The sequence below is a fragment of the Panthera tigris genome, chromosome F3 (assembly GCF_018350195.1).
Source record: "Panthera tigris isolate Pti1 chromosome F3, P.tigris_Pti1_mat1.1, whole genome shotgun sequence".
NCBI lineage: Eukaryota > Metazoa > Chordata > Mammalia > Carnivora > Felidae > Panthera > Panthera tigris.
This window is the reverse complement of record NC_056678.1, coordinates 65,660,602-65,732,376: the sequence shown is the minus strand read 5'-3', so window position 1 is coordinate 65,732,376 and position 71,775 is coordinate 65,660,602. Positions and strand designations below refer to the sequence as shown.

Sequence of the window (71,775 nt, the reverse complement as noted above, 5' to 3'; positions counted from 1 at the left end):
CAAGCTTCTCTCAGCCTCCTCGGATGCCTCCATCAACGCCGGGCAGCAGTTTCTCGACCAAGGTACCGTCTTGCTCTTCCCCATACTTGTTCCTCTCTCTACAACATAGTACAGGAATCATCAGGACCTATAAAGAGCTTCTAGGTAACTCCCTAATATGTACAATTTCTTTAGATAACAATAATCACTCATTAGCTTATCAAATGCAGATAGTGAAATTTCAGTGTAGTAGAAACCCTTTGCTATTTGAAAGTATGCATTTTGAAATAATTCCGAATCTCAAGTGGGTTACCAACTTGGTGCAGGAGTAAGGGTAGGGGGTGGCTGGACCATTAACGATGAACACGGGAGGGTGTTTATACCCTGCATTCCTGTCTCCTTTTGTCCCTTTCCCCTTGGCTTATTGACCATACATCTGGATTCACTTCCAAAATTGGGGGCTCCTTCCCACGTCATGTGTGTAAACATAAGCTATCTCGATGGTTTGGAATTCATGACTCTTGTCTTTTCACTGGCCCAGATACACCCACCTTCAGACCCCAGCCTGACTCCCTTCACCCCGGCAAGTCCTCACTGATGTGCCCCCAACAACACATCACATCTTCCCACTGCTGGCTGTCTCTTCTCTCTCTCTGTTTACATTCTCGTTCTCTTGCACTTAAAATGAAGAAATAAACTTGAAAAAATATTTTCAGCATCTAAATCCTACTGCTATGACAGAAGCTTCCAGGGTCACTGATTTTGAGGGAATATCAAGATAAGGTTGTCTTGAGATAAATTGCTACCTATGGCAGAAGCAAATAGAGAGGCTACTTTAGGGAAATATTTCCCACGCCATCAGGAGGGACCCACATACAACATGAGGCATCTGTAGATCAGAGCCGACCAAAATCTCTAAATAGAGCATGAAATAGCAGTGACAAGGCCAACATGGCTGTGTATTGCCCACGTAGTGTGTTGGACCAGGGAACCTGTGTGCTCTGTGTCCGTGACTTCATCTCGTCTTTATAACAGCATTCGTTATTTATCACTCAGGGTGCTGTTGTTAGGGCCATTTCATCACTGAGAAAACTGAGGTTCTTAGAGGTTAAACACGTTCTGCAAAGGTCACACAGACAGTGAGTGTCAGAGCGTGAACACGTGAGCTCTTCATGGGCACATACAAAATCCACGTAGCTGTGTGGATGTTACAATATTTTTTTTAATGCCTCTAATGTATGAAGAACCAGAGTCATGGATGGACTTGTTTCCACAGCCAGGCTCTGTACTCCTGCAAAAGAGGAATGAGGTGTGGGGGTTGGTCTGACGGTGTTCTAATCAGGAAGGCGCCTGCCAGAGGCAGGCATTCCAGAAGCTCCCTCATCTACAACTTTATCCACAAGTCACACTTGACAAACTAGTCAAATGGATGCTAAAAGTGATAAGAATAGTGGCACGGGCATCTCGGATGCAGGATGGTCCAAAAGGGCTTTCGTTAGTGACAGTAAAGGTAGTCAAGACAAACGAGTTTACAGACTCTTTCTGCAATTCCTAGAACGATCATAAAAGTCCAGGTCCTGGGAAAGCCTGGGGGAAATCCTCATTGGGTTTGTCTGCCCTTGAGATCTCTGAGGGATTTAGTGGCCTGGTGCAGAATCCTGCCTCTGGAATGATGAACAGGGGGAATCTCACTGGCATGGAAAACAAAGCATTCACAGGGTTTCCTGAGCTGAAGGACAGGAGATAGGAACCAATTTGCTTATTTGCCGAAGCACAAGGCAGTGAAAAACTTGGCTAATGAAACATCCCGAAGTTCAGCCAAGTAGTTCTGAGACTGGTTTCCATTGGAGCCAGGTAGGGTTTTCTACCAGGCCACGATCCACGTGTCGTCTTGCAGAGCTTGACATAGGGCCCTTGGAAGCAGAGGTGGAGGTAGAATTGCCTAGCATTCCAATGAAAGTTCAATCATCTGTGTGGTTAAAGTTTGCAGAGGGATGTTTGTACCCTGGTTGGGGTCCTAGCCAGAGAGCAGAAGGAGGTATCCTTCTGTGCTAGTATTCCAGAGTGAAGATCCTGGTGTGTGTGTGTGTGTGTGTGTGTGTGTGTGTGTGTGAGTGTGCAGGGGAGAGAGAGACACACAGACAGACAGAGAGGAGGAAGGGGTGAGGAGAGTGAGCAGGAAAGTGGGAAAGTGAGAGAGAGAGAGAGAGAGAGAGAGAGATTGTGGCTCATCAGATATTGAAAACTATTGACCAGGGGAAAAAACTCCTTTCAGAAAAGAAAAACTAAAGCCACAAGCAGTGATAAATCGAAGACGACGCAGCCAACACCGGAATGGGGTCAGCTTGGACAACCTTCCGTCACAGGTGCCCTGTCACCTGCGAGCTTCTCTCAGCCTCCTCGGATGCCTCCATCAACCCCGGGCAGCAGTTTCTCGACCCAGGTACCGTCTTGCTCTTCCCCGTACTTGTTCCTCTGTCTACAACATAGCACAGGAATCATCAGGACCCGGAAAGAGCTTCTCAGCAATTCTCCTACTATGTAAAATTCATTACACAACAGTGACGCTAACCACAGCCGCTGTCTCTCTCCTATGACAATAACATATGCACACACCTCAGGATAACACTATTTTTGCCACGCATATTGGCTTGGAAGTGACACTTTCAAAGTCCCCGTTGGCCTACTCGGATGACTCCTTAAACAAATGACTCTCATGAGATTTTCTACTCCCATGAGCAACGTTCTCCTGCCCTGAATCCTCCTTGGAGCACAGGGACCACGGAGGCTCATCGGCTCCCTCAGCCTCTTGCACATAAACACACATGTAGTGAATTCGTCCCTGGGGTCCAGCCACCTGTACAGGAACAAAACGGGTGTCTGATTGTTCAGTCTTTTCTTCGTTAGGTGAGCACAAAAATCTTGCTCTGCTTCATCATGGGGTCTCCCAATGATTTCTCTACCAAGTGGGATCCGTTCAACTTTTACCCCGAAACCAGGCGTAGACCGTTTTTGCTCTTGATTCCTACAGCTACGTCTCTTCTAAACCGAACAGCTCAGGACATTGTGTTTCTACAACAGGGCAGGGTGATGAAGGAAATGAAATCAATTATTTTCTCATATTATCCAGTCAAAAAGAATATTTTCAGCATCTAGGGGTGCCTCCGTGCTTCATCCGATAGAACATCCAACTCCTGATCTCTGCTCAGGTCATGACTTCACAGCTTTTGAGATCAAGCCCTAGTTTGGGCTCTGGGCTGAGAGTGAAGAGTCGACTTGAGATTCACTCTCTCCCCATCTCCCTGCCCCCCTACCCCACACATTGCCTCTGTCTCTCACTCTCTCACTCTCTCTCTCTCTCCTCTCTCTCTCTTTCTTTGCATTCTCGCTCTCTTCCACTTAAAATGAAGAAATAAACTTGACAAAATTTTTTCAGCATCTAAATCCTACTCCTATCATAGAAGCTTTCAGTGTCACTGATTTTGAGGGAATATTAAGATAAGGTTGTCTTCGGATAAATTGCTACCTGTGGCAGAAGCGAATAGAGAAGCTACTTTAGGGAAGTATTTCCCATGCCATCAGGAGGGACTCACATACAACATGAGGCATCTGCACATCAGAGCAGACCAAAATCTCTAAGTAGATCATGAAAAAGCAGTGACAATGCCGACATGGCTGTGTATTGCCCACGTAGTGTGTTGGACCCCGGAACCTGTGTGCTCTGTGTCCGTGATCTCATCTCGTCTTTATAACAGCATTCATTATTTATCACTCAGGGTGCTGTCATTAGGGCCATTTCACCTCTGAGAAAATTGAGGTTCCTAGAGGTTAAACACGTTCTGCAAAGGTCACACAGACAGTGAGTGTCAGAGCGTGAACACGTGAGCTCTTCACGGGCACAAACCGAATCCACGTAGCTGTGCGGATGTTACAATATTTTTTTAATGCCTCTAATGTGTGAAGAACCAGAGTCATGGGTGGACTTGTTTCCGCAGCTCAGACTCTGTAGTCCTGCAAAAGAGGAATGAGGTGTGGGGGTTGGTCTGACGGTGTTCTGATCAGGAAGCCGCCTGCCAGAGGCAGACATTCCAGAAGCTCCCTCATCTACAACTTTATCCACAAGTCACACTTGACAAACTAGTCAAATGGATGCTAAAAGTGATAAGAATAGTGGCACGGGCATCTCGGATGCAGGATGGTCCAAAAGGGCTTTCGTTAGTGACAGTAAAGGTAGTCAAGACAAACGAGTTTACAGACTCTTTCTGCAATTCCTTAAACGATCATAAAAGTCCAGGTCCTGGGAAAGCCTGGGGGAAATCCTCATTGGGTTTGTCTGCCCTTGAGATCTCTGAGGGATTTAGTGGCCTGGTGCAGAATCCTGCCTCTGGAATGATGAACGGGGGGAATCTCACTGGCATGGAAAACAAAGCACTCACAGGGTTTCCTGAGCTGAAGGACAGGAGATAGGAACCAATTTGCTTATTTGCTGAACCATAAGGCTGTGAAAAACATGGTGGAGAAAACATCCCGAAATTCAGTCAAGTAGTTCTGAGACCCATTTCCATTGGAGCCACAAAGGGTTTTCTACCAGGCCACGATTCATGTGTCGTCTTGAGGAGCTTGACATAGAGCCCTTGGGAGCTGGTGGAGGTAGAATTGCCTAGCATTCCAATGAAAGTTCAATCATCTGTGTGGTTGAAATTTGCAGAGGGATGTTTGTACCCTGGTTGGGGACCAAGCCAGAGAGCAGAAGGAGGTATCCTATATGTGCTAGTATTCCAGAGTGAGAACCTGGGGTGTGTGTGTGTGTGTGTGTGTGAGTGTGCACGGGAGAGAGAGACACACAGACAGAGAGGAGGAAGGGATGAGGAGAGTGAGCAGCGGAGTGGGAAAGTGAGAGAGAGAGAGAGAGAGAATGTGGCTCATCACATATTGAAAACTATTGACCAGAGGAAAAAACTCCTTTCAGAAAAGAAAAACTAAAGCCACAAGCAGTGATAAATCGAAGACGACGCAGCCAACACCGGAATGGGGTCAGCTTGGACAACCTTCCGTCACAGGTGCCCTGTCACCTGTGAGCTTCTCTCAGCCTCCTCGGATGCCTCCACCAACCCCGCGCAGCAGTTTCTCGACCCAGGTACCGTCTTGCTCTTCCCCGTACTTGTTCCTCTCTCTTCAACATAGCACAGGAATCATCAGGACCCGGAAAGAGCTTCTCAGCAATTCTCCTACTATGTAAAATTCATTACACAACAATGACAATAACCACAGCCGCTGTCTCTGTGCTATGACAATGACATATGCGCACACCTCAGGATAACACTACTTTGCCAAGCATCCTGGCTTGGAAGTGACACTTTCAAAGTCCCCGTTGGCCTACTCGGATGACTCCTTAAACAAATGACTCTCATGAGAATTTCTACTCCCATGAGCAACGTTCTCCTGCCCTGAATCCTCCTTGGAGCACAGGGACCACGGAGGCTCATCGGCTCCCTCAGCCTCTTGCACATAAACACACATGTAGTGAATTCCTCCCTGGGGTCCAGCCACCTGGGCAGTAACAAAACGGGTGTCTGATTGTTCAGTCCTTTCTTCGTTAGGTGAGCACAAAAATCTTGCTCTGATTCATCATGGAGTCTCCCAATGATTTGCTCTACCAAGTGGGATCCGTTCAACTTTCCCCCAAACCAGGCATGGACCACTTTTGCTCTTGATTCCTACAGCTATGTCTCTTCTAAAGCAAACAGCTCAGGACATCGTGTTTCTACAACAGGGCAGGGTGATGAAGGAAATGAAATCAATTATTATTTTTTCATATTATCCAGTCAAAAAGAATATTTTCAGCATCCAGGGGTGCCTCGGTGGCTCAACCGATAGAACATCCAACTCCTGAGCTCTGCTCAGGTCATGACCTCATGCTTTTGAGATCAAGCCCTACATTGGGCTCTGGGCTGAGAGTGAAGAGGCAACTTGAGATTCATTCTCTCCCCATCTCTCTGCACCCATACCCTACACATTCCCTCTCTCTCTCTCTGTCTCTCTCTCTCCCCCCTCTCTCTCTCTTTCTTTGCATTATCACTCCCTTGCACTTAAAATGAAGAAATAAACTTGAAAAAATATTTTCAGCATCTAAATACTACTGCTATCATAGAAGCTTTCAGTGTCACTGGTTGTGAGGGAATATCAAGATAAGGTTGTCTTCGGATAAATTGCTACCTGTGGCAGAAGCGAATAGAGAAGCTACTTTAGGGAAGTATTTCCCATGCCATCAGGAGAGACCCACATTACATCATGACACATCCGCAGATCAGAGCAGACCAAAATCTCTAAGTAGATCATGAAAAAGCAGTGACAATGCCGACATGGCTGTGTATTGCGCACGTAGTGTGCTGGACCCCGGAACCTGTGTGCTCTGTGTCCGTGATCTCATCTCGTCTTTATAACAGCATTCATTATTTATCACTCAGGGTGCTGTCGCTAGGGCCATTTCGCCTCTGAGAAAACTGAGGTTCCTAGAGGTTAAACACGTTCTGCAAAGGTCACACAGACAGTGAGTGTCAGAGCGTGAACACGTGAGCTCTTCACGGGCACAAACCGAATCCACGTAGCTGTGCGGATGTTACAATATTTTTTTAATGCCTCTAATGTGTGAAGAACCAGAGTCATGGGTGGACTTGTTTCCACAGCCAGGCTCTGTAGTCCTGCAAAAGAGGAATGAGGTGTGGGGGTTGGTCTGACGGTGTTCTAATCAGGAAGCCGCCTGCCAGAGGCAGGTATTCCAGAAGCTCCCTCATCTACAACTTTATCCACAAGTCACATTTGCTGAACTAGTCAAAAGGATGCTAACAGTGATAAGAATGGTGTCACGTGCATCTCGGATGCAGGATGGACCAAATGGGCTTTCGTTAGTAAAAGGACAGGTAGTCAAGACAAATGAGTTTACAGGCTCTCTCTGCACTTCCTTACACAATCATAAAAGTCCGGGACTTGGGAGAACCTGGGGGAAATCCTCATTGGGTTTGTCTGTCCCTGAGGTCTCTGAGGGATTTGGTGGCCTGGTGCAGAATCCGGCCTCTGGAATGATGAACGGGGGAATCTCACTGGCATGGAAAACAAAGCATTCACAGGGTTTCCTGAGCTGAAGGACAGGAGACAGGAACCAATTTGCTTATTTGCCCAAGCACAAGGCAGTGAAAAACTTGGCTAATGAAACATCCCGAAGTTCAGCCAAGTAGTTCTGAGACTGGTTTCCATTGGAGCCAGGTAGGGTTTTCTACCAGGCCACGATCCACGTGTCATCTTGAGGAGCTTGACATAGGGCCCTTGGAAGCAGAGGTGGAGGTAGAATTGCCTAGCATTCCAATGAAAGTTCAATCATCTGTGTGGTTAAAGTTTGCAGAGGGATGTTTGTACCCTGGTTGGGGTCCTAGCCAGAGAGTAGAAGGAGGTATACTAATATGTGATAGTATTCCAGAGTGAAGATCCCCTGGTGTGTGTGTGTGTGTTTGTGTGTGTGCACGTGCAAGAGAGAGAGAGAGACCGAGACAGAGAGAGAGACAAACAGAGAGATGATAGGGAGAGGAGAGTGAGCAGGAGAGTAGGAAAGTGAGAGAGAGAGAGAGAGAGAGAGATTGTGGCTCATCAGATATTGAAAACTGTTGACCAGGGGAAAAACTACTTTCAGAAAAAGAAAACGCAAAACAAAAATCCAGCAAAATCTGAGATGATGCAGCCAACACTGGAATGGGGTCAGCTTGGACAACCTGCAGTCACAGGTGCCCTGTCACCTGCGAGCTTCTCTCAGCCTCATCGGATGCCTCCACCAACCCCGGGCAGCAGTTTCTCAACCAAGGTACCGTCTTGCTCTTCCCTGTACTTGTTCCTCTCTCTACAACCTAGTACAGGAATCATCAGGACCTATAAAGAGCTTCTCCGTAACTCCCTACTATGTATAATTTCTTTAGATAACAATAATCACTCATTAACTTATCAAATACAGGTAGTGAGATTTCAGTGTAGTAGAAATCCTTTGCTATTTGAAAGTATGCATTTTGAAATAATTCCGAATCTCAAGTGGGTTACCAACTTGGTGCAGGAGTAGGGGTAGGGGGTGGCCGGACCATTAACGATGAACACGGGAGGGTGTTTATACCCTGCATTCCTGTCTCCTTTTGTCCCTTTCCCCTTGGCTTATTGACCATACATCTGGATTCACTTCCAAAATTGGGGGCTCCCTCCCACGTCATGGGTGTAAACATAAGCTATCTCGATGGTTTGGAATGCATGACTCTTGTCTTTTCACTGGCCCAGATACACCCACCTTCGGACCCCAGCCTGACTCCCTTCACCCCGGCAAGTCCTCACTGATGTGCCCCCAACAACACATCACATCTTCCCACTGCTGGCTGTCACGGGTCCTTTGATTTTTTTCCAGCATTTATCACCACTCTAATGAGTGTGAGTTCTCCTATTATGGGACCATAACCTCAGGTTATAGGGGAAGACCAGGCGAGGTGGAGAAGTGAGTGCACACGTGTGTATCCCCTCCCGACTAGCAGACCTCTGTCCCACCCTGACATGACCACGGTGGTTGCCTACACTCGGGAGATATAATGTCCATTCTGCGGCAAATACCACAGGAATACCCACCCGAGGAATGAGCCAGGCAACACTTGAATCACTATTCTCTAATGTAGTTTCTCACCCAGGCCCCAAGCTGCCCTCTGACCCAGGCTGTACCCCGGCCCCAACACACACGTAGCACTTGAGGACAAACTCCCTAAAGACATCTTTCTCAAGTTGTGTCTTGTGGATCCTACTATTGTCAGCACCAAAACTCATCATCCCTACCCAGTGTCCCCAGGACTTGTTCATGGGATGGAGCTAGCTACCTGTGCCTGTTGGATCCCAGGCCCAGATGGCCGCGGATGTGTCCTTCTCCAGTCACTGAAAACTCAGCCGCTGTGTCTCTGCTAGGACAATGACATATGTGCACTTCTCAAGATAACTCTGCTTTGACCCTGCATCCTGGCTTGGGAGTGACAGTTTCTCAGTCCCCACCTGCTCATATATGGGACACAGCCATTTCTATCCTGGGAGAATCCTCACACTGCCCTTAAACGTCTTAGAGAGCAGGGACCCCGGGAAGGCTCCTCTGCCGACTCAGCCTCTTCCCATAAACACACCATGCAGTCGGTTGTTCCACGGGGTCCAGCCACCTGCACAGGAAGCTTGCAAAAAATGGGTCCACCACTCCATCTCTGTCTCATTAGATGAGCAGAAAAGCCTTGCTCTGATTCATCACAGGATCTCCCACCGATTTTCTTCAAGTGTGGGTTCTGTTCCTTTTGTTTCCCCAAAACCAGATGCAGACAAATATTACCTTTGATTCCTGTGTTTCCAGAAGCAAACAGCTCAAAACATCATGTTTCAAGAACTAGACAGGGTGAATAAGTGAATAATCTAGAGAGCAAAAAAAAAATCAATCATTATTTTTAAAATATGCATATAAAAATAATATTTTCAGCGTCTAGGGGTGCCTCGGTGGCTCAATTAGTAGAACATCCAACTCCTGATCTCTGCTCAGGTCATGACCTCACAGCTTCTGAGATCAAGCCCTACACTGGGTTCTGGGCTGAGAGTGAAGAGTTGACTTGAGATTCGCTCTCTCCCCATCTCTCTGCCTCCCTACCCCACACGTTCTCTCTCTCTCTCTGTCTCTCTCTCTCTCTCTCCCCTCTCTCTCTTTCTTTGCATTCTTGCTCTCTTCCACTTAAAATGAAGAAATAAACTTGAAAAAATATTTTCAGCATCTAAATACTACTGCTATCATAGAAGCTTTCAGTGTCACTGATTTTGAGGGAATATCAAGATAAGGTTGTCTTGAGATAAATTGCTACCTATGGCAGAAACAAATAGAGAGGCTACTTTAGGGAAGTATTTCCCACGCCATCAGGAGGGACCCACATACAACATGAGGCATCTGCAGATCAGAGCCGACCAAAATCTCTAAGTAGAGCGTGAAATAGCAGTGACAATGCCGACATGGCTGTGTATTGCCCACGTAGTGTGTTGGACCCCGGAACCTGTGTACTCTGTGTCCGTGATCTCATCTCGTCTTTATAACAGCATTCATTATTTATCACTCAGGGTGCTGTTGCTAGGGCCATTTCGCCTCTGAGAAAACTGAGGTTCCTCGAGGTTAAACACGTTCTGCAAAGGTCACACAGACAGTGAGTGTCAGAGCGTGAACACGTGAGCTCTTCACGGGCACAAACCGAATCCACGTAGCTGTGCGGATGTTACAATATTTTTTTAATGCCTCTAATGTGTGAATAACCAGAGTCATGGATGGACTTGTTTCCACAACCCTGGCTCTGTAATCCTGCAAAAGAGGAATGAGGTGTGGGGGTTGGTCTGACGGTGTTCTAATCAGGAAGCCGCCTGCCAGAGGCAGGCATTCCAGAAGCTCCCTCATCTACAACTTTATCCACAAGTCACACTTGACAAACTAGTCAAATGGATGCTAAAAGTGATAAGAATAGTGGCACGGGCATCTCGGATGCAAGATGGTCCAAATGGGCTTTCGTTAGTAAAAGTAAAGGTAGTCCAGACAAATGAGTTTACAGACTCTTTCTGCAATTCCTAGAACGATCATAAAAGTCCAGGTCCTGGGAAAGCCTGGGGGAAATCCTCATTGGGTTTGTCTGCCCTTGAGATCTCTGAGGGATTTGGTGGCCGGGTGCAGAATCTTGCCTCTGGAATGATGAACAGGGGGAATCTCACTGGTATGGAAAACAAAGCATTCACAGGTTTTCCTGAGCTGAAGGACAGGAGTAGGAACCAATTTGCTTATTTGCTGAACCATAAGGCTGTGAAAAATATGGTGGAGAAAACATCCCGAAATTCAGTCGAGTAGTTCTGAGACCCATTTCCATTGGAGCCACAAAGGGTTTTCTACCAGGCCACGATTCATGTGTCATCTTGAGGAGCTTGACATGGGGCCCTTGGGAGCAGAGGTGGAGGTAGAATTGCCTAGAATTCCAATGAAAGTTCAATCGTCTGTGTGGTTGAAATTTGCAGAGGGATGTTTGTACCCTGGTTGGGGTCCAAGACAGAGTGGAACAGGACGTATCCTATATGTGCTAGTATTCCAGAGTGAAGATCCTCAGGTGTGTGTGTGTGCGGAGAGAGAGAGAGAGAGAGAGAGAGAGAGAGAGGGATTGTGACTCATCATATATTGAAAACTATTGACCAAGGGTAAAACTACTTTCAGAAAAAGAAAACGCAAAACACAAATACTGCAAAATCTGAGACGACGCAGCCAACGCCGGAATGGGGTCAGCTTGGACAACCTTCCGTCACAGGTGCCCTGTCACCTGCGAGCTTCTTTCAGCCTCCTCGGATGCCTCCACCAACCCCGGGCAGCAGTTTCTCGACCCAGGTACCGTCTTGCTCTTCCCCGTACTTGTTCCTCTGTCTACAACATAGCACAGGAATCATCAGGACCCGGAAAGAGCTTCTCAGCAATTCTCCTACTATGTAAAATTCATTACACAACAGGGACAATAACCACAGCCGCTGTCTCTCTCCTATGACAATGACATATGCACACAGCTCAGGATAACACTACTTTTGCCAAGCATCCTGGCTTGGAAGCGACACTTTCAAAGTCCCTGTCGACCTACTCAGATGACTCCTTAAACAAATGACTCCCATGAGAATTTCTACTCCCATAAGCAACGTTCTCCTGCCCTGAATCCTCCTTGGAGGCCAAGGTCACGGAGGCTCATCAGCTCCCTCAGCCTCTTGCACATAAACACACATGTAGTGAATTCCTCCCTGGGGTCCAGCCACCTGGGCAGTAACAAAACGGGTGTCTGATAGTTCGGTCCTTTCTTCGTTAGGTGAGCACAAAAATCTTGCTCTGATTCATCATGGGGTCTCCCAATGATTTTCTCTACCAAGTGGGATCCGTTCAACTTTTACCCCGAAACCAGGCGTAGACCAGTTTTGCTCTTGATTCCTACAGCTACGTCTCTGCTAAAGCAAACAGTTCAGGACATCGTGTTTCCACAACAGGGCAGGGTGATGAAGGAAATGAAATCAATTATTATTTTCTCATATTATTCAGTCAAAAAGAATATTTTCAGTATCTAGGGGTGCCTCAGTGGCTCAACCGATAGCACATCCAACTCCTGATCTCTGCTCAGGTCATGACCTCACAGCTTTTGAGATCAAGCCCTAGTTTGGGCTCTGGACTGACAGTGAAGCGTTGACTTGAGATTTGCTCTCTCCCTACCTCTCTGCCCCCCTTACCCTACACGTTCCCTCTCTCTTTCACTCTCTCTCTCCTGTCTCTCTCTCTCTTTGCATTCTCACTCTCCCTCACTTAAAATGAAGAAATAAACTTGAAAAAATATTTTCAGCATCTAAATCCTACTGCTATCATAGAAGCTTTCAGTGTCACTGATTTTGAGGGAATATCAAGATAAGGTTGTCTTGGGATAAATTGTTATCTATGGCAGAAGCAAATAGAGAGGCTACTTTAGGGAAGTATTTCCCACGCCATCAGGAGGGACCCACATACGACATGAGGCATCTGTAGTTCAGAGCCGACCAAAATCTCTAGATCATGAAAAAGCAGTGACAATGCCGACATGGCTGTGTATTGCCCACGTAGTGTGTTGGACCCCGGAACCTGTGTGCTCTGTGTCCGTGATCTCATCTCGTCTTTATAACAGCATTCATTATTTATCACTCAGGGTGCTGTCGCTAGGGCCATTTCGCCTCTGAGAAAACTGAGGTTCCTAGAGGTTAAACACGTTCTGCAAAGGTCACACAGACAGTGAGTGTCAGAGCGTGAACACGTGAGCTCTTCACGGGCACAAACCGAATCCACGTAGCTGTGCGGATGTTACAATATTTTTTTAATGCCTCTAATTTGTGAAGAACCAGAGTCATGGGTGGACTTGTTTCCACAGCTCAGACTCTGTAGTCCTGCAAAAGAGGAATGAGGTGTGGGGGTTGGTCTGACGGTGTTCTGATCAGGAAGGCGCCTGCCAGAGGCAGGCATTCCAGAAGCTCCTTCATCTACAACTTTATCCACAAGTCACACTTGACAAACTAGTCAAATGGATGCCAGAAGTGATAAGAATAGTGGCACGTGCATATTGGATGCAAGATGGTCCAAATGGGCTTTCGTTAGTAACAGTAAAGGTAGTCAAGACAAATGAGTTTACAGACTCTTTCTGCAATTCCTTAAACGATCATAAAAGTCCAGGTCCTGGGAAAGCCTGGGGGAAATCCTCATTGGGTTTGTCTGCCCTTGAGATCTCTGAGGGATTTAGTGGCCTGGTGCAGAATCCTGCCTCTGGAATGATGAACGGGGGGAATCTCACTGGCATGGAAAACAAAGCATTCACAGGGTTTCCTGAGCTGAAGGACAGGAGATAGGAACCAATTTGCTTATTTGCCCAAGCACAAGGCAGTGAAAAACTTGGCTAATGAAACATCCCGAAGTTCAGCCAAGTAGTTCTGAGACTGGTTTCCATTGGAGCCAGGTAGGGTTTTCTACCAGGCCACGATCCACGTGTCGTCTTGCAGAGCTTGACATAGGGCCCTTGGAAGCAGAGGTGGAGGTAGAATTGCCTAGCATTCCAATGAAAGTTCAATCATCTGTGTTGTTAAAATTTGCAGAGGGATGTTTGTACCCTGGTTGGGGTCCTAGCCAGAGAGCAGAAGGAGGTATCCTTCTGTGCTAGTATTCCAGATTGAAGATCCTGGTGTGTGTGTGTGTGTGTGTGTGTGTGTGTGAGTGTGTGTGTGACGGAGAGACATAAAGACAAAAAGAGAGAGAGAGGAGAGTGAGAGAGAGAGAGAGGTGAAGGAAGAGAGGGATTGTGGTTCACCTGATACTGACAACTAACCAGGGAGAAAAAAACTATTTTCAGAAAACAGAAACCCAAACCATAAAAACTGAAAAATTTGAGATGATGCAGCCAATGCCGGAATGGGGTCAGCTTGGACAACCTTCCGTCACAGGTGCCCTGTCACCTGCGAGCTTCTCTCAGCCTCCTCGGATGCCTCCATCAACGCCGGGCAGCAGTTTCTCGACCAAGGTACCGTCTTGCTCTTCCCCGTGCTTGTTCCGCTCTCTACAACATAGTACAGGGATCATCAGGACCTGTAAAGAGCTTCTCAGCAATTCCCTACTATGTATAATTTCCTTACATAACAAAAGTCACCTGTTAGCTTATTAAATGCAGGTGGTGAGTTTTCAGTGTAATAGAAAGTGTGTATTTTGCTATTTGAAAGTGTGTATTTTGAAATAATTCCTGATCTCAAGAGGGTTACTGACTTAGTGCAGGAATGAGAATAGGGCGTGGTCAGACCACTAAAGATGAACACAGGAGGAAAATATGAACGATTGCATGTAACTCGTCTCCTGTCTCCTTTCGTCCCTCTCCTCTTGGCTTATTGACCACACTTCTGGATTCTTTTCCAGCATTAGGGGCTCCCTCCCACGTCCAATGTGTATACAAAAGATATTTCTCTGGTTGGGAATTCATTGCTCCTGTCTTTTCACTGACCCAGAAACACCCACCTTCAGACATCAGCCTGACTGCTTCCCCTCCCCACCGGGCAGGTCCTCACCGATGTGCCTCCAACAATACATCACATCTTTCCTCTGCTCGATTTCACGAGTCCCTTTATTTTTCTTTTCCAGCATTTATCACCACTATAATGAGTGTACCTTCTCCTTTTACGGGAGAATAACTTCAGATTCTAGAGAAAGACTAGACTAGAATGGAGAGGCAAGTGCACAGGCAGGCATGCCCTCCCGCCTAGCTCACCTCCGTCCCACCGTGACATGACCATGGTGGTTGCCTACCCTTGGGAGTAGAGTATTGGCTTGGAAGTGACTTTCTATGGAAGTGACTTTCTATGTCCCCATCTGCCTATACGTGAGACACAGTCACTTTTCCTCCTGTCAGAATCCTTATGCTGCCCTGAACCCTCCATAGAGCACCAGGACCCAGGAGGCTCTTCTGTGCCTTAGCCTCTTACACATAAACACACCATGGACTCAGTGCTTCCCTGGGGTCTGACCACCTGCACAGGAGGCCTTCAAAAAGGTGTCTGACCTTTCAGTCTGTGCTTCATTAGGTGAGAATGAAAGCCTTGTTGTTATTCATCACGGGGACTCCCAACAATTTTCTCTAGGGTGTGCGTTCTGTTTGCTTTTTGGGTTCAAAGCCAGAAGCAGATCACTATCACCTTCAATTTCTGCTATGATGAAGGGAGTAGCACAGAAAAGCATGATTTATGAACAAGGTGGGAAGTGGAGAATATACTCTGAGAGAAAATGACCTGTTCATGCTTTCAAAATATTATCCAAACCAATATTTCCTCAGCCTCCAAGCCCCACTCTTGTCATGCCAGTTTATGATAACTGAGTTTTAAAAGGCAATAGCTCAGCATGATCCTGTCAATGAGATTACTGAGTATATGTGGCTTACCCAAATGGAGAAATTTCTTTTATAAGGCTCTCCCTCTAACAAAGATTCCACCAACAGGGTCAACACAAAGCATGAAATATCTGTTTATCGGAGCAGACTACAGGCCTCTGAAAAACCATGGAAAGACAGTGCTGACGACATTTCTGCGCACTAGGCATTTACTTGGTGCTGGGTTCAAATCCAGGCTTTGCGATCTAAAGCTTTAACATTTAGGGGAATTTTTATTCTCTTTGTAGAGCTTTTTCTATGCTGCTGTTTTTTAGAATCATTGGGTTCAAATAATTCTATGCCAAGGAAGCATGTTTTCAGAAGGCTCATTCTTCTACTGTTCAAGTCTGGAGCCAGAACATTTCTAAATCAGGGAAGTTCATGAGCGTCTCCAGTGATTGCTTAACTAATCTCTTTTTAGCACAGCCCTTCTTGGAAAAGGGCTCACGGCTTCCCTCTTTCAATTGTGACATCTACCGGGACTGGTTCCAGATGAAATCTGTGGCTTCTGACTAGAGCCGCTCCCTGCCAGTGCTGTTAGGGTGATTTATTTTCTTCCTTACTGCTATCTTACTTTGCTCACTAAAATGCTGATTGGTAAATTAAGATAATATATTTATCTTCATGTCTAATGGGAATCCCTTCACAACAGCATGGCTATTTTCCTCTTCTTCTATGCTCTCCAGAGCTCTCCTCAGAGAAATGTTGTTTTGTTGTTGTTTTTTTATCTTGGGTTAATGCCTTTAACAGAAAAAATAATATTCCTCCCAAATGTATGAAACGATGAAGAAAATAAGTACAATTACATGTAATTCTTCAATGTCTTCCACTAGCTACCTTATACTAGGTCAGCCGTCTCTCTCTAGCTCATTTTTTTCCCCCAAATTCATCCAATCTGAGCCTTTCTGGAGGCTCAACATTAAGCTTAAGGTGGCTGTCACTAGAAAGGACTGTGTATTCCCTTTCTTAACTGGGCCACTTTCTGATGTGTACTTCCAAGTAGAAACCAAGATTGAAGTCTGTACCTACAAAAGCTTCCAGAGAAGAGGGTTTACAGACATGCGCCAAGGAAGTGATGGTGCTGAAAGCCACAGAGCCATTCGCATATGACGTCATAGACGAGGAGAGAAAGATGTTTCACGCCACTGTGGTTACTGAGAGCCAGTTCTTTCGAGTGAAGGTTTTTCATGTCGGCCTGAAGGACAAGTTCATACCAAAGAGAGTCATCACCTTAGCAGATTATATTGGCCGCAACGGGTTCCTGGAGGTGTACAATGTCTCTTCTGTGTCTGACGTCAGTGCTGACCGAAAGATGGAGGTCTCAAGCAGACTGATCCAAAATGCAAATGCAACTCCTAAAATCAAGGATCTTCACTCAGAAGAGCCAGGAACATTTGTGAGTGGGGTGTATCAGGTGCATAAGGTAAGCCCACACCATTGTTTTGTACTATTTCATCTATAACCCCCGAATTTAAAGGTCTGAACTTGCCAACTGGAGTTTGGTTCACTTCTGAAACACGGGAACTCAAGGCTCCAATGGCCAGGGTAGTTGGGTAGAATCTTCCCACTTCAGGATAAGGGCTAGAAAAACTCTTCACATTCCTCTTCCGAAGGCAATGCCATGTAAGTTCTACAGAAAGAGATTTCCCCAAATCCTTGGTATTTGGCAGATGCTATGATCCATTCACAGGTACTCTGGTCCAGAACAGTGCAGACTTTCTATCAGTACACACATCCTTATGATTTTGTTTGAGTTCTGTCTCATCCCTTTCAGTGACAGCTTAACTTGATTGTGAATAAAGAATTGCCCTCCCAAACTTGGATGCTGGTTGTGACAACCAGAGTAGGAAATCGACAGATGGCTCTGCCCTGAAACGCAGCTTGTTCCTTCTACCTGTGTTGTCTCCTGTGCCCTCTGTGTGAGTGGCTGTGCACACAGGTGCATTTGCAGAATTAATGAGTACAGTGAGCGAGAAGGAACCTAGAACAATGGGACTAGATGATCGAGATTCTGGATTTGGGCAGATTGGGAAGAGGGAGTAGAGAATGGACAGGAAAGAAGTACAGACTGAAATGACATAATCCACTTAATGAGAATTAGCGGCAATCCTTCTCAGACTCATAAGGAGAATCCTCTGAACAAAACATCTTAAGCTATGTGTTACTCCCCCTTCCGGACCTCCAGCTCATATTAACCTGTCAGAGACAAAAGTTTCCACCCACACCCTGTGTTTCTCATGGACGTGGAACCTGATCCAGTTCTGAGGAGGAGCATGCTGATTTTCTTTTGCAGAAAATGGTGTTGGATCAATGCATCACTTTGTATGAAATACAAGATGATACGGGGACGATGAACGTCTTGGTGTATGGACGACTGACCAAAGTCAACTGTGAGGAAGGCGATAAACTCACACTCATCTGCTTTGAACTAAGCGGGGATACAAGACAGCTGAGATCTGTAACTCACAGCTTCATCAAGGTGGGGACTTCTGGGGAATAGCATTCTTCCAATGTGGAAGACTTATGACTGCCCTTTCTATCATTCTTTCTTTCTTTAAAGAAGGAGGTTTTGAATTGTGTTGGAGAGAGAAACCCCAGAGAAGACTTCAAAGGATATAATACCTAGCTAAATATTACAAAATTGGTTGAATGCATCAAAGCAGGGAGATTATGTAGTAAATTTGGGCTTCATTAAGGCCGATTTCTTTCAAAACCTAGCTCTGTGATTTTCTAACTGCTGGTGAAGTTAAGCACCAGAAACTTCAGGTTCATCGGTTTTAATGTGGGGGAAATGCCATCTATCCCAGAGGAAGGCAAACAGAGCTCACACCAGACCTAGATGATCAAGAGTGCCCCTGAGTGCCTCAACACAAAGTAACTTGTCTTTAATGAGATACACAGACTGGTCTACACAGACAGAGAGTACTGGTCCTCCAGGACTAAGTCCATGCTCTTTGTCCACGTGAGATTGTGGGAAGACCCTCAAAGGCTAGTACCAGAGTGAAATAGATCAAAGATGGACACATCCAGACGCACAGCAAGGCCCAGACTCTTAGACATCTCCAGTTCTGAGTCTTTCAAACCTTCCAGCCTTTCCATTCCAGACTCAGTCCCTCCTCCCACCTGCCTTCCCCGTGAGAACCGTCCCTTCAGCTCTTGGCATCGAGTACACCTGCTCCTTCCTCTCTCTCCTGCCCTTCCATGTGCATTCATGCTGTGGGTGAGTGACTATCTCACTTTAGGGTCTCAACCAATGTGGGAGGTGACCCAAAGGACAGGAATTCATGGAAGGGGACAGGGGAGAGTGAGAAGAACCTTACGACAACGGGATGCAACTGGTGGTTGGAGGACAGTGTCAGTGCAGAGAGAAAGTCAGAATTAGCTACATCTCACCTGCTCTAACTTCAGTTCTTTCTTCTTCAAGGTCATCAAGCCCAGGAAAAACAAGAAACAACAACTCAATCCTGATTTGGATATGAAAACCCCAGCATAACGTCCTTCTAAAAACCTGGATGCCATTAACGATGTACATGGAAATAAAATCCAGATACAGAAAAGCTATATATGTCCATGATAGAAATTCAGTGATAGGTATACCAGCCGTTAATTCTAGGAAATAGAGTGTTAATGGAGACTTTTTATTTTCTTTTTATATTTTTCTGTGCCATCCTAATGCCATATTTTGCATGTATAATTTTTATAATTTGGGAAAAAATAATAAACTCGTTTTGCTAAAGGAGTGCTAGAATAGAAGTCTAATTCATTTGGTGCGTTGCTTACAAGTGAATCGTTTACAGAGAGGGAGGCAAACCATAAAAGACTCTTAAATACAGAAACAAACTGAGCGTTGCTGGATGGGAGTTGGGGGGGAGGGTGGCCTAAATGGGTGATGGACAGTAAAGGAGGGCACTTGTTGGGGTGAGCACTGGGTGTGGTATGTAAGTGATGCATCACTCAGTTCTACTCCTGAAACCTTTACTGCACTAGATATTAAGTAATTTGGATTTAAATTAAAAAAATAAAGAGGAAAAGAAAAGAAAATAATATGAAAAAACAAAAGCAAACATGTGTGACTTGCAGATCAGGTTGGAGCACACAGGCCCCAAGCAATATTCGCATTTATGCTTTGGGTGCGACCTCGACAAAGGAAGGCTGGGGTCAAGAACAGGCGTGTTGAACGGGCTGTGCCCTGCTCAGAGACAGCCTGCTGAGGGCGCACGTCAGCACAGAAATTCTCTGCGCTGCAGTTGCTAAGCCCTGTTTTCCTAGGAAAGGATTGCTGTCGCTCGGAAGGATGGGAGTCGATTCCGAACTGGTGCCCCTGAGCGGGCATAACGCCTAATTGTTCCGCCAAATAAGTCACCTCCGGGCAATCTGCAGGAAGACACGTACGTGTTGCATGTGGTTCTAGCCCCGTGTGATGCGGCTTGCCTGGCTGCGTTCCTTTACTCAAGGCCCAACAGCTTGGTGGCTCTCCGGCCATGTTTCCTGGCTCTCATGCTGCCCCTGCGTGGATTCCAGCGGGAAGTTGCCTCGGGCAGAGACCCCCTCGCTTCAGGCAAGCGCTGAAGAACCATTCACGTACTGTGGAGTTCAGTGGCAGGAAGGAGGTATCCAAAACCGGACGTTTACAATCGATTTCTTGATCACATATTCACTTCCTGGTGCTTTGCAATTATTTTGTGTCACTTAATCTCCAGCCTAGCTCTAGATGGTTGAGAGTTTTCGCCTTTTCACTCTCCTAACGTGAGAAAAACAGGGAAGAGAAAGGTGAAATCACTTCCCTAATGATACTCGGGTGGTCAGTCACTGTCCCTGATGGAGAATCAGGCCGTGGTCCCGGTTGGGGTAGGTGTGTTAGGGGGAGGGGAGCGAGGATCAGGCGGAACTTGAGAAGAATGGAATGAGGTGTCTCCCTCCGCGAAGGTCCAAGGCTGTTCATGTGCAACTGATCTAGGAAACGAGGCATTACAGGTCTGCCTTTATGGTTTGGGGCCCAGGTCCCTGGAAAGATAATGAGTGGTTCTCCCCTGTCCGGCTTCCTTTCTGAATGCGTGTCTTTTATTCTGGGAGGCTTAGATGCCAAGAGTAATGTGTATACTTAAAAAAATCCTGCACAATGCCAACCTAATAGCATTCATATCATTTGGGGCATTTGGGGAAAATCAGAGTTGGAAGGAAGTTAGAAGTTCTAGAATCCCATTTTTCCCTCCGCCATGTGAAAACTGAAGTTTTCACTGAAGAGAGATTGAGAGAAGTCATCAAGATCATAACGTCCCTCAGCTAGTTGGGGAACGGATGTCATGCAGAGAAGATGTCGCCAACTGCTGAAACTTCCTCCACCTCAGACCTGATCTATGGACCCTAAGGATCAGGATGGCTTCACACAGAAATGATGTTTGTATTCTGAGCTACATACTCATCGTCTTCAACTTCTTTCTCTTATGTAAGAGTCTTATGTCATGATCTCACGGTTTGTGAGTTTGAGCCCCATGTTGGGCTCCGTGCTCATAGCTCCGAGCCTGGAGCCTGTTTCAGATTCTGTGTCTCCCTCTCTCTGACCCTCCCCCGTTCATGCTCTGTGTCTCTCTGTCTCAAAAATAAATAAACATTAAAAAAATTTTTAAAAATATAATCCTTGATCCAGGTTTGTGGTTCTTTTAAAAAAAGTTTCATCGTGGGGTGCCTGGATGGCTCTGTCAGTTAAACGTCCAACTGAGGTCATGATCTCGCAGTTCGTGGATTCAAGCCCGGCATCAGGCTCTGTCAGGCTCTGTGCTATGTCTCCCTGTCTCTCTGCCCCTCCCCCATTTATTTAGTATAAAAAAATGGGTGCTTATTCCAGAAAAATCAAAAATCACAATCAAAAGAGTATTAAAAAACCTCCACAATTTTATCTTCCTATGTAGTACCTATTTTCCATTTTTTTAAATTAAGGTATAATATTCATACAGTAAACTTCAGTTACTAGTGCAAAGTTCTTTGGGTTTTTACCAATGCGTGCAGGTGTTTTACCACTAGAAAATCAATAGATAGGACACAGTGTCAACTCTCCCCCAATTCCAAGCTCCTAACCACCACTGATATCGTTTCTCTTTTTTAAAAAAGTTAAATTCATTATTAAAGTATAATTGACATATAATGTTATATTCGTTTTGGATGGACAATATATTGACTCAGCAATTCTATACCTTGCTGGATGCTCACCATGAGTGAGGTAACCATCTGTCACCATACTGCATGATGACTATATTATCGACTTATACTCTCTATGCTGCATTTTTCATCTCCATGACTTATTCACTTTATACTTTTGCCAAAAGTCTATTACCCTGCCTGATGGTCTCTGAGATTCTTGGATCTGTGGTTATTTGTCTATAATTAGTTTTGAAAAATTCTTTGCCACCGTCTCTTTTCAAATACTCCTCATGCCTCAATCTCTCTCTGTTCTCTTTCCGGGATTCCAATTACGAGTATTTTAAACTACTTGCTATTGCCCCATATCTCCTGGATATTCCAATCTTTTCAGTGTTTTCTTTTTTGTGTTTCCATTTTGTTAATCTGTCTCCTCCTGGGTTGTGTCAAGTCTACTGATGATACTGTCGTAGACTTCCCTCATCCCTACAGCTGTATTTTTCATTTCTAGTATTTCCATTTCATTCTTTCTCCTTGTTTACATTTTTCTCCTGAAATTGCTCACCTAAAGATGCTTGTCGTCCATCTGTTTTAAATACCCTACCTGATAGCTTCAACATTTTATTTCTTTTGATTGATTAGTCTCTTGACAGATTTTTTTTTCTTCTACTTCATTGCATGCCTCACAAATTTTATTGAAAGCCATCTGTGATGGTGGAGACTGAGGCAGAGAGTCTTTATACCTCGAAATGAGCATGGATGATCTTACCATGCCTGTTGAATTGATCTGGTCAGGAGTAGAGATGGGTTTGAGATTTATTGGTGCTATTTACTCTCAGGGCACCGCATGCTTTGAAATTCTTCTAGTGCTATCTATACCATTATCTTAAGGTCTTCCCTTCACACCTGAACCTAAGAAGATATTTTTTATGTACTGTTGATCATCCCCTAGCAATGAACTGCTGTGATTTGTTGTTTGGTACTTACCTGTCTTGGCAGTCGGCAGCAGGTTGTAGGAGGAGTGATGGGGGAGTTCCTGTTGTTCTGACTCAGCATCATTCAGTCTTTGGTAGGCATTTTGTCCTACGTCTTACAGGTGAGACTGTCACCTCTGATCCCGTCCCTCCCTCACGTGTAGAATTTGCATTCTGCTTTACATTCTGCTCCCAGAACCTATTTCTACCCTTTCTCCAAGAGTAGAACAACTTTTTCTTCCCTCCCTCTGTTTTAATAGGGCTTCCTCTGTGTCCTAAAGATGGCAGAATTTGCTTCTCTTCCACTAGAGGGTTTTTTCGTTTGTTTGGTTTTGGTTTTTTTTTTTTTTTGGTTGGTTGGTTATTGTTCTCTAAGGAAGGTTCCAGACAGAGTTTCATGTCTGCCCCACAATGGTTAGTCTCCCCATCTCCAATCTTTCTCATAGCCGTCCAATAAGGCCCACCGAGAAGTACCTACAAGTATGCACAAACTCTCCTTGTGGCTGAGACTCCCAGGGACTCTACACTTTTATGCTAGTCCAACATTAGCCTTGAGAAATCCATTAAAACTTTTAGCTGAATTCTTGTTTCATGTGGGGAACTTGGTGTCTGTCACCTGCTCCCACATAAGCAAGTGCTTTTCTCTCCTTGGAGGGGTCCTCTCTCTTTCCTTAGATTTTTCATTAGATGCTTGTTCTGCAGCCTTAGTTCTCTAATGGGTTTAGAAAGAGTTGTGGTTTTCGTAGATTATCCACTTAAACTTGTTATTGTAAGGGTGGGAGCAAGACTTTTTCTAACTTTTCTACATTCTAACTAGGATCAGAGTCCTCTTATTCGTTATTTAATTGGGTCACAGATCATTGGTGAGGTTGAGAATGTTTTTATGCTACGAGCCTTTCATATTTGCTCTGGGAATTTGGTTAATTATAACTCTGGGTTATCTGACGTGTGTAACCGTATATAGTAAATATTTTCTATTAACCATTTTATTCATTCAAAGGCATTTACTGAAAAACAACAATCTCCCTGAATGTCCACACAGAGCAAAGTCCTATCCTTACCCCAAACTAAAACTGATATGGGGCTGCGCTGAATGAGAAATCAACTTTTATTGTGATAATATGTTGTGGTTTTGGAGTTATTTATCCAGCACCGGCCCCCTCCTGGCTAATCTAGAAGTGGTGGAGGGAGCCTGAGCCCTGCTGTTCTCAGGCAACTCACAGTCTGGTTGAAGAGGCTGTATTAGATATTCTTCAATTAAATGCTGTTTAGAGCAGTTGATCTGAATTGATCCTTTTCATTTCAATTTTTTTCCCTTAATAACCTGCATGAAGAAAAAATACAGTCTGTGAAGCCGCTCATCAGTCGCTCCTTCTCGGCTTACAGTGCCTCTGTCCTCATAAAGCGCACCCTTCTTCTCTTCTCATAAAATGATCTCTTCCCTTCCTTCTAGTTCATTTTTCACTCTCGGATCTCTCTCTTTGAGTTATGTCTGGCCTGAGATATACACTCCTGCTTAACAAGGGCATGTGCCACTGTCTCCTGTCTGCACTCCCACTCTTACAAAGGGAGGCAGGGGCCTGTGCCAACAATGCTGGGGCATGGGGAAGAAGGCCAACTGGTGGCAAAGGACAGACAAAGGACAGGAAGAGGAAGGGGACTTATCCTGACTCAGTTTCCCTGGACTATCTATGGTAGATGCAGGGATGGCTGGATTGACTCTGAGAAACGCGTCCTCAAGATGTCTTGGTCTGCGCCTACTTTTATATATATATCTGTCAGAATACTTTTCCCAACTTTGGGCAAACTGCATTAGACGTGCAGTGTCTCCCATGAACCCTGTGGGGCTGTATGGGCACCTTCATATGTGTCTCTGCCTTGTGAGAAAGCCATGTCCTCTTGACTGTGTATGTAAGATATGCATTTTGGAGAAGAGAGATCCCTAAGGTCCGTGAGATGCAGGGGTACAAGAGGACCTGTCCAGCTTTGTGAAAGTAAATACAAAATACATCCCCTTGGAGGAGTGACTTTCCATGCAGCTCCCACCTTAACGAAATTGTGAACTCCAGAGTTCAGCTGTACTTTTACTCGTTTTTGACAGCTCAAAGAACGTAAGTTAAGATATACCCCCTTCCTCACGTTTGACCGTGTTCTGTTTTCCAAGCATCAATGCTTCCATGCTTCCCGCTCTGTCATTTAGGTCAAATAATATATGACTCTTCTGTTTTCTGCAAAAATAAATCAACGCCCAACCTTTGCTCATCTGATTAAGAAACGCCACATCAATCAGATACCAGAAGTGTCAGCAACAGCCTCCAGAAGGAAAGACAGATCTCCCTTGGCTTGTGATGGGGTTACATCCCGATGAACCCACCAGAAGTTAAAAATTCATTTGGGGCGCCTGGGTGGCGCAGTCGGTTAAGCGTCCGACTTCAGCCAGGTCACGATCTCGCGGTCCGTGAGTTCGAGCCCCGCGTCAGGCTCTGGGCTGATGGCTCGGAGCCTGGAGCCTGTTTCTGATTCTGTGTCTCCCTCTCTCTCTGCCCCTCCCCCGTTCATGCTCTGTCTCTCTCTGTCCCAAAAATAAATTAAAAACGTTGAAAAAAAAATTCATTTAATACATCACAGTTTAGCCTCACTTACCTTAATCGTGCCCCGAACACTGAACGATGAGCCTAGAATTGGGTAAAATCATCCAACATAAAGCTCATTTGATTGTAAAGCGTTGAAGTATCTCACGTGATTTATTGAATCCCGTACTGAATGTGAAAAATGGAAAGGTTTTACGGGGCAGAACGGTTGTCAGTGTGTAGCTTGCTGACCCTGGAGATCACACGGCTCCCCGAGAGCCATGGCCACTGCCCAGCATCACGAGAGAGTATCATCTGCACGTCGCTAGCCTGGGAAAAGACCCAGATTGAAAACTCGAAGTACAGCTTCTACTAAATGCGTATCGGCCCTGCACCGTTATAAAGTCTAAAAAATGTAAGTTGACCATCATAGGTCTGTATACGAAAAAAATCCAGCTTTGAAAGTGGCAGGTGTGTATGTAATAGATGTTAGCAAATTCGGGTAGACATAACTGTCTTACTAAGAATGATGGCCTCATGTGTCTGTCAGCTGCCCTCCTTTGGGAGGCTAGGAGGGCCCGTGGGCCGATAACTGACAGCTGGAGAAGCTGGGGTTTCTCCAGGGCCAGTAACCAGAGCAGGCAGCGGAAAGGAGATCCCACGGTTGGAGGAGAGTCACCTGAAGCAGCCGTTCCAGGAGAGACACGAGCAGATGGTGCAAAATCTAGTCCAAGAGTGAAGAACGAAGAGAGCAGAAAAAGTCACCCCAAAATGTGCCACTTTGACACATAGGTTATGTTGAGCTGAAGGCAATCAAGACCCACAAGACTCAAGAAAAGCTTTTTGGGTCTCCTTTAACTATGAAAAATTTTTTTTCCATGGGAGCCTATGCCAAGAAAAGAGCTATTACCCAAGACAACTTTTTATAAAAGACAGGTGTAGCAGCATGGCAGGGCAAACACGTGTGAACCAAACAGTGGGTCTTCTCATCTTCCCATGAATTGCCTTGCTGCCCCTGAAGCCCTGGACCCCTGTCCCCTTCTCCTTAGCTCAAGATGGCATTATAAGCCTCACATGCTTGACTATCTCAGAGTCTCATATTTTTTTATGGGGCCCCAGTACATACAAAATTAAGTTTTTCTCCTATTCACCTGTCTCATGGCAATGTAATTATTAGATCAGCCAAAGAACCTAGAAAGGAAGAAGGGGAAAGTTTGCCATGCCTATAGGAATCACGGACAAGAAACAGTCACCATCAAGTACAGGTCAAAAGGGAGCAGGGTGTTGATCGGTTACATAAAAGATTGATAGTTCTTTAAGTTTAATTTAATGGACTAAATGAATGCACGTTGGCGGGTGGTTGGCCAGATTGAAGGCTCCAAACTGGAATGGAGGCTATCACCTTGTTAACCAAGGTCATTTTTGGCCTGAATTTTCCAGAAGGACAGATTCGCCCTATTGGTTCCTCTACAACTAACCCCAAGACAGCAGGGCTCATCTAAGGTTCATGGAGGTGGAGTGAGTGGGATCCCTCCTTGTGGTCCTTCAGGTCCAACCCTAGACCAGGGAAGCAGACATGTCCAGTCCCTCTGAGGCTCAGAGACAAACACTTCATTTGTCCTCACTTCTGGGGCTCTCCTCACAGACTCTCTCCTCCTCCTCCTCCTTCTTGTCCTCCTTCTCCTCCTCCTCCTTTTTCTTCTTCTTCTTCTTCTTCTTCTTCTGCTTCTTCTTCTTCTTCTTCTCCTTCTCTTCCTCCTTCTTTTCCTCCTCCTCCTCCTCCTCTTCCTTCTTCTTTTTCTCCTTCTCCTTCTTCTTCTAAAGTTTATTTGAAAGAGACACACATAGAGAGAGGAAGAGAGAGAGAGGTGGTGGGGGAGGGGCAGAGAGAGAGGGAGAAGAAGGATCTCAAGTGGGCTCTGCACCAACAGCACAGAGCCTGACGGGAGGCTCCAACTCACCAACCGTGAGATCATGACCTGAGTCGAAGTCAGATGCTTAACCAATTGAGCTATGCCCCTTCTTCTTCTTCTTCTTCTTTGCCTCACAGCTCATTAGCTTGCTCTACCAATTCGTCTTCCGGGTCAGTTAATCTGGCTTATCACTCAACTACACTGATTGTGTATTCACAAAACTAGTAGCCTTAAATACAGATCCTTTGTATACAGTGCAAAAATAACCCAGAGGGCAGACACGATTTGTGTCTGAAGTAAGTAATCCCTCTTTCAAAAGCTGCAAGGATGGAAGAGAATTGAAATGGGATTGTGATAGGCTTTTCGAGAATAAAAACACATTGTTTTTGGTTTTAGCACATTCACTATGTATTTTGGTTTTAGCACATTCACTATGCACCTCTTTAGTTTTGAGGTTTTTTGTTGCTGCTGCTGTTGTTGTTGTTTTCTTCTCTCTAAAGAAAGTTGGAAATGAATAATTTCTAAGTCTTCTCCAAGCTCCTGGTGGAGAATAAGCTAGTCTTAGTAAGCAATATAAAATATATATGTATATATATGTATATATTATACATATATAATATATATAATATAATATATAATATATAATACATATATAATATGTATGTATATATATTATATATATATAATATACACACACACACACATATATAATATATATATATATATATATATATATATATATATATATATATATTCGGGACTGCAAACAGCCCATTTACAATTGTTCCAAGGGGCTGAGCTTGAAACTCATGGATCTTTGGCGTTTCACCAGCTTTTCCAATAATGTGTTCTGGGACACTGGTCCACATCAAACACAAGCAAGGCACCATTCACTTCCAGGAAACCACTGTGTCGACAACATTTTGATATTATAATTATTTTTTGTTTGGAGTGAGTTTATCTTTTAGCTCTGTATGCAAACTTTTACAAAAAAGAATTGGCTGCCCAAAGCCACTGCAGCGTCTGTATTTTTCACGCTGGAAAACCTAGTTATTTGAATGAAACCAAAGCACCCTCCCTGACAGCAACTGTTCCTTAGCTTTTCATTTCCAATGTGTCACCAAATCCTAATCCCTCTTCCCAAGTCTCTTTCAGTTCGGTGTATTTCCCTCCATTTCCACTTCATAATAGCTCTCCCTGACTTCCAGTTGTTGTTCCCAAAGTCAAACTGGCCCGTCACATTTTCCCCCCACGATATCCAGAGGGATCAATCCAAAGTGCAAATCTGGTATCATTCCCCTTTTGATCACTTCTGATTTCTCTTAAAACAAGGAGAATTCTAATCATGCTCCACACAGCCTTACCTTGTCTGTCTCTCAAAGGGTATCTCAACCACCCTCTGGTGACTCTCTGTGCTCCAGCCACACAGGTTTTCTCTCAAGTCCTTAAGTAAGCCAATGACTTCCGCCACAAGGCTTCGTCACACGGTGTTCCCTCTACTGAAGACACTGTCCACTCTTATTTATTTCTCAGAGTTGAGCTGAAGGGTCACGTTTCACGAGAAGCTTCATCTGACACCTTCTCCTCATCTGACACCCCCTCCCAGCCTACACCTCCTCCTGGCTTTTGTTATGTTCCCTTGACACATGCTCCCCAATGACCATCTCCTTCATTGAGAGCTCTTATCTCAGCTTACTAATTCATTAATTTTCATTAGTTAGAAAAAGACTTACCTCCCTCATTAGAACGTAAGTTTCCAAAACTTGCATTTGTTTACAACTCCCTATTTTATCACCAGAAATGAAAAGAGTTCCCATTAACTATTAGCAGCTCAATGGATATTTACTGGAAGGAGAGGTGGACGGATGGGTGGGTGATGGGCTCGCTGCTCACCCAGGCCGCCATAATAGGCACCTTGGGTGCCCCAGGTCGATGGCCAACTTCTCTTGCATCATGAAAAGCCGAAGTCCAGTGATAATTTTTTTAAATACCGTGTACCAATATGGTCCTGTTCAATTATCTGAGATACTCTCAGGCAGAAGGGGCAAAAGGTTATTGGATGTTGTTTCTGATAGAAATGAGTAGTTCCATGTTAAAAATAACAAGGCAACCTTTGGAGCTAAGCTTCGAATTGATGGGGCACCTGGATGACTCAGTTGGTTGAGTGTCCGACTCTTGATTTTGGCTCAGGTGACGATCCCAGAGTCATGGGATCGAACCCCATGTCAGACTTTGCACGGAACGTGGAGTCTGTTCAAGATTCTCTGTCTCTTCCTCTGTCCCTCTCCCCCACTCACACACACTCTCTCTGTCTCAAATCAAATTAAAAAAAAATTTAACTTTGAATTTACTCGAAAGAAGAAGGATTTAATTATTAGAGTTGTTTCAGAGTAGAGCGAACTGCCTTCTGAGGTGGTGGGTTCCCTGTCACTACCTTTCAAAGAGTACAAAGTGGTCAGGGCTCGGTCACAGGCCATTCAGAGAGATCTCTGCTCTAGGAAGAAGGGAAACTAACCCTCCAAAGGTAAGTCAGTTCCGCGAAACAGGTGTCTCAGAGAGGTATGCAGATCAAGTCTCCCTTCCATGTGGACAGTGTGGGAGAGACAACAGACTCAAGAGAGACCGAGGGAATCCTCCTCCTGGTCTCCCTCAGCACGGCAGCCCTTTTCCTCTCACACACGTGGTACCAAGGAAGCATTTGGGGTCCCAAGGATCTCATTTTCCTTAACATTCGGGTGCGTGCTTGTATTCGCCATTTCATCTCTCATTTTCGACCTTCTCCTTTCATCTTCCACGGCTTTCACAGACACTGATTGTGTCTCCTCTGAACTTCCAGGCTTCGCTGACCTTCATCTCTCTTTCTGTACAAGCCTGTTCCATCTGCTGCTTATTGACTCTCCCTCCATGCAAGCTCCATGCAGCTCTCTTCCACCTTCCATGAGGTGAGGGCGTGAGTAGGACAGCACTCAGCAGTCCGAGTGCAGACGGGCAGTGGCTACGCAGAGAGAACAGTCCACAAAGCTTGAAAGGTGAGACCCACAGGAAACACAACAATCACAGGGTTTCTGCCAGAATAGTTCAGAACAGCACGGAGCACAGACAAGTGTTCGCACCCAAAGGAGGCCTAAGAATGACCCGGGAAGGAATTTTAGATTTATAAAACGGGAACTTGGCCGACTTCTTCTATGGCTGCAGAGCTCCAGACATCCCTGTCTCCCACCCAGTCCCAGATTGGGTCGCTTTTACCGAGTTGGGATAATAAGATCCTAGGATCACTGTTAAACGCAGCAAAATGGAGAAAGTCTTCAACAGAGGAAATTGCGTGTTACCCCAAGCGGGGAAAATGAATTCTTGAGATAAAAACCGAAAGACGTTCCTAAGTGTGGTCAGCCTGTGGTCCGCCCACGCTTTTAGATGCCTGGGCTCAGAATCAGAAAAGCCAGTGGGGTCGGTTCTTACGTGTCGTTACCGCCCCCTCGAGGCCAAGTCCAAGAGCTACACCTTCTGACTTCAGACAGCCGAGGCAACTAAACTCCCGGACACGGCCGCTTTGATACAGTGTCTGTGGTTCTGCGTGGCCCCTGTGCTCACGTCGTTGCTTACATTTGCCACTCGCCCACTACAGGCTCGTGTGTGAGAAGCCATGCTGTTCACGTGGTATGCACACAAATATTATGTATAAGGTGTCGCGACTTTTGCTACCAAAGTCGCGTGTAGAACCCTGGAATTGCTGCGTTTGGAGACTCTCCTTGGGAGGGGTCCTTGGGGGGGGGGGGATGCTGCTTGGCCGGCTCTGTTTGTCATTCGGATATAAAGCCAGATGTAGCCGGCGCGCTCAGGGAACAGGAGATCTTCGACCCACGGGGAAGAACGCACCCACCCCTGCCCGGCTGCCCAGGAGTGAGGTGCCCAGGCCAGGAAGTAACACAGTTCCTCACTGTTACTCCCGGTCCCCGCTGTGGGACCCACACGGAGTGACACGACCCAAGAGAACTCTCCTTTCAAAGTAAAGCACGGTAAGTGGTCAGTATCGTTTTAAAGGGAAGGTGAAGCGGAATGTTTACGGTGCAGCAGAGGAGATCCTGTTGAAATGTAAGCAGGACTCCCCGGAGGTTGCGCAAGGCCTCTGGAGTTCTTAGACGACAGCACATCATCTGCGGGGACTTTAAAAACAGACTCCCCTCAACTGAAGATCAGTTGTCCAGATACGAGTGGGTGCGCTTCCGGATTCCCTATGTTGCGCCATTGACGTTTCTGTCCTGGAGCCCGGACCACCTCACAGTAATTTTATTATCTGTGTGTAATATCCAAAACAGTACCCAAAATATTAAAAATAACAACTCAGCCATGTTTCCAGACATTAAGACAAATATTCAAAAATGGCGTTTTTTTTATTTCAGGAGGACGCCAATAGAAAAAGATCTGGAGGGGCACCTGGGTGGCTCTGTCGGCTATGTGTCTGACTCTCGATTTTGGCTCAGGTCATGATCTCGCGGTTCGTGGGCTCGAGCCCCCCATCACGTCGGGCTCTGCCCTGAAGCCTGCTTGGGATCCTCGCCCTCCCTGTCTCTCTGCCCCTCCCCCATTTGTGCTTTCTCTCTCTCTCTCTCTCTCTCTCTCCCTCTCTCTCAAAATAAACTCAAAAAATAAGAAAATTAAAAAATCTGGAATAGAAAAGTACAGTTTCCAGTAACAACTAAACCACGGCATACTTAAGGGATTTGTAAAGTCCTTAAAGAGACAAAATTTAAAATTTCATTGAAAGATTTATATGAAGATCTAAGTAAAGAAGGATATGTATGATCTTTTTAACCAATAAAGATTCAGGAAAACGAAAATGGCGGCTTGTCAAAGTAACCCGTAAACTCCATGGAGAATTTCAAAGGGCTTCCCCTTGCGCTCATCAGGGTGAGCCCAAGACCTACCTAAAGGAGTAAGGACAACAATACCCCAAAACAAGTTTAAGATATTCATTAGGAAGTACTGTCCCTACTAGATATCAACACTTACTATGAATACGTGATATTAAAGCAATATGATGGTGGTTTACATATCATATCTCTCACACACAGAGAAAAATCAACTAATTAGTACAGAATGGGGTAACGGAATCACACATGCATGAAAATGGTATATAATTCAGTGACATTACAAATCACAAGGAAAGAGTGGGAAACTGTAAGAATGGGACAAGTGGCAATCTATATGGGGACAGATAATACCAAGGCCTTCTCTCACATCGTACAAAAATATGTGTAGCTAGGTGGATCAAATCCCTAAATCAGAACAGCACTGCTCCTGAGGGATTCACAGGAGACTCTCACACCCCGAGGTGGGGGAGGATTCTTACTCCAGGTACAAAAAGAGAAGCAGAGAGGAACACTTGGTCGGATTTCCCTGCACGCAACAGGGAAATCTTTGAGGGAGGAAACAGAAACACACATAGAGATGCACTAAACAGAGTGAACCTACAAGCCCCAAACTGGGAAAATATCTGCAGTGTATAAACCTAATAGATGTTTTGAATTCAGAATGCATGGAGAACCACCTGTCAATAAGGAAAGATAGTCCGTCTGTCTGAAAAGTGGGCAAAAGGTACGAATAAGCAATTTAGTCAAAGGTCTGATGAACATTAGAAAAAAGATGCTTGGCATCACCAGTAGTTAGTGACTTCCAGAACAACACCGTATGGGGCATAAGCCATAGAGCATAGGCCACGGGACATAAGCCACGGAACAAGAAAGGATGGTCACGAATCGGCAATGATAGGTGGGGCCTTAAGGGAGCCTGAGTGACCCATCAGTGAGTCATCCAAATGATCCCCGTCCCTGTGTCCTCGTGATGCTTTCCCCGCAGGCAGCTGACGACAGGAAAAGTCCTTCCACGCGTCGAGATCCTAAGTGGGAACTCAAACTCTTCTCAGAACTATTTTCAGATTAACACACCCATTTGAAATCCTTGGAGTGATAAGGCCATTGAAGGTCCCCAGTCCTGGGGACGAAGAAGGAAGAAGAGCTCACATCTGTGGAGGATCTACGATATGTAAACATCCAGTTCCTTATTTTTTTTTAATTTTTTTTAATGTTTTATTTATTTTTTGAGACAGAGAGAGACAGAGCATGAACGGGGGAGGGGCAGAGAGAGAGGGAGACACAGAATCGGAAGCAGGCTCCAGGCTCCGAGCCGTCAGCCCAGAGCCCGACGCGGGGCTCGAACTCACGGACCGCGAGATCGTGACCTGAGCCGAAGTCGGACGCTCAACCGACTGAGCCACCCAGGCGCCCCTCCAGTTCCTTATTTTTTGTTTGTTTCCCCCTTCTCCTTAAGAATTCCTCTTGGCAAAAGCCTCTTACATAATAGCAATCGCATTCTGATGCATTTTATATACTGTATAAGGAGACAAAGGCCCCGCTGTCTCTCCAGAGTTTTGTTTTTATCTTGTACATATACAATTTGCATTGTACTCCAGAAGATCTGCCTCCTTAAAAACTGGTTTTTAAATATTTCTCAAACGGTAACATTCACGCCCAAAGAAAGCGCATTTGGATCTCTCTGGCAGCGTCGTGATTTCAGGAGCGCACGCGCTGGTTTGGGAAGCGGGGAACCAACCTGGCCTGGCGTGTGACTGACCACTGGCAGGTGGCTTACCAGTCACAAAGCACTTTCACTGGGCCTGGCCGACGCAGAGGAAAACGACCCGTCCACCTCTGACATGGGGATAGTAGTTCCGTCTTTCAGGGCTGCTTGGAAAACGGGGGGTGTAAGCATTTGGCGGGGTGTGCTTGACACACAGCAGATTCATTTGTTATCATCTGCCCGTTGCTACAGGTTGAATTCGGTGTCTCAAGTGCAGTGACATACCCGAGGCCACACAGATAGTAAGGGGAAGTAGGAAGGTATAAAATCGAAGGCTTCCGAACGCAGGCCTTGTGCTCTTTCTATTGATATCTACCTTTTTGGGGTGTGCAAAAAGTGTAAAATGATCCCTGTATAAAAAAAGCAAAAACAAAAGCACCACACAAAACAAACAAGAACGTTGGTGCTGTTGACTATAACGTGAAAGGATCCCGTCCGCCCCAATATCTAGCCCTCTTCAAATTCTAACATTAGCCATTCTTTTCTTTGCCTAAACCATTTACCTCTTTTCGCCGGGAACGTCTGCACAGCTTGCTCCCTCGCTCTATTTCGATTTCTGTGCAATTGCCCCCCTGAGCAAAAGAGAGGTTGGCTTACGATGTATCAGTGACAGGGACGATCCGATGTGGCAGGAAGTAATGCTGATTTAAACCAAGAGTGTAGGCAGGATGTAGAACTCAGAGTCAGGAGGAAATCGGGGCCAGACTTCAAGCCGTCTGACCTCTCACAGAAGGATCTTACTTAGCAGCAGGTGCATAAGAAATCGGGCTGCGAGTAAGGGGGTGCGAGTCGAGGACTTGCCAGGCAAGTTAAGCTTTGGAGAATCGCACTCTCGGGAGGACTGAATGTCCAGCAGGGAAGCAGAGGCAGGCAGCCCATGGTACAAACCCAGGGAATTTATCAGGAGGAGGGATAGGAGGGGCCAGGAAACACCAGCAGTCACATGTGTATAACTGGATCCATGGCAGCGAGACAAATTCTAGACTCCTCTGGGAGCTCGGTCCTTCCTGCCACAGCCACCAAGGGCTCAGGTCTTCGTGGGCTTCAGCCCCTGAAGGAAACGACAATAGCAAAGGAGTTGGAACGTGCGAGTTAACAGAGGTCTGTGGTTTAGGTGATGCAGCTGAATAATATCGCCTGCAACCCTTGAGTTTGGCTTTTGTCGCTCAGACGCACACACGCTCACAGACAGGCAGACACCTGCGTGTTTTCGCAAGCCTGGATGAGAGGTTTGTTGCCCCATTTTATTAAATGCAACAAATATTTAACAGATGCCAGAGATATGATATGATTCTTGGCACCGTGAAGACGTAAGCTCACACAGAGCGTCTTTGCCGGGAGGAGAAACTGGCGAGAAACACACAGACAAGTAGTAAAAAACAGCTTGGATGGTACTAAGCCCACGCGGAAGGCGTAGCGGGGTGGGCGGCCGGCACAGCCACGGGTGCGGTTGGTACGGTACAGAGATGGAGACGGGAGAGGGGAAGAGCCGAATGTACGCAGAGGACTGGGGAGAGGAAGGCAAGCCCACGGCTTCACGGGGAACGCGGCTCCAGAAGGGAGGACGGGACGTGCAGGCACCTGGTCAAGAGTGTTTCCAGAACATTCCAGGGGGTTAAAATCGGCGTGGATGGCGGGGGGAGGGGGGACAAGGGGAAGAAAGAATGGAGAGGAAGCCAGAGAGGAAGAGTTAGACCAGCTCCCGAAGGCCCCGTAAGCAACTTGCTCTCTGGAATTAGACGGTTCCACGCGGTGGACGTGGCCCACGTCTTCAAGCACATCTCTCCGGCTGCCTGAGAATATGCCGAGGCACGGTCAGGACGGAAGCCACACGGCCGGTTCACGGGCTGCTGTGACGCAGGTGACAGGTGCGGGTGCCCGGGTCTGGGCGCGTGCCGGTGACGAGTCTAAGGAGCGACGGGGCGTCAGACAGGTTTGATTTGTACCAGATGGGACTTACGGAGAGGGTGGATGTGGAGGGTCCAAGAGGAGTTAAGGGAAGCACCTGGGTGTTTGGACTGAGCACCGAGAAGGATGTCAGAGGAGCAGGTGTGGAGTGTGTCGGGGGTCCGGGAATCTGGGTTTTGAAGTGTGAACTTGAGACGTCTGTCGGAGCTTCAAGGGCATCCTTTCAGGGGCACAGGCAGAGTCCCAGGAGAATGCTAGTCTGGAGAGACCAGTTTGGGAGTCATTAGCATACTCGTAGCAGGAGTTAGAGCCAAGTCCCCGGGGGCCACTCCCTCTGGGAGGGTTTGAAAACCAGGACGAGGTCTTTTTTTTTTTTAATATGAAATTTATTGTCCACTTGGTTTCCATACAACACCCAGTGCTCCTCCCAGCAGGTGCCCTCCTCAATGCCCATCCCCCACCCTCCCCTCCCTCCCACCCCCCATCAACCCTCAGTTTGTTGTCAGTTTTTAAGAGTCTCTTAGGACGACGTCTCAAGAGGGGACAGTTCTTGAGATAAAGGGACCAAGCCGCTCACGTTTCTGAATACGCCAGGCAAGACGAGGCCTACAGAAATGCCAGACTGGCAGTGTGGCCTCCCTGGGTGCCATTAACGAGGACATACTTGAGGGAGAGGCAGAGAGACAAGGGAGGAGATTAGCAAACCCAGTGCTTGGACTGCAAAGGGGCCAGCAAGTGTGCTGGAAGCAGGAGGGAGATGTGGGGTTGAGAGTCTCCTTTCTGGGTCTGCTTGCTTTCCCAGCCAGGGAGACATGGCAGGTGTTTTCACGCCACTGAGAAGGATCTGGCAGGGGTAGAAAATCAGAGGTGCAGAAGACCGGAGTGAAAACTGCTTCAGGAAGCGATACCTCAGAAGCGTTCCTGTTTGAGACACAGCCTGTGTAAAGGAGGCCCGCCAGCTGTTTTCCCCGTGTGGCACCTGCCGGGCGAGAGCGATGGTCTCCATCCTCACTCCAGGATTTCCGAATCCCCCAAGGATCTCAGGCCATGTCAACCTACCTCCTAAGGCCGACAGCAATATAGTCAGACAGACGTAGAGGCAAATCCTGCTTCGGCCATTTACATACACGCGTTTCACCCTGGAAATTACAGCCTCCCTAAAGCGTCTACATCCTCGACCGTAAAGCGGGGAAAATGCTATCAACCTGCACTGAAGGATACCGTTGGAATCGGATGAGTCCGTGCAGGTCCAGACCGTGTACTAGAGTCTGGGGGGGGGAAGCGGCCGTTCAATCAAAGTGAGCCATCAGTACAAACGCGACGGAAGTAGGTATATAGTAGCGATATTCCTGTGACAAATAACAGTTTTACCTGGGGTGGGGGTGTGATAACCTGGATTCCAGACTTAAAAGAGACTGTGGGTGGATATCCTTCGAAAATGCTTTCCCCTGGGCCCCTGGGTGGCTCAGTTGGTTAAGCGTCCGACTCTTGATCCAGTTCCAGGTCACGATCTCACAGTTCATGGGATCGAGCCCCGAGTCAGACTCTGCACTGACAGTGTGGAGCCAGCTTGAGATTCTCTCTCTCCCCCTCTCTCTGCTCCTCCTCCGTTGCTGGTGTGTGTGTGTGTGTGTGTGTGTGTGTGTGCCTGCATGTGCTGTCTCCCAAAATAAATAAACTTAAAAAAAAATAAAAATGTTGGGGTGCCTGGGTGGCTCCGTGGGTTATGTATCTGACTTGGTTCTGGCTCAGGTCATGATCTCATGGTTCATAGGATCAGCCCTGCGTTGGGCTCTGTGCTGACAGCGTGGAGACTGCTCGTGATTCTCTCTCTCTCTTTCAAAATAAATAAACAAACATGAACAAGATGCTTCCCCGAAGGACAGAGACAAGAAGACTTCGGGGAGGTGGGTGCACGGCTCGGGGGGGGGGGGGGCGGACAGAGAGGCTGTGCTGGCTGCAAGGGCGTGGTGGTGGTGAGAGTGACAAAGAAATGGCCTTGAAGTCGCTCCAGTCGCCCAGTGGGCAAGACCGGAGCTTCACGCTCTGGTCAGGAAGACGAGGCCTCGCGCTGCATGCGGACAGACGTTCTTTATTGAGAGACTTCCAGGCGCTGTGCAGGACTTGAGTCACGTCAGCTGGATCACTGGGTCACAGCCTGGGGACCCCGCCAGGGGCGCCGTGGCATAAAGGGCACTGTCACTAATCGACTGGTAGGGAAACCGCTGGGGAGGCTGAAGCTTAAGAGGGACAACACAGGCTCAGGGACACCAGGTGACACAGCCTCGAGGGACGGTAAAACAGAAGTAAACCAGCCCTTTGAAGCCGATGCCCACCACACCCCTCGCTGCTAGGCAGCCTGGCACTCAGCTCGACTCTCCACCAGCGGGGAAGGAAGCAAAAGTCTCCAACCGTTGGAGATTCCGCTGCGAACAAGGGTCTGCTCGGCAACATTTTGTTTTATCTAAAACAAAAAAAATTTTTTGGTACCATGTGATGTTTTCAAAGGTGTGCAACGGGACGATTCAGTGCACGTATACAAAGCAGCTTTGGTAGGGACTATGAACCTCTCTGATTGCTGGGAAGGCCGAAGGGCAGTCAAGTCAAAGGCAGAAGAAACCCACCCCTGTGCCTCCATCACCTCCCCTCCCCCAACACCTGCAAGGACTCGCCACACCAGGCAGCAAAGCTCCACGCGGGCTCAGCGCTTCTGCGGCCACACCCAGGATGTGGAGACCCGCCTGCCGTGAGACCTGTGAGTCCTGACGTCACCTCCAGGGCAGGGATCCCATCTTGTCATTGCTGCTGTCTCCCAAACCCAGACACGTCTGAAACCAGCTGCATCAGCCAGCCCGAAGCCCTGCATGGAGCCTGGTTCGCCTGGCGACCTCCAAACCAGGCCTCCCTCGGAAGGAAGGGACTGGCAAGCCTTCGCCCCCCGGGGGTGTGCTTCCCGCGTGGGACAGGGCTGGAGAGCTTGGCTTCTGAATGCGGAGGTGGACTTCCTACATGCGAAGTATGTAAAAGACGTTGGCCATGGCCACCCACGAGCACGGCAGGTGTCTGCTATAAAGCCACAACGAGGGGGGTCATTACAGAGAAAGGGGGGTGCGAGAGTCCTTGGGGGTGGGCCCCTGTGAGGTATGCAAAGGCAAGTGTTTAATGGAGCCCATGACCCGGACTCCTGGTGGTGACTCCAGCGGCAGGTGATGGTGGAGAACAGGGCGAGAGCCAGGACGGGGCCAGCGAGTGAGGAGGCGGTGGGCCTACAGGCCCCGGTGGCTGCGACAGTAAGCCATCGGGCCCAGGAGGAAGCGTAGGCCAGGGGGACTTCCGGAGGCCCTGAAGGCCAGAGTTTCAAGAAGGACGAGGTTGAGACCTAGCAAACCCTTCCAGGGAAGAGTCGCTCCGTAATTGTTCTTTTCCTCCGCATCTCCCCCCTCCTTCCACGATTCCGTCTGGTTTGCCCTGCTCATGCCGGCTCACCGCGCACTGACCCGGAGCAGGGAAAGGGCAGCACGGGCCACGCAAAGGTCAGCCTGAGAGGAGACCCTGACGCTTTCCCGGCCTTTGCATTCTCCACGTTTGCCCGAGTTCTCAGGGCCTGTTCTTCGCGAGCTCGGGACCGTGCGGTCGCCGTTCTGTTCCCCCCGGCCACCTCCTCCCAGGCCTTTCCCCGCATCCCCGGACCCCAGCGCACTAAGCTCCAGGCCGCCCTGAGCCCGCGTGGCCCCCTCCATCCGTCTCACCGTCCTGCATCCCGCTAGTTCCCACTCCCCTCCTTGAGTTTCGCTCAAATCCTGCCGGCCTCACTTTGGCTGGACTGCGCCTCCCGTTCATCCGCACGCACCCGGGGCGTCTCAAATGGCAACAGCGTGCAAAGAAGCACCCGGGCGCTGGCCGCACGCCGCACGCGTGAAACGCCCTGCCGCACCCCCGACCGTGAGACCTGGGGCCAGTCTGTTAACCTAGAGCACCGAATCCACGCAGGTGCTCTCCACCGTACGGAGTCGAGGCGCTTAAAGCACCGAGCCGAGTGACTGAGGGCCCACGGCTCTCGGCAGACGCGGTCCGTCACCAATAATCAGCATCTTCACCGCCATCGTATCGATGCGCCGATTTATGCGGCCTGATGTCTTGTCCGCCTTATTCACCGAAATGTAAACCCTGGGGGGGGGGGGGGGGGGCAGAAACTGAATCCATTCTGTTGAAAAACAAAAGTAAAAAAAGAAAATCGGCACAGGGGCTAGACTATCTTAAGACTTCAATGCAAATTTGTGAAATATGTGATTCCCGTGTACTCCGTGTAAAAAATAACCCCGTTTGCAGAGGACCAAGCGTCCCTGCCACCAGAAAACACAAGGCGTGCGGTCACAAGGTCACACTGGCCTCTTCCACCCAGGGGCAGGATGACGAATCCAACCTCAGCAAATCCGGGATCAGCGACGATCTGGGCCTCTCTTACCTTCGCCTCCTGACCCCTCCTGTGCGTGAAGTCTCCACCGCACCCCCCCCACCCCCACCGGCCGGCGGGTGAGACGCCAGCCCCACTGTCTTGTGTAGCTCTGCCCTCCTCCTTGGGCCCCCACATCTGGCCAATACCATTCACAGGAACAGCTATCAACATGGCCGGTGAGGGTGGGGGTGACGGCAGCCGAAAAATATTTATTTTTCATAAATAAAAACGATCATCCTACCTGACGCTAAGTTCTCCTTTAAACACCCCCGGGGAAGCCCGTCTGAAGGAACCATCCTGTGCTGAGATAAGAACAGAGGGAGCAGCATGGTGATTCGGGTATTTAAATCCCAACATTCATATTAATCATGCATTAATGGATTTTTAATGGTGATAATCTGTCACGCCATTTGTGTGTTATGAAAGGCAACCCCGGGCTTCTCCGTCCTTCTGGAGACTCGAGTTTTGAACTTGACAAGGGACAAGTCGCACAGACAGACGTCTGCAGGGCCAAAAGGCCCTTGATCCCTAAGGTTTTCTGCATCATCAGAAACTTCCCAGCTTACTCGGGCTTCTCTCCTATTTCTGTTACCGCTGAGGGAAAATAGAAATGATGTACTGAGTGAATCCTGCCTGCGGCAAGAGGGGAGAGCGGCCCTCACCAGAACATCAGGAGGGCGGGAAGAGGGGACGGCACAGAAAAAAGCATCGGGTCGTTGTGACATGATCAGCCTTCGCTGACCATCGAGGGGGACAGAAGTGGCTCCGGCAGATGGAGTCACGTCTGTGTAGGTGCAGCACGCAAGTTGTGTCTCTGACGCCTGGACCCTCCCTACCCTGGCCCTGAGGCCAGGATGTTTTTTCATGGGCGGAGGTGTGCAGGCGCTGGGAGCCTGGTGTCTGATGGGTCATGACATCAAGGGCGCGACCTACACCTTCAGCCTGGTTTATCCCAATTCAGTCCCAAAGCATACACCTTCCACGAGGCAAATGCTGTTCCTCTGCCCAGCCCCCAGGTCAATGACGCTGTGCTATCGAAATATCAGCTGCAGCTTGTTTCCTACGTATTGTTGGCTAAAAGTAGCTTTTCTAGGTCGCCTGGGTGGCTCGGTCAGTTGAGCGTCCGGCTTCAGTTCAGGCCATGACCTCCCGGTTCGTGGGTTCGAGCTCCGTGTCGGGCTCTGTGCTGACGGCTTGGAACCTGGAGCCTGCTTTGATTCTGTGTCTCCCTGTCCCTCTCAGCCCCTCCCCTGCTCTCTCTCTCTCTCTCTCTCTCTGTCAAATAAATAGACATTAAACATTTTTTAATAAAACTAAATAAAAAAAATAAAAGTAGCCGTTCTTCAGTTTATCTCCATTCTCAAGCTGGATTTTCGTCCATCATCCAACCCACTCCGTCTCTCTTCCCACCTCTGTCTTTCAGTCACAGAAAAGACAGCATCCTTCTTAAGAAAACCTGCTAAGGATTGTCACTCACATTCGAGATGGACCCGCTTTCCATAGCACCCTCTGGCCTGAGTGACCAGCTATTTCCGAGCCATTCATCTAGGTGCTTACAAGTATTATTTCAATCAATATTCCTAACGGCCGTGCAAAGTAAACAATATTACTATCCCTGCTTTCTAGATGAGGTGATAGGGGTTTAGGTGACGTGAACAGGGTGGAAACGGGGTCTGATCGCCGGAGCACCTGCTGCTAAAGGTTACACAACACTGCCGCCCGGTGGCAGCGTGCAGAAGTACAACTCGACCCAACAGGAACCAACCTCCAGGAGGAGGTGGGAGACCCAGAGGTGGGTCTTGCTTAAAGAGGCCCCTCTTTGGGGGTCGTGAGTCCAACCCCGCTACCTCCAGGTTTCCCTGCTCAGTCTCACTATCCGGCTCTCCCTTAAGAAGACACTTCCTGATTTCATCCCTTCGCGCTCGGGACAGCTAATGCAACCCTAAACACGGGGCCGCTCAGCTTGGTTATTCAAATCCTGCAGCAGCCTGGACAAAGGCATTTCCCTGAGCCTCTGAATCACCAGATCATGACGGGGCCTGGCCGGAGGCTGCAGCCGGAGCCCACGACCACAGCACTGGTTCTGGCTGCCCGCGGGGGGAGCCGGAGGAAGCTGCCCTGCCCCCGCCCTGGAAGCCGCCGGCAGCCAGGGGTCTAGCGGAGACTCCAAGTCCCAGCCTCCCCGACTCCAGGGAACCCAGGGAGCTTGGCCGAGGCCCCTGTCCCAGCTGCACCGCCGTCCACCTTCGCCCTCCGCCCGGTCTGCCCCCCGTGCCTCCTTCCAGGGGTCGCGAGCACACCTGCCCAGAGCCCTCCTCCAGCAAATCTTGTCTGCTTCTTGGGGAACCGGCCTGAGACAATATTCAGCTCTGGTTCCGCGGCGTTTACAGAAACCGCCTCCTAAAATAAAGCCAGGACCGCAGCAGGAAGGCGCTTACCACAAGGGCACGTGCCAGAAGGTGGAAATAACACGAGTCGCGGACGGCGGGGGATGAGCCCTTGTCCTGCAGCGCTAGAAGCGGGCGGTGGTTTCACATTCGATGACGTCGTAATGGCCTTCGTGCCACCTGACTTGGCTGGCCTCCAGTTTTTTAATCTCTCAGTGAAAGGGTCTCGTTACATGTTTTCTGTGACCACCCCAGGCCGAGTCCAAAACTGTACCTTAAATCTGCACAGGGAAAACTCTCACTGTCTCTCCTAGAAGGTTGTGTGTTCGTTTTGTTTTGGCCTTGAGCTGCGGATCCGGAGTCCCCTGCTGTGATTAGGGACTCGGGGCTTTCTGCCAGTGCCAGCATGGGACTCGGGTAAGGCCAGGCTCAACTCTAGGAAACCCCTGGGGCAGACTTTTGATCCTCCTTTGGGGGGAAGCTCTCTTTTCAATGGCTACTAAACACCTTCGCCAGGAAACAGTCTGTTCAACCACATAGGCATGAAGGGTCTCGGCCTCAAAGCCTCCAGCTCTTCTGGAATAGTTTCCCACTAACCTTCCTTCCTTCTAGTTTCTTCTTCAATTCGAAACGCGGGCTGTGAAAGCAGCAAAGACGATTGGTTAAGTGAGACATCTCGTTCTGAATCTTAAGGTTTGTAGAACTCGGCTTGCGACGTCCTGAGCAAAGGGTGAACTTAGGAGGGAAGTGGGGGAAAAAAGTAAAAGATAAAGTAATGTAAGAAAGTAAGTAGAAAGAAATTATGAGATAAAAGTTAAATTCGCTACATTCGGCCAGTCTTGGCCTCACAGATGCGAAGGACAGAGAAGCTGTTCTCCAAAGGGATTATTTCCGTGTGTGGCTGCGGGACCCCTGAAAAAAGCAGGGCAGAGTCAGCTCACGGTGACCCCGTGTTCCCATTTTCATGTCATAGGCTGGGTTCCTTCCCACTGTGCCCTCTGGGGAAGCGGAGGAGGAGGTCTCGTGATCCCTGAAGATTCCCAAGTTACAAGAGCGCCCTGCACATGAAAAGACGTTCCACGTCGCTCCTTATCAGGGAAATACAAATCAAAACCACACTCAGATACCACCTCACGCCAGTCAGAGTGGCCAAAATGAAGAAATCAGGAGACTATAGATGCTGGAGAGGATGTGGAGAAACAGGAACCCTCTTGCACTGTTGGTGGGAATGCAAATTGGTGCAGCCGCTCTGGAAAGCAGTGTGGAGGTTCCTCAGAAAATTAAAAATAGACCTACCCTATGACCCAGCAATAGCACCGCTAGGAATTTATCCAAGGGATACAGGAGTACTGATGCATAGGGGCACCTGTACCCCAATGTTTATAGCGGCACTCTCAACAATAGCCAAATTATGGAAAGAGCCTAAATGTCCATCAACTGATGAATGGATAAAGAAATTGTGGTTTATATACACAATGGAATACTACGTGGCAATGAGAAAAAATGAAATATGGCCTTTTGTAGCAACATGAATGGAACTGGAGAGTGTGATGCTAAGTGAAATAAGCCATACAGAGAAAGACAGATACCATATGGTTTCACTCTTATGTGGATCCTGAGAAACATAACAGAAACCCATGGGGGAGGGGAAAAAAAAAAAAAAAAGAGGTTAGAGTGGGAGAGAGCCAAAGCATAAGAGACTGTTAAAAACTGAGAACAAACTGAGGGTTGATGGGGGGTGGGAGGGAGGGCAGGGTGGGTGATGGGTATTGAGGAGGGCACCTTTTGGGATGAGCACTGGGTGTTGTATGGAAACCAATTTGACAGTAAATTTCATATATTAAAAAATAAAAAAAATAAAAAAATAAAAAAATAAATAAAATAAAAAAAAAATTAAATAAATAAATAAAAAAAAACAAGAGCGCCCTGTATGCTTGAGGGCAGATGGCAGGTCACCGAGGACAATGGATAAAACTCTACACTTATAAGATACAATCATTGCACGCAACCTCATTATCCTTGTACGGGGAGCAATCTGTAGGAGAGTGTGAATCAAGGCAAACAGCCCAAGGTTTCCTCTCTGGATTGCCTTTAATTTGGAAAGTACCTTAGGAGGCCAAAATGTAAAGGAAGCGTTAACCAGTGGGGTGTGTGTATGTGTGTGTGTGTGCGTGTGCGTGCGTGTGTGTGTGTGTGCTGTTCATCGAAATACCTATAATTTCCAAATCAAAAGAAGTGGCTTTGTCCCTCTCCATTGAAAAGTTCGTCTTTAAGAGGTGGACCTTTAAACCCATCTCACCTGTAAAAATGTTCTGTCACAAAGGGGACTTCTATGGGACACATAGAACAGAAAGTGAACGGTGTCCCCGGAGTTTTGCAATATGACAGAGGCAGCGGGAGCAAAGAGGGTGCTTTGTCCAAAGACACACACGTCCTAAAGACACCCTTGCTTGTAACTCACAAACTAAGGAAGGAAACGACTGATGTGAAACCCTTAGATTGGTCTGGGTCTTACAATGCATTAAAATAAAGATTCTTGAGAAGGGAGAGCAAATGAGTATAGTCTGGCAATCCACTTGTCAGTATTTAACTTAGGAAACCCACATGTGAGCTCATACTTGAATACATGGCTCTTCATCCTAACGTAATTTTTTAATGTTTATTTATTTTTTGAGAAAGAGAGAAATAGAGCATGAGCAGGGGAGAAGCAGAGAGAGAGGGAGACACAGAATCCGAAGCAGGGTCCAGGCTCCCAGCTGTCAGCACAGAGCCCGACGCGGGGCTCGAACACACGAACCATGAGATCATGACCTGAGCCGAAGTCAGATGCTTAACCGACTGAGCCACCCAGGTGCCCCCTAACACAATTCTAACAGTAAAATATGAAAACATGCCTGAACCCACAGAACTAAGAGACTAGCCACCAAAGTGGCCGTGGAAGAATGTGACACATGAGCTGATTTACCGTGTTGCGTTATTACAAGGTGACCTAAGTGCCATGAATATATGGGCAGCAAAGCCTTGTTGCAGCTCATAGCAGTTTCAGCCCTAACAAAACACTCCCCACATGACATACTTTAGAGACTGGATCCCATTCTCTGCAGCCCGTCACCATCAGACAGGAGCAGGCAGGCGTTCTCTTCCGGGGGAGCAGAAGACGTGAGGGCTGGGGACACAGCCCATGTGGGGGATCTGAGAGGGAGAGGGTGCACCCTTATGCCATTTCAGGGATTCTCCAGGCCCAACCACATCCCCTCATGGATGGCAACAATTCTGGTGTCCATGCCTAGCTGGAGAAACTAAGATGTGAAGAGATGACGTTCCCTACCCAAGGTCACAAAGGTCTAGTAGAGGAATAAGAACTTGATCCCAAGTAGTCCTTCTCCGGGACCTAAAATCTTAACCAAATACCAGTCTGCTTCTGCACAAATAAAATACTAGGAAGATGCTCAGACACACGCACCTGCACCCCCCCCAATTCATTCACAAATGGAAAAAAGTATTCGTGGAAGCATGTCTAATTCCACAGAGCGAAGCAGGTGACTTCAGCTCTCCTCCTGGCTAGAGAACCGTCAAAGGCCCCTGAATTTCCTGAGGGTCAGTGGAGTGACGGAGCCAGGCACGTCAGATTCTGGGGGAGAACTAGATTTCATCTTTGCAACAGATGACCTAGAAGAAGGTCAGTTCGTAATACTGATTAGTGAACTTGCAGGTGCTTGAAAAGGTGCACCTCTAGAGTTTTGATTAGTGGAGAGAAATCCATTTGGAAGAACAATTTGCAGAGGCTTGCCACCGGATTCTGTTCCGATCAAGCTGTTTGTGTTTCCCTTGGAGCCGCAGAAAATACTCAACACGCATGTTTGAAAACACAAAGAAGGAAGGGAAGCTTGCCTGTGTTGGTTAGCACAGTAGACGTCTCAAATAACCTAAAAGGACTAGAAAAAAAACCAGGCACCAGAAGTTGGCAAAACCCATTTTCATCAAGTGAAGTTATGGAACCTGATCTGTGTAAGTGCCTGTCTGACCAGAGGAACTGCGTTAACAGTTCGGTGCCTATTTCCATATGGAATAGACAGGAAGCAACACACATAAATCCGTTTCAAGTGGATTGAAAACTTAAGAAAGACAGAGCCTTTAAGACGTTTGGGAGAAGACATAAACCAGTAGCTTCACGGCACTTGGGCAGTGACGGATCCAGAATGAAAACCACGGAAAAAGAAGTTGATGAATTATATGGCATTAAACTCGGGACCGTCTGTTAATTAAAACATGTCAGAGAAAGTGGGAAGGCCCAGCCAGAAACTGGAAGAAGGCGTGTGCAGGCCCGTAACGTACACAGAGGTCCCATAAATCTCGAAGAAGGCGGCCACGCAGCTCAACAGACAAATGAGCCAGGGGTGTGGGCGGCACAGGAGAAAACACAGCTGTGAGACTCACACATGAGCAGCTGTTCGACCTCAGTACAGGCCATCAAGGACATGAACACGTAAACCACGGTGGGGCCGTATTTCCCCATCGGCAGAGACGCGAATACAGGTCTGACAAATCCAAATATGCTGAGGATGTGGCCACACGGAAAAGCTTATAACTGCAGGCTGCAACACGTCCACACAGCGTGTTTGGAGCATATTGTGGTGTCATCTATGAATTTGGGTTTTTTTTTTCCAGTTTTACTAAGATATAGCTGACAGGGTGCCTGGGTGGCTCAGTTGGTGAAGCGTCCAACTCTTGATTTCAGCTCAGGTCATGATCTCACAGTTCGTGAGTTCGAGTCCCGCATCGGGCTCTGCACTGACAGCATGGAGCCTGCCTGGCGTTCTCTCTTGTCCTCTTTCTCTGTCCCTCCCCTGCTTGCTCTCTCTCTCTCTCTCTCTCCTTCAAAATAAATAAATACACTTAAAAAGATAAAATTGACATAGTACTTATAAGTTTAATGCATATGGCATGATGATTTGATTGTTGGATGTTTTGTGAAACGATCACCTCAATAGGTCTATAACATCCATCACCTCACATGGTTACAATTTTTTTTCCTTGTGATGAGAATTCCTAAGCTCTCTCTTAGCAACTTTCAGATGTACAATAGAGTATTGCGACCCATTGTCACCACGCTGGACGCTACATGCTCAGGAGGTTTTTATCTTGTCACGGCAAGTTTGACCACCTCCACCCAGTCCCCCCACCCCTGACTCCCCGCCTCTGGCAACCACACATCTGACCTCTATTACTAGGAGTTTGGCTTTTTTCAGATTCCACATGTAAGTGGGGTCAGATAATATTTCTTTCTCCGACTTATTTCAGTTAGCATAACGCCCTCCGGGTCCATCCTCAAATGGTAGAATGTCCTTCCACCATGCATCTACACCGCATGTTTATGCATTCATCTACTGACAGACACTTGGGTTGTTTTCACGTCTTTGCTTTTGTGAAGAATGCAGCAACGAACACGGGGGGTGCACGTACCTCTTCGGGACGTACCTCTTTCCTCTCCTTTGGGTTTATACCCAGAAGTAGAATCACTGGCTCACATGGTAGTTCTATTTTTAGTTTTTTGAGGACCCTCCGTACTGTTTTCCCCAGTGGCTGCACCAACTTACAAACCCACCAACAGTGCGTGAGGGTTCTCTTCTCTCCACATCCTCGCCAACACTTGTAACCTCTTGTCTTTCTGATGAGGCTAAGTACCTGTTCAGGTTCTTTGCCCATTTTGAAATTGGAGTATGTGTTCTTTTGCTATTGAGTTGTATGAGCTCCTTATTTATTTTGGATATTAACCCTTATCAGATGTGTGGTTTACAAATATTCATTACGTACTAATTTTAAAGATACACCTATCCTCTGACACTGCACTCCAAGTCCTAGGGAAGCTTTTTAGCAGCACTGTTTGTTAAAGAAAAAAAAAAAAAGTAACCAACGGTGGAATGGAGAAATAAACTGTGGTATATCCATACATTCACATAGTGGAATATTATACAACTGTGAAAAGATCTGCAGTCACAATAAAAACATGAATGAATCTTAGTGAGCTGTGGAAGAATATATGTAATATTATTCCATTTATTTAAAGTCTAAAAATGTACAAATTCAATAATATTTATTGGTACAAAACTTCAAAGAAAAGCAGAGGGATAAAAACACAAAATTCAGGATAGTAGTTATTTCAGGGGAGCAGGAGGTAGGTGGGACTGGAGGGGCAACTGGGGGGTTTCAGAAATCAAGGTAATACTGTATTTTATAAATCGGGTGACAGGCACATAGATATTTATTGTGCCGATATACCATTTGCACCTTAAGCAGGTGCTATGTGTATCTATGCAGTATTTAACAATTTTGGAAAATCAAAGGTTTCGATACTTTTTTTTAGCATCGGTGGTATGGCACACCGTAACACTCTCCTGCAGCTATTTAGAAAGGTTTTTGTTTTTTGTTTTTTATTTTTTTTAACGTTTTTTATTCATTTTTGAGAGACAGAGCATGAATGGGGGAGGTGCAGAGAAAGAGGGAGACACAGAATCCAAAACAGGTTCCAGGCTCCGAGCTGTCAGCACAGAGCCAGACGTGGGACCTGAACCCAAGAACTCTGAGATCATGACCTGAGCCAAAGGCGGATGCTTAACCGACTGAGCCACCCAGGCACCCCAAGGTTTTCGTTTTTTAGATTTTTCCAAAATTAAAGATTTTGCTCCACCATTTTGTTTTGTAAGTCCAATTTATTTTCAGCCAGTTTATTCTTATTCTAGACTGTTTATGCTAGAAAACAAAAGTAAAACCACCTGAATATCAAAAAGTGATTTTATTATTTCTTTCATTAAGTGCACGCCATTTTCTTTCTGTTGTTATTACAAAAGCAATTTGAGTCTTGACTGAAAATCAAAAAATGTAGCCCGACAAAAGTAGCAAAAAAACCAACACTCATAACCCACTGTCCAGAGAGAGACAAGCCCGTAACCCTTCTGTGGCAAGACTTTCAGACCATTTTCCTCACTGGCTACGAGTTCCTGTAGTCGTGGGAAGAGTGGTGTTTTGTCACACATGTTTTCTAATCTAATGTAATGTATTTAGTCAATCTAATTCAAAGTGCAGAAAATTCTGGACTGCCCTCTGTCTTTTGCCTCCACGACCTGAGGGATCTGTAAAATAATCCCGTTGTTTTACCAAACTAGGGCTGAGATGGAGAATAGTTGCCCCTGTGAGGGTCCATGCCAATCGGATGGTGGTGGTTGCCTCACTCGGTGGGGACAGAGCTGAGCCACAAGCTCTGTCTGTGCCCAGGGCTCTGGAAGTGAGAGGACAGGACAAGAGGGCTCATGCCCAGTGGTGTCGTCCCAGCCTGCAGGCCTCTGTCCACGTGATAGCTCCCTCTGCTCCCTCTATTTTCCCAGGCTCCACTCACGATAGCCTCACCCCCGTTTGTCTTCCTCCTTTACAGCCCATGTTGAACCTGGTTCCTCTGATACCCAAAGTGTCTGTAACTCGAGCTCTCTAAGTACCACACTTGCGTTGAAGTAGAAAGACCTACTCTTAAAATGTCATAATGGATGCCTGGAAATCTGTAATGGCTAGAAGCATTTAAAATTTTGGGGCGCCTTGGTGGCTCAGTCGGTTAAGCGGCCGACTTCGGCTCAGGTCATGATCTCGCGGTCCGTGAGTTCGAGCCCCGCGTCGGGCTCTGTGCTGACAGCTCAGAGCCTGGAGCCTGTTTCAGATTCTGTGTCTCCCTCTCGCTGACCCTCCCCTGTTCATGCTCTGTCTTTGTCTCAAAAATAAATAAAACGTTAAAAAATAAATAAATAAAATTTTAATAATTTAATTGGCAACGTTGTACATTGTAAACTATCAAGAACTCCCTAAGAAGGAGGTAAGAACATTGAAATGGAAAACATCACAGCCTGGATTTGTCCTTCATATTGATGACTATAGACGTTCCTGTTCAAACCAGGGCTATTATGGTGATCGGAAGGGCCAACCTGAGAAGAAACTGCAGAGAATATAGAATTTGGACCACGGTTTCACATATTAAATCTCAATAAAATCTGAGCCATCACATCACACCCGTGCATTTTTAGAAACTCTCCATCTGTTAGCATACACAAGACTGGAACTCCTCTTGGTGGAGTAGGTCTTGGCACTAAGAAGTCTCTACTACTGAAAGAGGGGGCTGGTCCCTGATATACTCTAAGCTGTCCTGTGAACCTGGTGAGTCATCTACTGCTGTCCACCCACTGTGTTACTGCGTGCTAGAGATACCCCCCAGAACTGGTTACCCAAGGCTTCTCACCTGAGACTCAAGGCGGGCAAGCAGGTGTAGAGCAAAGAGCAGGGACTCTACAACTTTTACATATCTTCGCATCCTTCCAGGGGACGCCCGGGTGGCTCAGTCGGTTAAGCATCCCACTCTTGATCTCAGCTCAGGTCTTGATCTCAGGGCGGTGAGTTCAAGCCCCATGTTGGGCTCCGCGCTAAGCGTGAAACCTGCTTCAAACAAACAAACAAACAAACAAAAACACATCCTTCCAGTCACCAGCTCTGGGCTTTGAGGATATCTCTTAGCCTGAGTCTTCTCCATCAAGGAAGATATAACACCCACTTTGTAGCAATGTGGGGAAGAGGAGGAAGGTAACATGCCAACATTCCGCAGCCCAAAGGCTAGCCCACCGTTTGAGCTTAACCATTGCCCGTTGTGTCACGTATAACCAGGGAATGATCCTCTAGGATCTGATAAATTGCCCTTTATTTCTCACTGCAGACATTTTTTTATGGGTTTTGATGCAACTTATCCATAGTGTCCTTTTCCAGCTTTAAGGGACACTCATTTAATTTAAACTCATTTATTCAATTTAAACTCATTGCTGGTAAGGCAGCCTCCCCACCCTCTGCGTATGTCCATGGCCTTCTAGCTCTTCCACGAGGTGTGACCACAACCACAACAGCATGGCGGCACGCTCAGGGGACGCACGCAGGGCCCCTCACTCGAATCGCAGCTGGAGCCAGGCGTGACGAAGGCGTGGCGCCTCGGAGGCGTGGCAGCCACGCACACACGCGACACCCACCCGGGACCCAGGTGCCTTCGGTCTCCGGGACGGGCTCTGAGGGGCTGTGCCGGCCTGTGGTGACATAAACAAAGGGATCCCTTTCTTCTTGAATCGCTTTGCTGCTTGCGATCGGGGTCACAAACCAGACGTTTGGTTGCCCTGATATGAAGGCAACTCGAAGACACAGGAAATCTGAAATTACAAGAAAGCCCTCAGGCCTCTCTTTCACGCTTGACGGGGAGGAATCCTTGAGCTGCAGGATGTAAAAAATTCAGAACTCCGCCCAAATCTTAGGTAAACCACTAAGTCCTGTAACCGTGTCATCTCCGAGACGTCTCTGGCATCCCTTAACGGCCAGTGGGCCAGTGTTCCGGATTCTTCAGTATCCATCCTACCGTATGCTTTGCAGAGCCGTTCCGCATGCATGTTTTATGCAATCTCAATAGCCAAATGAAATAAGTAATATTTCCCAGCACCTCAGTAGTACGAAACCAGAGGCTCCAGTTCCAAGGCCAGTTCTCTCCCACTCGACGGCAGCAGCACCGATGGCCCGTGCCTTGTTCTTCCAGCTCCTCGCCTGCCAGGCTGTGCACGAATCCAACGTCTTTGGGAGGCTCACCCCGCATGCACACACACAGTGTCACAGCCACACACGGTGTCACAGCCACAGCAAACCCCCGAGAGGTGGACTCAGTAGAGCGAGAGGGAACCAGTGATTGTCCAGGGGACCGCGATGCCTGGGTTCAAGCCCCATTCCTGGGCCTGGCTGCGTCAGCTGCGACCTTGAGCAAGTCACTTAACCCATGTTTGAATTGCCTTACCTGGAAAATGGAATAATAGCGGAACTTGAGGGTCGCACAGATGAATGCATTTAAATCACTCAGATCAGTGCCTGTTGGGTGGCTCAAACCCCACTGGTTCACATCACTACGCTGGCAAATCCGTTTTCTGTCTCGGGAACCGTAGGCACAACAGCCACCCAATCACGAAAGGCCATTAGAAGACAGGCCTGCTCCCTCTGAGGTAGCGTTTAACTCCCGGGAAGGACAGCCTTCGTTGTTTGTTTGTTTGTTTTTTATTTCACAGACCTTCAGACGATTCATGAAAGTCCATTTTAAAGAATGTCTCCTGGGGCGTCTGGGCGGCTCTGTCGGTTGAGCGTCCGACTTCCGCTCAGGTCACGATCTCGCAGTCTGTGAGTTCGAGCCCCGCATGGGGCTCTGTGCTGCCAGCTCGGAGCCTGGAGCCTGCTTGGGATTCTGTGTCTCCCTCTCTCTCTGCCCCTCCCCCATTCGCTCTCTCTCTCTCTCTCTCTCGAAAAATAAATAAACATTAAAAACATTTTAATAAAAAAAAATAAAGACCGTCTCCTAATGTTGAGAGCAGAAGCAGAATGAGCGTCTTCTATCAGGAACTCACCTACCTGGGGCCCTTGCAACTTTGCCCGCTCACGTCTGAGGCTCTTCACACACGGTAGTGACTGCATTCTCTTGAGCTCCGGGGCACAGATGCCCAAGTCCCGGGAAACAGAAGTTTCTCATATTCGGCCCCCATCTCACCACAGTAGGACTCAACCACGTCCAGTTCGTGCGGGGTCTACAGCGGAAGAGGGGCCGCTGTCCCTCGTCCGTCTGTCCCTACAGACCTCTGTGTGCTCCCCAGCGTGGCGGCCCCGACCACATGTGGCTGTTGGAACTTACAACTGAGTGAGATCAAATCAGAGTAAAAGTACTTTCCCCAGTTGCATGAGCCACCCTCCCAGTGCTGGACAGATCTCCCTTCTCTTCTTGTTTTCTGCCCTCTCGGCTGCAGAAAGGCAAGGACTTCCTCCCTGAACACCAGATCCGAAAGGTGCCGCTTCCTCTTTTCCATTTCTTGCCAGTCGTCTCCCTCTCCCCAGTTCGCCGGCACCGACGCAGAGAGGCTGTGCAGGAGTTTCGGTCATAATCAAAGGAGCTATTTTGGACCCTCGTTAAGCAGAGGCTCTGACATGCAAACTAATCTAGCTATTATTTCCATCCTGGGGGCGGGTGAGAGATAGTCCTACCTCCTCCTGAATTCTCGCATATGTTAGGCAGAGCTAACAGGGAAAACCGACTAGTCATTTGTTTCTTAGTTTTATGATGTTGTTCGGCCTTCTCCACCCATGATGTGGGCATCTGTGTAATTCAAGGCGTTTGATGTTAATGCTAAAAATAAAGATGGGGATTATGGGCCGAATGACGGAAGATCTGAAAAGCTCGGGAGATCATAGGAGCTGCTGAGGGATGGGGAAGTCGGGGCTGAGCCACAGTGGCGGGGGGCAGGGGGCTCTCCCAGAAATCAGAGCAGTCTGGCGTCAGGGGTGCGGGCCTGGGAGCTGGTGGTCCCTGCACAGCAGCCACCAACCTCAGGGGCAATGGGACCCTCCACATGTGCAGTAGATGAACTGAACTTTACACTGTATTTAATTTTAATTTAAAAACTCGTACTTGATCCGGTTACTGGAATACCTGAGGTACGACTGAAGTAACTTGAATATGTAAATCTACTTTTTCAAGCAGACATTTAATGAAATCTAAATACAGATTAAGGATTTCTGATTAAAATTTAGAATCCAAGCTGAGACGTGCTCTAGGAGTAAAATGCACACAATACTTCGAAGACTTAGGACCAAAATGTGAACGATCATGTGAATAATTTTTATGACTGTGCGTTGAAGTATTAATTTTTTGATATATTGGGTTAAATCGCACACTTTATTAAAATTGACTTCATTTGTTTCTTTGTACATTTGCTTATTTGTTAGTGCAGTATGACTGACACACAATGTCACATTAGTCTCAGGGGTACAACACACTGAATGCACATCTCTATCCATTATGTCACGTTTCCCACGAGCATAGTTGCCATCTGTCACCCTACAGGCTATTACGGCACCATTGACTGTGTTCCCTCTGCTGTGCCTTTCATCCCCGTGACTTATTCCTTCCAGAGCTGGAAGCTGTACCTCCCATTCCCCTCCCCCATTTTGCCCATCTCTTCCCATCCTCCCTCCTCTGGCCACCACCGGTTTGCCCTCTGTATCGATGGGCCTGCTTCTGCTTTTGTTTGCTTGCTTTTTAGATTCCACCTAGGAGTGAAATCATACAGTATTTGTCTTTCTCTGACTTATTTCACTCAGCATAAGACTCCCTAGGTACCTACATGGATGTTTCTTTTCCCTTTTTAATGTAACTACTAGAAAATTGAAAAACACACATGCGGTGGGCCGCCTGGGTGGCTCAGTCGGTGAAGCGTCCGACTTCGCTCAGGTCATGATCTCACGGTTCTTGAGTTCGAGCCCCGCGTTGGGTTCTGTGCCGCCAGCTCGGAGCCTGGAGCCTGCCTCGGATTCAGTGTCTCCCTCTCTCTCTCTCTCTGCCCCTCCCCTGCTTGCGCTCTCTTTGTCTCTCTCAAAAATAAATAAACATTAAAAAAAAATTTTTTTTTAAGCCAAACATGCAGCTTGCATTATATTTCAATTGGACAGCAGGCGCTTTTCTGGAGCATGGGCCACATGGGTTGAAATCCCCTGTCCACCAATTTCTAGCTGTGGCATGGGCTCAAATGTGCTTTTGGGACCTTTCGTGGGAAATGCACTAATAATCATGCTACACATAGCTGACGTAAGATGTAGGCGAATTAACAGGTGCAGTGCACTCAGAATAGTCCACAACACATAGCGTTTGTTACCTGGTAAGTCTCATTATTATTGTGTGTGCGGTTGTCATGGTCCTGAGGGTAGAAAGACACTAGGAGGGGACTGCGAAATGTCCCAAGAAAGAGTCTTTCTCTGTCTCTCATGAAAATCTTGCATAAAATGTCCATTTGCATCTGGGTAGGAAACGCCCATGGCCTTGCTCCCTTGGTGTCCATCCCGGAACTGGACGACATCCTCTCACACGCTGTGGGTTGCGACATGCCCTGTGTCTTGTACACTTTCCCGAAGACCCCAAAAGGCACACGTAACGCAGAGGTGGCCTGACAGAAGTTACGTAGGGACCTCAGACAGTGTGGTACTAAACCAGGTGTGTGAAGTCCCCTTGCCACTTCACCACTCTGCCATTGAACCAGCCATATATCGTACAGGAAGTCATCATTTCCTCTGGTTCTGTTTCCGCCTGAACCAAAGAGGGATAGCAGGAAGTGCTGCGATCAGGGTTCCGTTGGATAGTGGGATTGAGAGAGCTCCATAAACCGCATGGCATTATGCCAACGTTGATACTTTCTTTACTTCCAGAACCATTTCTGCTGGTTCAGCCTGTCTTTTAGGTAAAATAGAGAGTTGCTTCTGTGGGATCGTTTCTAGGGCTCTGAAAGATCTGCCTCTCTTCCAAATTTCCCCTAAATTGGTCTGTGAGAAAACGGCCAAGCCCTACGCCGTGAAAAGGTGCAGCTCCCCTGGGAAGTAAAAATGAAAAAGCTATATGCAGTTTAGGGAAACTAGTAAGTCGTCACCAGCTAGTAACGCCTTGGATCTTCACAGATAGACAGTCACCTGCTACGTCTTTGAGGACACAGAACACAGACAACGTAAGTTTTCGTTCCTTCCTTCACTCATTCATTCACCGAATGTGTATTGATGCTCGCTCTGTGTGAGGCATTCTGGGATCTTCTGCTACACTGGGGAACAGAACAACACGAGGTCCCTACCCTCACGGAGCCCATTTCCTAGCGGGAAGAGGAACAATAAACATGAGGTACATGTAAAGCTATAGAAACTTACTGAGGTAAGAAACACCAGAGTGGAATGAGGGGGTCAGTGATGTAGGAAGGGAGGGCTGCGATTTTACATCGGGTGGTCAGACTACGTCTCGCAGAGAAGGTAAAATTTAAGACTTGAACGAACTGATTATGCAGATATCCATGGAAGAGGGTTCACAGAAATAGGAACAGGTCCTGTGAAGGTTGGGGGGGGGGACGCATCCAGAAGCTCAAGGAACAGTAGGGAGCTGAGTGTGGCCACAGCAGAGGAGGAAGGGGGGTGATATTAGGAGATACAGACAAAGAAGTACGTCAGGAGGGGTGGGTGGATCACGCAGAGCCTAAGAGGAGGAGGAGACATAATTTCTTGTCCAAACTGGATCCACTCAAGAGTAAAACAGGGACTTTAATAATTGCACTGGGACATGGGGCGCCTGGGGGACTCAGTCGGTTAAGCCTCCGACTTTGGCTCAGGTCATGACCTCAAGGTTCATTTGTTTGAGCCTTGCATAGGGCTGTGTACTGATAGCTCAGAGCCTGGATCCTGCTTCAGATTCTGTCCCTCTCTCTCTCTCTCTCTCTCTCTGCCCCTCCCTTGCTCATGCTTTTTCTCTTCCTTTCTCTCTGTCTCTCTCTCTCCCTTTCTCTCTCAAAAATAAACATTAAAAAATTAAAAAAAAATAATAACACTGGGACAATAGTCACAAACCAGGCAAACCAGGATGACTGAGTGGCCCTACTAATAAACCGGTCTGGCCTCTGGCTTTTCATTTAAAGCAACTGGGAAGTCACATGTAGATGAACTTCTCCCTGGGCTCAGAAACCATACCGAATGGTCAGAAAAGTCCTCAGGAAAGGGTATGTGCACAAAAGCAGTGTGCCCTCAGGCTGAGACAGGGTAGACTTTAAAAAGCCTCTAAAAATGTGGCCTATTGGGGCACCTGGGTGGCTCAGTCGGTTAAGCGTCCGACTTCGGCTCAGGTCATGATCTCACGGTTCATGGGTTCGAGCCCCGCGTCGGGCTCTGTGCTGACGGCTCGGAGCCCGGAGCCCGCTTCAGATTCTGTGTCTCCCCCTCTCTCTGCCCCTCCCCTGCTCACACTCTGTCTCTTTCTCTCTCTGTCAAAAATAAACATTAACCAAAAAAAGCTGCTAAAAATGTAATGCTCCAGCCCATGCCAACTCCAAAGCCAAAAGCCGTCCCTCTGATATTGTGAGCCAGGAGCCTTGAGGTGTGGGCAGGGCTGACTCTGCCTGACACGCCCAGCAAGATGGCTCCTGATAGCAGGAGAGTGAGCCCAAGGCCAGCCAACGTAGAAGAGAGCACTCTTCCATTCTTCGGGAGAGGAGCAAGGGGGCCGGCCGTGGATGGGCGTCGGGCGTCCTGACAACCAGCTCTACGCCACTGCCACTTGAGCCACCCGAAGACCTGCCTTAATGCCACGGATATTGATTTTTGTCATCATTAACTTATTTTGCCGTGTTCTCAGCAATTGTGATACGGTTCAGAAAAAGGCAAACTTCTATTTTAGTGGGAGAAACAAATAGAAAAAAATATGTGTCAGGTGGTGATCAGATCCATGAAAAAAAAAATCAATGAAGCAAAGTAAGATGACTGAGCTTATAAATGAAATTCAGGTCATCGGAGCTGCCTCTCTTGTTCGGTCGCTTTGCCCCCTTATCTCAGATGGACCTGCCAATACACAGGGGGCTGTGGGTGATCCCCCCTGGAGAAGGAAGGGAACGGTATTGCAGAAGCTGCGAAGAAGTGAGAATTTCCAGAACCCACGGTGTGTGTGTCCTCCCAGGGCGGCGGTGACCTTGCCAAGTCATGGGACATGGCTGTGCAGTGACCGACCCACAGGACAGAGGACACGGCGGTGACTGGGGGTTCTCCCTTCAGTCTCTTCCTGATGTCCGACCAGGTGGCTGAGACTAAGACCATGACCCTTCCTCCGCATGAAACATGCCTTCAGAGTCATCCTAGGACCCCTTATCCAATGGAGGCTTCGGGAACAAGAATCTGAGTGCCATCAAACGTTCGGGCACCATTTATTCATGAAAGGCCCCAATTCGACGATCTTCCAGACAGCCCCCCACCAACCACCATGCTGTGCCCTTGGTACCTGGGTGTATGGGCCTCAGAGTATCATTTAACAACAACAACAACAGCAACAACAACTCTGCAGATTTCCTGATGCAGCCCTCCCAACTTTCCAGTGGATTAAAGAATTTATGACGAGAAAGCCAAATGCAAAAATTTGCGAAAATAAACAACCACAATCACAAGGCTCTCATGCCGGCAGTCAGCCTGTTGCCAGAGTGGGAGCCCCTGACCGGAACACCTCGGCGAGAGCAGTCAGAAACCCTGGTGTATCCCACCCAAACCTGTCACCTACAATCAGAACGTTTGGAAGACGTTTTGTCCCTCCCCCGATTCCTGCCGTTCCAGATTAGAGAAGTGGGGTCTGCACCAAACAGAAAGAGGAAATCAGACCCTTCCCCACCTGTGTGTCTGTATTTTAGTGGCCAAAGTGCCATCTGTTCACATCCCCCTCCTTTCTGCCTATGGGGATGTCTGGAGGGCAACGGGGACAAAGTGGGGGGAAGGGGGGGAGGGTGCTGGATCCCCGCAGTGTCCCATCCCATGCGTGGGAATTACATACCCTCACTCTAATGCACGCAGCTGGGGAGAGTCAGTCAGTGCTCTAGCAACAACCCTTAGTGGGCATTGTGGTTTTCTTGGAATCCAGCACTCAGCATCTATAACAAACAAGCAGTATTATTTATTTATTTGGGGAGAGAGAGCATAAGCAGGGGAGGGGCAGAGAGCAAGGGAGAGAGAGAATCCCAAGCAGGCTCCGCACCGTCAGCACAGAGCCCCAGACGGGGCTCGACCTCACGAACCGTGAGATCATGACGTAGGCCGAAATCAAAGGCAGATGCTCAACCAACTGAGTCACCCAGGCCCCCCCAATCGTATGTCAATTTCGAAAAGCAAAAACAAATTAAAAAATAAAGTCAGTAGGACAGGACTCCTCTGAGTTAGAAGAAGCCACCCTAGTTAACCCTAGCTCAGGACAACGACCACAGCCAGATGAGGCAGGATTGGAGACATTCATCTGCGTTTTGACCTCAGCTGAGATGTATGGTTATTCTAACAGCAGAGTGGACAGGGACTGAGGGCAAGGGCAGCCACCCCTCCTCCAGAAGGTACGGGGTGTGCATAGATCTTTTCTTTTTGAACAAAATTAGAACTCAGAATGAGGCCTAATAAAATACAGATCTTCCTCGACTTACAGTGGGGTTATATCCTGGTACACCTGTTGTAAATGGAAAACATCATAAGCTGAAAATGCATTTATAACACATAACCTACCGAGCATCACCGCTTAGCCTCACCAACCTTACGAGTACTCAGAACACTTACGTGAGACGACAGCTGGGAAACACCATCCACCACGAAGCCTAGTTTATAATAAAGTGTTGAATATCTCATGTGACCTCATTGAATCCTGTACTGAAAAAAACACAAGGGTTGTGTGGAGACAGAATGGTTGACACTGTGTTGATTGTCGACCCAGGATATCACGTGGCTACCTGTGAGCCACGGTGCCGCCCAGCATCACGAGGGAGTGTCTCCAGCCTGGGAAACGATCCACATTCAAAACTCGGGGTGCAGTTTCTACTCAATGTATAGTGCTTTTGCACCATCATAAAGTCAAAGAAATTGCAAGTCAAACCACCGTAAGTTGGGGACCATCTGTACATCATAGAACAGAACAAGGGGAGAGCTTGTTATAACTTGGAATGAGACAGAGGTGGCCGCGACACCTGTGATTGTACGACACACTGTAGAATTACTCCCTTCAAAATGGTTAATTTTATGGTGTGTGAATTTCACCTCAATCTACAAAAGAGAAAAAAAAAAACTTGTTGATAAACACGTAGACAGAAAGGCTGCATCTGGAAACAACTCGGTTGGACTTTAAGAAAATGGCACATCCCCACAGAATCTGTGATGTGAGATTTAGGAAGCGGGGATCAAGGGAAATATATGAATATTGATCCTAGGAGAGGATTTTTTAAATGAAGAAAGCAAAGGGGCACCTGCGTGGCTCAGTCGGTTACGCCTCCAGCTTTGGTTCAGGTCATGATCTCGAGGTTCGTGGGTTCGAGCCCCGCATCGGGCTCTGTGCTGACAGCTCGGAGCCTGAAGCGTGCTTCAGATTCTGTGTTTCCCTCTCTCTCTGCCCCTCCCCCACTCGTGCTCGGTCTCTCTCTCTCTCTCTGTCTCTCTAAAAAATAATCATTAAAAAAAAAAAGGTTAAAGTTACCCAAGCAATGTAACAATTCTAAACACGAATGCACGTTATTAAATAGACTCAGTAGAGATACACGCAAAAAGTGATGGTCCCTGCAGGAATAAACTGACAAATCACTGTGATAGTAGATGACAGCACAACGCTCTCGATAAATTACGCGTCAAGCAGCCAAAAGCATTCGGCAAAGACACAGAAGAGTCGAACAACAGAATTAACAACTTTCATCTGACGGCACATTTAGAAATATTTGTTATATTTTCAAGAGGGCTCTAAAAGATGTCTCAGCAAATTTTAGAGGGTAGTTATCACATGAATCGAATTCGTTTCCCAAACGCTAGGAACACAGCCGTGGGAAAAATGGGGTCCAGTCTTACATGGGCTGCAATAAAATGTCTGCCATCGATAGACCACAGAAAATGGAAATTAAAATGTGTAACAGAAAGCATTTAAAAAGCCACACCCCTTGCCTGAGTTTGTGGCGTGAAAGTTCATCTACTCCATTAATTGCAGGAATAACGCATAGTTCAGTTTTGCACTCTGATGTTAACCTAGTAATAATTTTCTCACGCTGCTGTTCTCATCTTTTTTCCTGGGAGCTACTCCCCAGCCCTTAAACTTCTCTCTCCTTCAGCCAGAAATCAAAAGGCTCCAAATATAAACTCATGTCATTAAGACACCTGCAGACCAGCACACCCAGAAAACTCAGAATTCCTTTCAGCCTCAGTCTGGGTCACCCCCTCCCCCGCCCCACAACATATTCTAATTCCCGCCTCAGCCAAATGCATTTCCTTTGTTAAGGTCTCCATTGTGGGAACACGAAAGGTGACATCTATTCTCCCAGTCAACTGAAGGTTTTAAAGTCAGACTACCCACGGCTTTTCCTTTTCTGGAACATAATTAATACCAGTTCTTCCTCCCATCACAGAGACCCGTAACTCATTTTCTGATTAGCAACTGCGTCCCCAGAGCTTTTTCCAGAAAGTCGCACCCAGGCGCCTTACTCAACTTGGATCTCGTTCTACAGCAGACTGGTCCTGGGGCCAAAGCTTGAGGGGTGATTATTTGTCTCATGAGGGTGGAACGACAGACTCAGTAAAGCTTTGCATTATTAACAACGGGATGCGAGGAAAACCGTTCTGAAGGACGACAAGGCCAAGGCCCCACCTGCTCGCTTCACTCGGAAACTTGATCGGTGCCTGCAGGGCAACCAGGTGCTAAGCCCCAGAAGAAAGGGCCCGGTTAATGCAGGGGTTCAGGGCCCCTCCCATCAGGTTCTTCTGTTTCCTGTTTCGGTCAAGCCTGAACTGCTTTTCTCCCATTAACTTGAGACCCCAGCCAAAGACTTTTTAGGGGCAGGGGAACGAAAGCAGAGGGCTCTTGCTTTGTTTCCCCGGTTTCAAGGGAGTTCACCCTTTGGTGGTTCTCGAAGTGTGGTCCCTGGGCCAGCGGTGTCAGCCTCGCCTGGAACCGTATCAGAAATGCAACGCCCCAGACCTAATAAATCCCAGACTCTTGGCCCCCGGCAAGCTGAGGCCATGTGTGTTGTTTGAAACCCACTGCTAGAACATTCCAGTCTGTCTGCCATGTGGGCCAATAAATTCCGATAGCTCTGAATGAGGTCCAGGTTGCAATTATGGTTACCCGCACAGCCAGGCCGAGCAGAAAGCTAACTGTCCTGCCAGAAAAACGGGGCAGTGAGGTGGCAAGAAGAGACACTGACATGGGCAGGTCTATTGGGAAATCGAGATAATCTCCCAGGCCCAGGGCCTGCAGCACATAAAGTAATGCCTTGGCTCTTCTGGAACCGTCCCCGGTACCAAATGTGGGGCCTGCACGTGGTACCGTCCAGCATGCTATCAGCTCAGATATAAGGTACAAGATGATCTGACAGACCGTGTTAGGAGATAATGTCAGTAGCTTCCCAGGCTGATATATGGCAGAAATAGCAGACCTACAAATTGGCTCCTTTCATTCATTCATTCATTCACTCATTCATTCATCTATGTATTTATTCAACAGGTTTTTGCTGAGCATCTATGTGCTCAGTCTCATTTTCAGAAGGCTATAGAAAGCTTTCTGAACTCTGCACTTCTCCGGGAATGTCTTGGAAGGACTTACGGTTCCTCTCGATAGTGCTGAGCTAGCCAGTTCTTGGCATTGCCTCTGACTGAGTTCTATCGACACCAATGAACACAATAGGGTAGAAAGCTTGCTTACACCCCAGACACGGAGGACTAGAATTTGGATTGCCATACCACCACGGATTTAGACCTTTGGGCCACCCATTATGCATACGGTCTGGAATTCAAATCCCTCCAAGAAAAGAGCTCATCACATCTGTCAGGAACGGAGTTGTTCTTGGCCACTACAGTGATCATACCTCGGGATTTGTCGTGCAAACCCCATCAAGGTGGAGTCTCCATGCAAATGTAAGACTAAGCAGTTATTTCCTCCATTCTGGGCAAATGGCCCCAGCAAAACCAAATGAGCAAGGAAGTTGGAGGTCAGAGGTTTCCCAGACACATTTTCTTGAGACAGGATGGTCCCCACTATAGGGTGTGATCTCTATCTCCAGGCATTAGTGAGGCCACGCTGTGCTAGGATAGGCTAAGATGTGGGCAAGAGAAGGTTTCTTGGAAGAGAGCTGGGACTGTAGCCAAGTTTCAGGTAAAGTTGATCTTCCTTAAGGAAATTTGACAACAGGCAATGAGGCGGTTAGTTGGGGTATGATCTTCTAAGAGTGCCCTCAAACCCCAAAATGGGTTACATTCCTTTTAGCCTCAGAGGCTAAAACACAGCGTCCCAAGCAGCCTCCAGGCTCTGAGCTGTCAGCACAGAGCCCGACGTGGGGCTCGAACTCACGAACCGCGAGGTCATGACCTGAGCCAAGGTCGGACGCTAAACCGACTGAGCCACCCAGGTGCCCCCAAATAAATTATTTTTAAAATGGAGGTGACAGATGCGCGTGAGAGTCTGTGTATGTGCAAGTGTGCATGCGTGAATGTGTGTGTATGTGTGTGAGTGCACGTGTGAGCATGTGTGTGAGTGTATCTGTGTGTGTGCATGTGTGTCTGTGAGTGTGTGAGCATGTGTGTGTATCTGTGTATGTGAGCACTGTGTGTGTGTCTACGGGAGTGTGTGAGCATGTGTGCATGAGTGTATCTCTGTGTGTGTGCATGTGTGTGTCTGTGTGAGCTTATGAACATGTGTGTGAGTGTATCTGCATGACTGTGTGAGCATGTGTGTGTGTGCATGTATGTATGAGTGTATCTGCGTGAGTTTGTGAACACTGTGTGTGGTGAGTGTATGTGTATCTGCATGTGTGTGAGCGTGTGTGCGTGAGTGTATCTGCGGGAGTATGTGTGCATGTGTAAGTGTATCTGCATGTGTGCATGTATGTGGGTATGTGCGTGTGTGAGCATGCATGTATCTGCATGTGTGCATGTGTGTGGGTGTGTGTGAGAGCATGTGTGTAATTGTATCTGCATGAGTGTGTGAGCATGTGTAACTGCGTGTGTGAGCATGTGTGTGTAACTGTGTGTGTGTGTGTGTGGCTGTGTGCGTGTGTGTGAGCATGTGTGTGCAACTCTGTGTGCGTGTCTGTGGGTGTGTGCACATATGTGTGTGTTGTGCTGAAGGCCGAGAGTCAAAAGAGACTACGTGAAGTCTGAGGGTAGCACAGGAGCAGATCAGAGCCGGAGGCATCAGGAAAGGATGTGGTCTGGAGCAGAGGTGAAATTAACCTTAAAGAAGCAAGAAATGCTCAGTCCCATGAGGCACAATAGGTGGGAATACAGGAAAAAGAATAACACATGAAGTTCAAGGACATGCATCATATGTATATAAATATCATGTTGCTCTTTCTAAAACTAAGAAGCAGCAGACAATCCAGCAGTAAGATACGGTTCCTCCAGACGGGCTGTATGTCAAGTGAAGTGCAATTATTGATCTCTCTCCCTAATCGAGGGATGGCTCTTTGTAAAGAGAAAAAGATGGAGAATGAACAAGGTCGAGGGCAATCCTTCAGTCTCAGAATCCCTGAAATAAAATGGCCCGGAAGCAGGGAAGACAAAACAAGTCATGACTGCGTTTACTTTCTGGACTTTTGGATCAGGGCAACATTCTGAGCACAGATTTGGATTTCACTGCACTCTTCACATCTTGCTTTGTTTTGTTTCCAGCTTTCATATTATGGAAACTTTCAAATATAAATTTGACAGAAGAAGATAATGAACACTTGTAATACCCATCACTTAGATTCAAGAAATATTAACATTTCCCCTCAATTGCAAATATTATATACGGGTCTGTGTTTACCTGTGTGAATTTACTGCTGAACCATTTGAAACTGGATTAGATATCATATTTAGCCACTAAATCCTTCAGCCTGCACCTCCTAGAATAGGGGAAAAAAATCTCCAAATGGCGATACTTTTTTCACACCTAGGAACATTATCAAAAATACCTGTTACCTCCCAACATCCAAGCTACAGTCAGATTTCCCAAACCAAGGAACAGATGCTTTTGTAGTTTCTTCAAACTAGAACCCAACCAAGGCGTAAGCATGACATTTACTGGTACCTTTTGTAACTTATGAAATTTTTGTAGAGTTTATTGATTTATTTTTGTGACAGAGAGAGGGAGCGGGGGAGGAGCAGAGAGAGAGTCACATCCAGGCTCCGCACTCTCAGGGTGAAGCCTGATGTGGGGCTCGAACTCATGAACTGTGAGATCATGAGCCAAACTGAAACCAGGAGTCGGACACTTAACTGACCGAGCCACCCAGGCGCCCCTATTTATACCTTGTGTCACTTTTAAACCAGAATAGCGCCCCCCCCATAAAGTGGCCACATTCCGGAGGTGCTGTTTCTCGTACCGGGGTTTACCACACTGTGACCCCTGCACTCCCCACATACTGGCACTGTGGGCCGAAGTCCTGATGAAACACGCATGAAACATTTCGCAAGGGTGCACTCAGCAGGGGCACACGGCCGCCAGCCGTCCACTGTCAGCGGGGCCGACTTTGATGAGATCGGCTCTCTCTGCTTCAAAGCTACTCTTAACCCTTTGCAAAGAGCAAGGAGTCCGCTGTGCGTAGCCTCACCCAAATACCCGATTCCTACAGCCTTCCACCTACGTGTGGGCTAGCAGCAGGTGCCACGGTGTTCACGACGCCTCCTTCGTTAAGAGGCCGGCAGCACGCGGGGCACTTGGGTGGCCTCTGACTCTTGGTTTCGGCTCAGGTCATGATCTCGTGGTTCATGAACAGAAGCCCCAAGTTGGGCTCTGCACTGATGATGTGAAGCCTGCTTGGGCTCCTCTCTCGCTCCCTCTCTCTCCGTCCCTGTCCCTCTCTCTCTCTCTCTCAAATAAATAAGTAAGCTTATTTTTTAAAAACAGGCGGTCAATGTGGAAGTAATTTGGGCTCTTCACCAATATTCTGTTTTCTTCTTCTTTCCGAGTCCTTGACAGGTGTATTAGTCAGTTTGGGCTTCAGTAACAATCCAAGATCATGGGGGCTTATCACAACAAATTCAGTCAGCTCCCAGGACCGAGATTCACCCACTGCTCTGCTGGGCTTGGCTCCGGGTTCTGGATCAGTGACCCGTGTCGCCCAAACCAGGCGTCCAAAGGAAGGAGCCGTGGCTCCTGGGGGCCCACTCTTCTTTTGCTGGAGGGCAGGAGTGTAAAGGAGGAAGTGAAAGCCCGACACGCCTCTTAGAGCCTCTGCTTTGGGCCAGCGTGCTGTCACAGCCACCACAGTCCTCAGCCACAACAAGTCGTACAATCAGCTACTCTGTCCCTGGCGGAGAGGAGAAAAGTACTTCCTACAAAAATTACAGGATGTGCCACAATGGGACAGAACTTTTCCACCCTCCTAAATTTGGACATGGCCGCATAACTCACGTGGACCGATGAAACATGAGCAGACGTGTGGGTGCACCTTCCAGCACCTTCCTTCCCACCGCCTCAGAGACCAGCGGTGTTCTAAATGACAGAGCCTCTGCCACTGGATCCCTGTGGATCAGAACACCTGCTAACCCAGAAGCAACGCACAGTGAAGATGAAAAACACACTCTAGTTTTTTTGTTGGTTGGTTTGGTTTTAATTTTTAATGTTTATTTATTTTTGAGAGAGAGAAAGAGACAGGGCGTGAGTGGGGCAGGGGTGGAGAGAGAGAGAGAGAGAGAGAGAGAGAGAGAGAGAGACACGGAATCTGAAGCAGGCTCCAGGCTCTGAGCCATCAGCACAGAGCCCAATGCCGGGCTCGAACTTACGAGCCGTGAGATCATGACCGGAGCCGAAGAAGTCGGATGCGTAACCGACTGAGCCACCCAGGCGCCCCTAACCAACACCCTATTTTGAGCTGAGCTCTTTATTACGGATCAACCCTGAGCTCCCAGATTTGTCAGAATTACTCTACCAAGGTAGAGGCCACGTCCACACCTGGTCAACCTGCACCTGTGGGCCTCCTACACGTAGCTCTCTCTGGCCTTCCATTTCCACGTGACGATGTGGCTCTGGAAGGCGTGGGCCACTTCTGCAAGCTGGTGAGAAGAAGCACGTGGGCACTAAGCGTCTCTTGAAGATGCAAAACCAGTGCGGCAGCCGCACCCGCTTCCAGGACGTGCAGGAGCCGTCGGAAGAGGAGTGAGGCCGTGGAAGCCGCCCTGCTTCTGGAGAACAGCCTGAACCAGGCCCTTTTGCACCTACACACCCTGGGTTCTGCAGGCAGCCCGGGCTCTGTGACTTCCCGGAGAACCACTTCTTGGATGAGGTGGCGAAAGTCATCAAGAAGATGGGCGACACCCTGACTCACCTCTGCGGGCTGCCTGGTCCCCAGGCTGGGCTGGGCGAGTATCTCTTCGAAAGGCTCCCTCTCAGGCATGACCGGGAGCCTCTGAAGCCCCCCTGACAGCCCTCTGATGCCAGGGCTGGTGCCTGGGCCTCTCTCTGCAGACACTAGGCAGCTTTATAAGCATCCTGGAGCCCTCTCCCGAGCCACAGGTCAAATGGAAAAAATAAAGCTTTTTGAAGAAAAACATATATACATATATGTATATCCAAGGTTTTATACGTGCGTGCGTGTATATATATATAAATTTTATAATATATATATACATATATATAATCTTGGATTCTAACATCACCAACAGCTTTGTGTATTTGCTTTATTCTGCAATATACATACAATAAGCTCAAAATTACAACATCTACAATAAAATGACTGAATGATTTCCTGGAGCTCCTTTTACCCTCGGAAAACATGCCACCAAAATATGTTCAAGAGTCCTGTGTGCAAAAGACACCTGAAATCATTCCTTTTGCTGGGCAGTTACTTCTTCTCTATCACACACGCAATCCGTCTGCACTGGGAGCCGCCGGCCGCCTGCTCAGCCAGCTGGCCGCCATCGTTATCACAGCCATTGTTCTGTCATTTGCTCCCAGACCAAACTGTCTGCTGCCACAGAGCTGGCTATGAAAAATGTTAGGTATTTAACATCCCCGCATCAATTTTAAATTAAAATTTTTTTTAGTTTATTTCTTTTGAGAGAGAAAGAGAGCGTGAGAAGGAGAGGGACAGAGCGAGAACCCCAAGCAGGCTCCCCATTGCCAGTGTAGAGCCCAACCTGGGGCTCGATCTCACGAACCGTGAGATCGTGACCTGAACTGAAATCGACATTCGGACCCTTAACCGACTGAGCCACCCCCCCCAACACCACTTGTAACGAACTCCTTCATCATTATAACTCTTTTTTTGATGACTCAGTAGTCGTATATATTGTGAAATGATCATAAGAAGTCTAGTCACACAGTTACAGACTTGTCTCTTGTGATGAAAACTTTTACAGTCTACTCCCTTTACGCTTTCAAATATACAATACCACCTTATTAACGATAGTCCGTACATGCTATCCATGGTTATAAGTCCTGAACCAGATCTCCACGACTGGACTGGCGAATGCAAAACTTCCAGGGGGGTGAGGACGTGATTCCAGGGAAGACGGAAAGAGCTTCAGGAGAAAAGTCTGGAAGCTGGCTGTGACTGCTGGAAGGGGAAAGGCCAGTAATGGACATCCAGTGCTGGGGATATGTTCTGGGTCAGAACCTTCAAATGTCTGAGGGTGTGACATTTGCAACAACACAGATGGACCCGGGGCATTATGCTAAGTGCAATGTGTCAGACAGAGAAAGACAAATATGGTTTGATTTCATTTATATGCGGGATCTCAAAAACGAAACAAATGAATAAACAAACAAAAAGCAGAGTCAGATTTATAAATACTGGGGGCAAACTGGTGGTGGCCAGAGGAGGGGTGGGGAGTGGGGAGATAGCAAAATGGGTGGAGGGGAAGGGAGGCTCCAGGCTTCTAGGTACGGAAGGAGTAAATTAAGGGGATGAAAGGCACAGCAGAGGGAACACAGTCAATGGTGCCATAATAGCCTGTAGGGTGACAGATGGCAGCTACACTCGTGGGGAGTGTGGCATAATGGACAGACTTGTAGAATCACTATGTTGCACGCCTGAAACCAGCCTGACACTGTACGTCAGCTATATTCAACTAAAAATGTCTGAGAGCACGATCAACTGTGTTCCAGCCCAACAAAAACTCACAAAAGGAGGAAATGCGTTTAACCTACAACAGAAAAACAAGACAGCAATGGCCAGTTGTAATTTAGCAGTTATTGATCTGACGATTTACCCATTAGCTCATTTAATCCCTCCAATGACTCTATGCGGTATGTCGCAGGACGACCCCGTTGCTGATGGGGAAACTGAGGTAGTTTGCCCAAAGTCACAGAGAGAGTAAATGGCAGAGTCAGGCCAACCACGTCTTGTCAGAATCCAGTGCATTGAGTAAGAGGCTCGTCCCCCAAGAGCCAGGCGTTTGGCAGTGGGAAAGTGAAAGGATTATTCGAGACAGGCAGGATTCTCTATTTCTTGTACAAACTGGTCATAGGGGCTGTTGGGGGAGCCCTCACACCACATTTTCAATTCCAGTTAAGCCACATAATCACTTATGTGACTGTGGAGTGATTTTCCTGCTCAGAAACCGGGCTTACCAAATTCTACTACTCAAGTTACAACCGTTCTAAGTACAAACTACTTGGTATTGTGAGTGCACCTGTGAGCACATCCACTCGGGGGGGAAATGATGAGGTCTCAGGGACAAGGCTGGTGTGCTTTCATAAGTGCCTGTTTTTGTTTGGTTGTGTTTTCTAGATTTTTATTTATTTGCCGTGTATGGGTGACTTTAGCCTCTTCCACACTTGGGCCCTCAGTTTCTCTTCTATCCAAGTATTTAAACCTGGGCTCCGGGCACACAGCACAGGTTTAGGTGGGAACAACCCTCTGATCATCCGGGGCCAATTTTATAAACCAGGTAACGACCACAGGGTGTTCCACCCACAGATCCTACGTGTCCAGGGCAGTCTGCCAAATGGAACGTAAGAAATTAAAAAGAAGCAAATTCCGTGGGTATAAAGTGGTGACAAACACTCTGCTTCTTGGCTGTCAATATCGAATCCTACCACTGAAATGTATGGCCTTTCCTGCCATCCCAGCACAAGACGTTAAACCAGGTGCCTGTAAACACCTGTCCCGGCTCCCATCCAACTCCTGGGCTACAACCATGCAGTCAGGCCATGCAGAGAAAAAAAAAAGTAAATGGATGAATAAATGAATGCATGAATGAAACAACCATTATTCTTCTGTTCTGTTTGCTCTTGGTGGCTGTCGTTATTCAACCGAGGACAGGACTGCCAAGGAGGGTGGAAAAAAATCTGGGGAGAGAAGGGAAAGGTCAAGTTCAACAGACAAGTCCAGCCGATCCCACTCGCAGAGAACAGAATAGTCTAAGAAGGTTTGCTAAGAGCAGCGGCCATATTAATCCAAGTAATAATAGTTGCTGTCCCAGAAAGCCCCAAATCCCAGCAGAGCTTCTGCTCACATTCCTGTCCCATGTAAGTGTCCTGACCAGGCAGGTCTCCTCCAGGGACTCACATGCCCCATTTCCTTCCATTTTTGTGGCCATTTCACCTTCAAGATTTGGTTTCCAGCATCGCTGTTGACATCCATGTCTAGTAAGCAGCAGACAAGAGAAAAGAAAGTGGGCAAAATGTATTTGCTTTTTAACTGCCTTGGCCCCTAGAAGACACACACCAATCCACTCATGTGCCATTAGCACCCAGCCCCATCCAGATACAAGGCTGTCTGGAAAGGTGGCCCTTGGATGGGGAGCATGAATTTTTGGTGGAAACTTATCTATGTCATAATAGCTTCAAGAGGATTTGTCAGGATCCTGTCCTAAGAATATGTGTTTGGGGAAACATGGCACGAGGAAGGAATCCAAAAGAAGAAAGGTCACAGACTGCTGTGTCTCAAAAACCCTACATCTGGGCAGAACAAATCAACCTCTGTCACAACTGTGAAGTCAGGAGCAGAAGACCTTCCTTGTCTCTCTGAATGCCTTGCTCTGCTCTGGCATTCTCTTGACAGGAATTTGCTGCTTCCACAGTGACCCCAAGCTCTCCGGACGCCTCTAGTGACAACTGTGCTTCATTCCCTGAAGACGTGGCTGGGTGACCAGCTAATCAGGAGTAAGGATGCCCACAGGTGAGTTGGGTCCTGTCCTTGATACACTGGGGTTTAATGTTTCTTATCTTCACAACCTGAGGACTGTAGAGACTTTGGATCCCACAAGATGATTTAATCATGCTGTCACAGTCCAAATCGGCAGCAATTTGACAAGCAGTCTTTGGGAAACCCTTCAATCACAGTACACAGCCTGCGATGTATGAGCAAAGTCAACCCCAATACTGAAACACTAGTAAATAATAATAAAACACTGAAACTAATAATATCCCTGTCACAAGCATAGTTTTTAATACTTTACAAGGCCCTTTAATACCCACGTACGAATGCAAACAATGGCATGAAATAGAAAAAACATATTATTTCTATTTTAATGATGAGGACACAGACTCGGATAAGCTAAATGGCTAGAAGTCACGCCCGGTAAGGAGTCAGCAAAAGACAAAAACCAAGGTAATTTAACTCCTGGTTCAGTGCTCTTCCAGAATTCTGGAGAAATGAGCCTTTCTTGTGAAGTCCAATTATTTCCAGGGTCTGTAGAAATCTGCCTTTCAAGTTATCTGCTAGCAAAAAGTAGCCTGTTGACCTGTTTTCCAACCTGGTCGTGCCTTAGAGGTGCCCTCCCTTGT

General features: G+C 47.5%; 1 protein-coding gene and 1 pseudogene across 6 annotated transcripts in view; both read left to right on the top strand.

The window, feature by feature from the left end:
* The window catches only part of IFI16 (interferon gamma inducible protein 16), a 25,947-nt gene extending 6,720 nt beyond the window's left edge, over positions 1–19,227 (top strand). For 2 of the 6 annotated variants that reach the window (XM_042975800.1, XM_015538480.2), the window contains exons 4-12: positions 1–62; positions 2,255–2,422; positions 4,949–5,116; positions 7,646–7,831; positions 11,255–11,422; positions 13,932–14,099; positions 16,492–16,911; positions 17,782–17,967; positions 18,913–19,227. The exon at positions 1–62 is cut by the window's left edge and continues 106 nt beyond it. In XM_042975800.1, coding sequence (XP_042831734.1) covers positions 1–62; positions 2,255–2,422; positions 4,949–5,116; positions 7,646–7,831; positions 11,255–11,422; positions 13,932–14,099; positions 16,492–16,911; positions 17,782–17,967; positions 18,913–18,981 — 1,595 coding nt within the window. In that variant the 3' untranslated portion in view covers positions 18,982–19,227. The remainder of the gene's footprint in view (positions 63–2,254; positions 2,423–4,948; positions 5,117–7,645; positions 7,832–11,254; positions 11,423–13,931; positions 14,100–16,491; positions 16,912–17,781; positions 17,968–18,912) is intronic. The other 4 variants (XM_042975801.1, XM_042975803.1, XM_042975802.1 and 1 more) reach the window with 4 other exon arrangements.
* Positions 19,228–66,613: 47,386 nt separating this feature from the next.
* LOC102961310 lies at positions 66,614–67,465 on the top strand (annotated as a pseudogene).
* The last annotated feature ends 4,310 nt before the right edge of the window (positions 67,466–71,775 follow it).